This window comes from Sorex araneus, chromosome 6 (assembly GCF_027595985.1).
Source record: "Sorex araneus isolate mSorAra2 chromosome 6, mSorAra2.pri, whole genome shotgun sequence".
Classification (NCBI taxonomy): Eukaryota; Metazoa; Chordata; class Mammalia; order Eulipotyphla; family Soricidae; genus Sorex; species Sorex araneus.
The window spans coordinates 157235196-157294386 of record NC_073307.1 but is presented as its reverse complement, the minus strand read 5'-3'; the positions used below and the strand labels follow the sequence as shown (position 1 = coordinate 157294386).

At 38.6% G+C, this 59191-nt stretch overlaps 4 protein-coding genes across 4 annotated transcripts; 1 reads left to right on the top strand and 3 right to left on the bottom strand.

The window, feature by feature from the left end:
- Positions 1–14331: 14331 nt before the first annotated feature.
- Positions 14332–15282, bottom strand: LOC129405791 (olfactory receptor 10AG1-like). The gene has a single exon (XM_055143238.1). The coding sequence runs from the start codon at positions 15274–15276 to the stop codon at positions 14332–14334; it is 945 nt and encodes a 314-aa protein (XP_054999213.1). The 5' UTR covers positions 15277–15282.
- Positions 15283–30279: 14997 nt separating this feature from the next.
- LOC101558576 (olfactory receptor 5A1-like) lies at positions 30280–31239 on the bottom strand. The gene has a single exon (XM_004622316.2). It carries the CDS (start codon positions 31237–31239, stop codon positions 30280–30282), a length of 960 nt encoding a protein of 319 aa, XP_004622373.2.
- A 13770-nt stretch (positions 31240–45009) lies between these two features.
- On the top strand, positions 45010–45972 carry LOC129406099 (olfactory receptor 5A1-like). Its single transcript, XM_055143949.1, has one exon. It carries the CDS (start codon positions 45010–45012, stop codon positions 45970–45972), a length of 963 nt encoding a protein of 320 aa, XP_054999924.1.
- Positions 45973–56278: 10306 nt separating this feature from the next.
- LOC129406049 (olfactory receptor 1440-like) lies at positions 56279–57241 on the bottom strand. Its single transcript, XM_055143794.1, has one exon. It carries the CDS (start codon positions 57239–57241, stop codon positions 56279–56281), a length of 963 nt encoding a protein of 320 aa, XP_054999769.1.
- Positions 57242–59191: the final 1950 nt, after the last annotated feature.

The window sequence follows — 59191 nt, the reverse complement described above, 5'->3', positions numbered from 1 at the left end:
CATCTACAGAATCCTTGATTTGTGACATTTCCTTCTGTAGGTTTTTTCTTTCTGTTCTCATTTCTTCCCGTAATTTCTCAGCTGTCTGTTGTATCGTTTCTGTGAGGTCCGCCTTTAATGTAACAAATAACTTGTCAAACTTTCGATTGAGTTGATTGAACATCTTGAGGATTTCAGCTCTGAATTCTTTATCGGAGAGGTCCAGTTTGTAGGTAAGGTCTAGTGATGCATCAAAACTCTTTTCTTCGTCCTCCCCTTGTGGCGGGGATTTGCGCTGTTTCTTCATATTGCTGTGGTAGTATGGCAAAAGGGCCTTAAAGTTCACCTCTGCTTGTGGAAAAGGATTCTAAATGGGCTTGGTCAGTGGTGATCAATTTCTTCTGTACTCCCTCTAGAAGATGTCCCTCTCCGATGTTCCTCTATTATTTATCTGAAAAGGGGAGAGGAGCAGTGGGCCGGAGCTGGAGGGTAGTGAGGGTCTAGATGGGCGGTGCTCAGGAAAGGTGGAGCCAGGGTCCGCGGAAGACGGCGCGGGGGGGGGGGGGGCGGTGGTGCAGGCATAGATGGGATGGCGCCCGTTCACTCCACTAACCTGAAAAGGGGAGCGGAGCAGTGGGCCAGCGCTGGAGGGTATTGAGGGTCTAGATGGGCGGTGCTCAGGAAAGGTGGAGCCAGGGTCCGAGGAAGACGGTGCAGGGGGGGTGGTGGGGGTGCAGGCGCAGATGGAATGGCGCCCGTTCACTCCACTAACCTGAAATGGGGTGCCTCATAGAAACTGTTTGGGAGGGTTTATGTTTCTTCAATTTCCTAGAATATCTTGAAAAGAACTGGCAATAGGTCTTCTTTAAATATTTGGAAGAATTTGCTAGTGAATCCATCTGGACCTGGGCTTTTTTTTTCTGAAAATTTTGATTATGGTTTCAATTTCCTTGATATTAATAGGACTATTCAAGTACTCCAGATCTTCTTGGTTCAGGCTTGGGACATTATAAGAATCCAGGAATTTATTCATTTGTTTTAGGTTCTCTTTTTTTGTGGCATACAGATTTTCAAAGTAGTCTCTGATGATCTTTTGAAAATCTATGGTTTCTGTTGTGATGACGACCTTTTAAATTCTGATTGGGCTTATAAGGATTCTCTCTCTCTTTTCTTTGTGAGTCTTGCTAGTGGTTTATCAGTCTTGTTTATTTTCCTGAAGAACCAGCTCTTGGTTTCATTGATGTTTCAGATTGTCTTTTGGGTTTCCATGTCGTTGATTTCTGATCTAAGTTTTACTATCTCTTTCTTTATTCCTGAAATGGGCCTTTTTTTTTGGTCCTTTTCTAAGGTTTTGAGCTGTGAAGTCAAGTTATTTATGAGGGCCCTTTCTTCCTTCCTGAGAAATCCTTGCAGAGCTATAAATTTTCCCTTTATTGCGGCTTCAGCTGTGTCCCACAGTTTCTGGTAGCTCGTGTCTTCATTCTCATTTGATTCCAGGTAACCTTTGATTTCCTCCTTGATTTCCTTCCTGACCAACTCATTGTTCAACATCAAGTTGTCAAATTTCCAGGTGTTTGATTTGGTTTTCTACATCTGTACATGATGAGCGTCTATATTCCATGCATCATGGTCTGAAAAGATAGCTGGTATAATGTCTATTCTGGTGAGGTATGTTGTGTGGCCTGGCACATGGTCTATTCTAGAAAATGTTCCATGTGCACTGGAAAAGAATGTGTATTCCTTTTTGGGGGGATACAAAGCCCTGTATATATCTATTAGCCCTCTCTCTTCTAATTCTTCCTTCAAAGCCAGTATTTACTTGTGAGTTTTAATCTTCTTGTCCAATCCAGATGTGATAGTGCAGTATTGAAGTCTCCAATTGCTAGTGGAGCTGGTCCCTCATGGGGGCGTACACGTTTAGGAGTGTGATTTCTTCCTGCTCTACATACCGCTTGATTAATAAAAAAAAAGGCCTTCACTATCCATTCTTGTTGGTGTACAACATCCCATAATCTCAGGTCTAGCTAGGCTCAGATGTAAAACTCGTTTTTCTGTGAGTTACTTTAACTGAGTATATTTCCTTGTGTGTAAATGACTTTGATACTGTTTCTGTTGACTAAGTTAATTTGCATATTCTGCCTATGTGGCTGAATATCATTGATTGAAACGACAACCTAATTAATAAAAGGCTCTGAATAGGCTGCTCTCCCGCAGGCCACAACACAAACCTCTGGAGATAGTCATGTGATTCTCCCAAAAAATGCATATTTCTTCCAGGAGTGAAATGCCTCGGACTGTCAAGTAAAACTGCAACATTATTGCCACAGCTTCTAATCTTTTTCAACTTGAAGACAATGTTGTCTGATACTAGTAAGGCCACCCCAGCTTTTTAAAGGGAGTTGTTTGCTTGCAGGATTGTTTTCCATCCTTTGACTTTGAGTCTGTGTTTGTTCTGGCTATTCAGATGTGTTTCTTGTAGGCAGCGAAATGTTGGGTTCAGTCTCTGAATCTATTTGGCCACTCTGTGTCTCTTAATTGGTGAATTTAGACCATTGACATTGAGAGAGATTATTGTTATGGGGTTTTGTGCCATCTTTCTGTAAGGTTTGTTGTGCTTTAGGGGGTTTTCTTGTCTTAGTGTAGCCCCTTTAGTCCTTCTTTTAGGTTTGGTTATGAGTCTATGAAGTTCCTGAGCTGTTGTTTATCCACAAATTAGTGTATCGTTCCTTCGAGTTTGAATGAGAATTTAGCCGGAAAAAGCATTCTTGGTGACTCGTTCATTTCATTGAATTTTTTTTTCACTATATCCCACCACTGCCTTCCTCAGTGCTGCAATCACATCCTTGTTTCAAGACTGTATGTCATAGGATTAATTAATGGAGTAACTATAGTATAGAAAAGAGACAAGTGTCTATCAATTCCTGCAGAATGTGTTGATTTTGGTCTTAAGTAGGTGATGGTAGCAGAACCAAAGAATAAGAACACAAACATCAAATGGGAATATCCGATGGAGAAAGCATTGGCCTGTCCTGTAGCTGTTAGCAACCTCAGAATGGTGATGACGTATAGGATTACATGGGGTTTGTCCTTTTAGCCTTGACACAGGAAAATTCGTTTAGCTTAAAGCAATATCCTTATTGTATGGATACAGGAAGACATTCAATATTATGCTTTGTAACGTGGGAGTTGATAGACTCCAATAATATTTACTCCTGGGCATCTGCTTTCTCAACTCAGTTCCCCTTAGTTCCTAGCACCCCAAAAGCAGAGTCCTGACAGGGAATGGAATGGACCCAGGGAAGCTGTGTGCTACCCTGGCAAGGAAATTGGGCAGGCCAAAGGTCCAAAACACTCAACTATAAGTTGAGATCATGGTTATTTAAAAATATTGTCATGATCAAAAATTAACAAGGAGACTAGGACCCTGCTGGGGTTAGAAAGACAAACGTGGTCTGAGGACTGTGGTCTGGAATATATAGTGAGATGTCCTCATAAAGAACCAAATTTTAAGTTTGACATGTCTCTTACTGTGCTCATACAGAATGACATTGCTAGAAATATCTAAAGTAGATTTACTAGGATTATCTAAGTGGATTATTAGCTGAGGAATGAAGAAATCCACACATCCTTGTTTTTATCCAACCCTTGAGCAGATCTTCTAGCAATCTTGAGTATTCTCCTTAGCTGATATTTTGTTAATCTCCTGGAGGACTAGTCTTATCCTGCTTGTTGCTTTGTTAATGTTCAACGCATCTTTGTGTTACCGCCCTATGTGATTGCTATATAAACTCAGACTGTAAGAGAAGTCGAGGACAGAGGCAAGACAGAAGCAAGGGGAAGACCCAGGACAAGACACAGGAGAAGAGTGGGAGCAGAGAAGACACAGAGGAGAGAAGACACAGAAGCAGAGACAGAGAGAGGTCAGAAGAGACCAGAGGAGAGACTATAGAGACAGAGACGAGACAGAGAGAGAGAGAGAGAAGAGAGGACAGCAGCACATACAGAAGCAGACAACACAGGAAGCGCCACCCCTATCCGGTCCATAAACAGAGGCTAGAGAGCACCAAACACGAGTAGATAGATAGATAGATAGATAGATAGATAGATAGATAGATAGAGAGAGACAGAGAGACAGACAGAAAGTCAGAAAAGGAGAGACAGAAAGAGAGACAGAGAGAAACAAGAGAGAGAGAAAAAGACAGAGAGAGAGAGCGCGCGCGCACGCCACCCCGAGAGCCCGGGAACACAACACACACATCATCACCTCCTCCCATGAGCAAGTTTGTATTTTTTACACCAATGATTTTGCTATAAGAGGCAAGTATCAACATCAAAGGTTAAGAACAGAGTTATGAAGAACACAGCTACCAAATAAACAGATATCTCATGTACAACAGTGTTTCCACAGGCTAGATGGAGAATGGGAGGATTGTCACAGAAAAAAAGTAATTGATTTTTGTTGGAGTTGCAGAAACCCAGGAAAAAATGTTAACAGATTTGCCCTATCTGGACTAGGATTCCACCGATCCAGGAGCCAATAGCTAGTGGACACATGTCTTGTGGTTCATGATGAAAGGGTAGTACAGAGGGCTACAAATGGCAATGTTGTGGTCATGGGACTTCAATGCCAGGAGGATACACTCAGTGCCTCCAAGTATTAGAACAAAGCACATTTGTGTAACACGGGCAAATATGGAAATGGTTCTCTTTTGAGTCCAGAGACTGTGAGCATTCTGGAGACAGTAACAGATACATAGCACATATCTAAGAATGAAAAGTAACCAAGGAAAAAAGTCCATGGGAGTCTGCAGAGCTGGACCCACTTTTCTTATGAGAAATATAGTGCCATTACCTAACAGGATGCAGATATGAATGGCTCAGAGTAAACTACACAAAAACCACTGGAGCTGGTGAACATCAGCAAAGTCGAAGAGAATAAACTCCATCCATTTTGTGAAATTTTCTTGGGGCGGTATTTCTTTGGGCTTCATCTGTAAAAGGAAAAGAAAGTGTGGATGCTTTTCCATGACTTCCCTAAGCACTGGCTCTCTCTTTTTCTTTTCTTTTTTTTTTCTTTGTGGGTCACACCCAGGTATCCACAGGGGTTACTCTTGGCTGTTCTCTCAGGAATTTTACCTGGATGTGCTCAGGGGACCATATGGGATATTGTAATCGAACCTGGGTCAGTTCCTTGCAAGGCAAACGCCTATCCAATGTGCTATCACTCCAGCCCAAACACCGCCTATTTATAAGTTTATTTTATTTTAATATATTTGCTTTGGGGTCTACATCTGGAAATGCTCAGGATTATTTCTGGTTTTGAGTAAGAAAGTATTCTGGCAGTGCTCAAAAAACTATGTGGAAGAAAGGGGATCAAGAAAATGTGGATGAAGTGAAAGGAAATTGGCCTACCTGATGTACTTTATCTCTAGCCCCTATTCTTAAAGCTGAGCAGAACTTCTCACGTGAATTTTCGAATAGATCCAATACTTTTCTATTTCAAAAGTTGGTACTACATTTGTATTTTCATGTTATCACTTTAGATCCCCTGGATTATTCCCCTTTTCTCATCCCCCTTTATCTCCTTTAAGATTCTTCATTTACACTTGATGAATACAGTTGAGACAAAACAAGCACTAACATTCTCAGCAATGACATTGGAAGAACAGGAGTCATTACAACAATACATTTTCTAAAAAAGAAACTTAATCTCCCTGATGATCGATGTTATTGTTTGATATTTCATATCATTTCATATTAGCATTTTCTCCATCACAGTTTAATACAACTGAATGATAGTTTGTCCACTGTCATTTTCAACACTTCATTTTGTTATCTCTCAATGTTCTTTGATAGTATATTTTCTTAATATACAATTAATATCGGGAAATTAACCAAATGTAATATTTTACCCATAGATGACTAAAATAAAGTTTTTGTGTGGGGCACTAAAAGTACAGATTCTCAGAAATTTCAAGTGACACAAAAATTCTCTAAAAGCTATTTTGTTATTAAAACCTAAATTTATTTTTCAGATTTTTACTCTTGTTAAGTAAGTAATGTTAGTCTATTCGTTTCTTTGCATTTCATTGTTAATAGAAGTTTGGTGAAATCCCCTATTATATCGGTCATCAGAGGATATAAAGATCCCAAATTTTACACACAAATTCTCCATCTACTAGTGCACTTATTTACATCATAATGTTTATGCTGTGATCCCAGTGAAAAATAGACACATCTCTTTGCAGTACACTGAACATTAGGACTAATTTAATAGAAACCCATTTATAAAGCTGTTTTATTTATTTTTTTATTTTTTTGTGATTTATTAATTTTATTGAATCACCATGTGGATAGTTACAATATTTTCAGGCTTATGTCTCAGTTGTACAATATTGAACACCCGTCCCTTCACCAGTGCCCATATTCCACCACCAAAAACACCAGTATATCTCCCCCTCTCCTCCCCACCCCAGCCTGTGTAGGTGATAAATTTCACTGCATTTTTTTTACCTTGATTACATTCCATATTTCAACACAAAAACTCACTATTGTTGTTGGAGTTTCCCCCCTCAAAAAGAAGCCTTGTTGACAAGGAAGCATTTGATAATTAGTTTTCCATTGCTGAGAATAAAGAGATATGAAATCGCGCAGCGTGATAGTGGCCACGTGATTTAGGATTCTGTATTTTAGTATTTTAGTAATGAAGTCCAGGGAGATTTATGTTAGAAATTGCATCATTTCCCTTCCTGGGGCAGCATGGGGCTATGGCTTAGTTCACAGTCTAGAGACATTGCTGAAAGCAGTTGCTGGTACCAAAAGTAGTCTAGCTGGTCTCCAGATCGTGGTCCTCCAGCATCAGAGCGGCCGCACAAATGTGTGGCCACCTGGGTCACATCTCGGTGGAGCTCACCCCAGTATCGCCCTCGCCCGAGACTGCCCATATGTCCTGCTGTTTCAAGTTCATACCTCTTTTCTTTTTTTTCCCATCCCACCAAGTTCGTACCTCCTTAATGATCCTTGAATATGGCCTATAAACCTGAATTTATTTTCTTATTTGTCTAATGCCAAACTGTGAGAAAAAGAACAATAAACATTTATCTACTTGGAATCAATATCACTTTTATGACTTGTAATACCATTGATCCTCGATGCTCAAGCAGGAGCCAGTAACGTCTCCATTTGTCCCTGTTTCATGCTCTTGTAGCTCAGTGATATCTGCTCGCTCTGGGAACAAGAACCTACTCAAACCAGGGTTTTTGACGAAGAGGTCTGACAATCTCGTTGGTGGTAGGCCACGAAGTCTTTAGACGTCCCGTGGAATTTAGTGAGTAATGGCTATAGTCCTGCACTCCTCTCTGAATCGCATTGTGTGTCCTGCCCATCTGATTTTCGATGCCTTGGCAAACGAGACAGAGTCCCTGATTTTTGACCGACAATGGGGTTTGGAACTCAGATTCCTTCTCTCACTTGAGTGAAATATGATACTCCTATCATAGCTCTTTCCAATCCTCCTTGGAATACCCGAGTAGCATTCTCATCCTGTTTCCATAGGGACCACATCTCTGAGGCATATGTTAGTGCAGGAAAAATGGTGGAGTCGAAAAGATGTGCCCAGAGCCATAGATTCTTCATCCTCTTCACCACTTCTTCAATGCTCTAGAAAGCATTACACACTGCTCTCTTCCTCCTGTGCAATTCTGGAGCCAAGTCATTCCTCATGTTGAGTTCTTGACCCAGGTACACATAGCTGCTGCTTTCGGAGATATTCGTTCCATTGGGAGTAAATGGAACATAAGGGAATAGTTTGTTTTTCATAAGCATCATTGTGCTGAGATTCAGCTGCAGTCCAACCTTTCCTTTCACACTCGCAGAATAAGTCAGCCAGCATTTGTCCCACTTGGCTAATGTTTTGTGTTATGAGAACAAGGCCATCAGTGAAGGGGAGCTGCTTTAGTTCCCAACTATATATCTTCACTCCCATTCCTTCCCATTCAAGTCTTCACATGGCGTTCTTGAGGTTGCATTGAAGAGTTTCAGGGAAATGGTGTCACCCTCCTGAACCCCTCTCTTTATATCAATGATCACTTTCTTCTAGAATGGTGAGATCCTGGTGGTGAATCCATAATACAGCTCACAGAGGATCTTGATGTACTGAGTTTGAACACCCTGTTTGGCTAGGGCTTTGGTGACTGCTTCAGTCTCAACAGAATCAAAGGCCTTCTTTAAATCTATGAACATTAGACAGAGCGGCATCTTGAACTGTTGTGAAACTTTGATGTGTTTGGTTACCACTGGATATGGTTGATTGTGCTGAATCCTTTTCGGAACCTGGCTTGCTCACCTGGTTGTCCTTTGTCTAGTGTTCTGCCTATTCTATTCAGGATACCTCGAGTGAAGAACTTGTAGACGATGGATAACAGGCAGTTTGGGTGGTAGTTGCTGATTCATGGATGTCTCCCTTCTTGTACAATGGAACAGAATAAATATAGAAAATTATAAATATTTCTACATATAATGTAATGCCAACAGCTTTACATTTCTCAAATGAGATTAGGTGAGGAGAAAACAAAGATTTATTTCAATGTTCTAGACAAATCATGTTTTTCTTTAATGTTCAAATTCTTGCTAATCTCAAAAAGAAAAACAATGCAAAATCTAATTTTATTTTAAATTTATTTTTTATTTTATTTTTATTTTTTTTTGCTTTTTGGGTCACACCGGGCGATGCACAGGGGTTACTCCTGGCTTTACACTCAGGAGTCACCCTTGGCGGTGCTCAGGAGACCATATGGGATGCTGGGAATCGAACCCGGGTTGGCCGCGTGCAAGGCAAACGCCCTACCCGCTGTGCTATCACTCCAGCCCCTTATTTTAAATTTAAATATTTTTCCGTAAACAATGAGTGAGATATTTAAATATATTTGCTAAAATCTAGCAAATTAAAGAGAACTTGGTATAGAAAATAATATTGAAATTTTTCACAGTTTTTTACAAACATTTTTTCTCTGAAATAAATGTCCTTTGGGTTTCCATAAGTTTTACATTCATTTTTAGATGTTACTACTTGAAGTCCATTTTTGAAAAGTTTAAAAATATATTACTTATTGTGTTATATACAAATAGTAAAATAACTAAAACTAAAATATACTTTATGTTTACTATACTGAAAAATACATTAGTTAAATAGTGTTTAATATTCCAAAGTGAATTAATATTATGATCTATGAGTGCCCGCACGCCAAAACAATTTTAATATTATGATGAATTTATAAATTTGCTTTACTAAACATATACTTACCATGACCTCTGTATATTATAGCCTTTAAAATTAACTATGCTTCCAGGCAGTAAACCAAGAAATAAATTACGATTTTTATTTGAAATTATTGAATGTCAAATAACTACTGTTTTAATCTAAAAATACAATGAACAATATAAATTCATATTTACCTTTCTTGTAGATATGATGCTATGTATCTCATTATTTGAGTTTAAATACTTTGTTTATTGCAGTCACTTGTATTATTAAAGTCACCTTTATTGCAGCATATTCCTTTTAAACAAGAAGGTATTTTGAAAAATGTTGTCACTTCCTCAGGGATTTCTAATGTAATGTGTCCTTTTGAAATTCTCTGAGTTGTTGTTTCTTGCCTTGGCAAGATAGCTATTGCTCTACCTGCAAGTAGTTCTGTTCATCCTCTCCATGGACTTCAACGCAGGGGATTTAAAAGCATTTGAAAAGGAATGTTGAAGAATAGCATAAAGAATCATCGAATTTGCACACTTTCATTACCTAGTTTCCATTAGATTTTCCACATGAAATCTCTGTTCCTAAAATCTGAATCAGTCAATGTACTTCAATCAGACTCCCTTCTAAGCAGATTTTCCAATTTTGAATCAGAGCCAGCATGGCAGAGCCTGGCAAGCTCCCGTGGTGTATTCAATATGCAAAAAACAGTAATAATGATGTATCTGATCCCCTTAACCCTGAAATAGCCTCCAATGCAGCACCATTGGGAAGGACAAGGAAAGAGAGGCTGCTAAAATCTCAGGGCTAGGATGAATAGAGACATTACTGGTGCCCGCTCAAGCAAATCCATGAACAATGAGGTGACAGTGATACAGTGACAGTGACTGAAAAGGTAGCTAAGAGGTCAGTTCAGCCTTTGGGTAAAGATGGCATTGAAAGTCAGATATCTGGGGCCTGGTAAGAGATTATAGCATGTAAGTATAAACATTACACATGGTCAACTCCGTTTAATCTACAGTATCCCATATGGTACCTCTAGCCACACAGGACAGGTCCCTAAGCATGATCAGGAGTAATTTCTTAGTTATATCAAATATGATCACAATACCAGGAAAAAAAATCATGTATCTGAACTCGAGATTATTCTCTTTATGAGATATCATTGAAGCTTTATGGAATAGGAAAAAAAAGAACTAAGAACCACTGCTCTCTCTCACTCTCTCTCTCTCTCTCTCTCTCTCAAGCAACAGTAACAAACATCAGGATCGCTGTCCTAACAACCAAATTATCATTAGGACAGTATCTAATGGGAAACATTTTTATACAATACTTATAGTAAATAAAACTAAAGATGAAATGAATAGATGCAGAATTACTCCCCTAAATTAAATGCATATTGAAATCATAGGATCCCGAGTCGGGCCCGTGCTCGGCTCCGGCCGGCCGGGTTTTCGGCCCGGGCGCCCATGCCCCTGCAGAGCCGGTGGATGTGGAACAAGCGGGAACCAGAGACAGCTTTAGGAATTGGGGTTCCAGCAAGTGCCTGCACCCATGTATGGAGACTGTGAAGTAAGCCTTTGCCCCACGCCAGCTAACGGAAGAAATATGTAATTTCTGGCAGAATTTTCCCAGGACTTTATACAGAAATCCAAAACCGCGCGGACGCTGCTGCGTCCGCGCGACTTAACATTTATAATTGTCATCAATGTGAAAGGGTTCCATTTGAACAGGTCAGACTTGGGGGGGAAACTCCAAATAATAACAGTAAGTTTTTGTTGAAATATTGAAGGTTCTTAATGTAACAGCCACCTCTGGACTATGAGCTAAGCAAAAGCCTCACGCTGGCCAACGTGGCGTGGAGTACACCATACTATGAGGCGCAGGAAGGGGGATGAGGGGGAAAAATTAAAAAAAAAAATGGAAAAGGAAAAAGAGAAAAAAAAGAGAGAGAGAGAGTTACGTCAACTATAGTGAGTTTTGTGTTGAATTATGGAATGTAATCAAGGTAAAGAAAAAATGAAGTGAAATTCATTAGTTATACAGTAGGGGGTAGGGGGTGGGGGCGGGGGGTAAACTGGGGTTTCTGTGGTGGAATTTGGGCACTGGTGAAGGGATGGGTGTTTGAATATTGTATAACTGACATATAAACCTGAGAACTTTGTAACTTTCCACATGGTGATTTAATAAAAATTTAAAAAATAAATAAATAAATAAATAAATAAATTTAAAAAAAAAAAAAGAAATCATAGGATCCCATCATGCTACTTGATAGTGTGTGTACAAGGTAATAAAGAAAAGTGTAACCATCTTGATAAAACAGGAGAAAAACATCTTCTATGCATTCATAGAAGGAAAACTTTAAAATTCCAAAACTGTCAAAAAATAAAACCAACTACTTCGATACTATGCACATATTTTATTGCCTTAGTGTAAAGGAAATGGGGCCAAGTAATGCACAGAGGTTATTTCTGGCTCTACAGTCAGCAATCACTACTTGATAACACTCAGGGGACCATATATGCTACTGTGTTCAAATTTGGTTTGCCTCAGGCAGAACAACATCCCTACACACTGTACTATTGATCCCCCCAAAACCTTAAATAGATTTATGCAAATTATTGTTTTAAGAAGCTGAAACTGGGGACATGCAGCTGTGTGTGATTTTTGTGGATAGATGACAATCTTTCGATAATACCAATTGAGCAGTTTCATTTCTTCAAAGACCTTCTAAAGGGTTAAAGGCATGGAAAATCATGAACAATACTGTGAGTGCAGAGATGTGAACTCATGTAATCCTGAAGGTAACTTCTAGAATTTTCTTATAATTGCAAAGATATTTTATGTTTAAGAATGCATCCATATTCTTTCCTCTCCAACCTGTCTTTCTGCATGGAAAATGGCGGCGGCAGCAATGTCCACGTGGTGGGAACCATCTTCTAAGACTCCTAACCCAGAGTTATATGATTTTTACACTTTGGGGCTCCTAGGAATCATGGGAAGCGGGTGTAACTGGCACGCCTCTGGGCCCAGATAAGTCCGGAGCTGCTGAGAGTGAAACGGACCCTCTGCGCTTAAAGACTTTGATTCAAGAGACCTTCTAACACATTTAGCCATCCAGAGCAGCTTCTTACAGCAATGCACTGGGACTGTGAGATGGGATATGCCAGCTCTGGCACGTTTCCCTGGACTTTATACAGAAATCCAAAACCATGTGTCTTGACTTAACGTCGCTTATTTGTCAGCAATGTGAAAAGGTTTCTTTTTAGCATGTCTGACTTTGGGGGGAAACTGCAAATAATAACAGTGAGTTTTTTGTTGAAATATTGAAGGTAATCAAATTAGTGGGCAATTCTCTAGACTGTAAACTAAGCCACAGCCCCACGCTAGCCAATAATAGGAAATATCCTTCATCCTTGGTTGATTCCCATTTTTGGGGAGAAACGCGGCATGGCGTCCACCATACTATGAGGCGCGGGAAGGGGGATGTGGAAAAATAAAAGGAAAAGGAAAAAGAAAAGAAAAAAGAGTTATGTACTTGGAGCAGCAATGGAAAACCAATTATCAAGTGCATCCTTGTTAGTAAGGCTGTCTTTCTTCCGGGGAAACTCCAACAACAATAGTAAGTTTTGTGTTGAAATATGGAATGTAATCAAGGTAAAGAGAAAATGAAGTGAAATTCATCAGTTATGCAGTTGAGGGGGTGCTGTGGTGGGGGCGGGAGGTATACTGGGGTTTTTGTTGGTGGAATATGGGACACTGGTAAAATGATGGGTGTTTCAATATTGTATAACTAAGACATAAGCCTGAGAACTTTCTAACTTTCCACATGGTGATTCAATAAAAAATTAATAATAATGATGAAAAAGAATACATCCAAATTGGGATTAGGGTTTGGAGATCTCTTAAGAAAATAACGTAAACAATCAAAGACTATCAATTTGGAGACACAAATCTTAATTACCACATGAATAACTATGCCGATTCAACTGCTGAGAAAAGGCAGAAATTTTGTATTCTATCATTTGCTTTAGCAAAAGTCCGTTAGGAAAAATATTACTATGAAACACAAGATTTACTAATTTTTCTAGTGGATATTACCAATATAGGAGAATAATAGATGAAATGATTATGCTCCCAAAATGCATCTTATTATCCTATATTTTTATTGTCATGGGATCCATACATACATAACTTATGGCATGTGGTGCTCAAAATAGAACCCAGAAATTGGTAAATACATAGCATGTACTCTTTCACTTCAGCCATGACATTGACCCCCACACAAATGAATTGAATCTCTATAATTGCCATAGTTGCATGGCTATGGGATGCAATACAAATTTACCCATCAATAATTGTAATCACCTTCTCAACAGACATTGTTTAATAAGACTGACAGTCTCTGCTATAGAAAACACTAGAATAATCTTTAGTAAATGATTGAATTTGTTATCTACATTAATACCCAGTATGCCATAACAGATTGTCTTATTTTTCAGTTTTTAAGAAATATGAGAACCATGGGCTGGAGCTATAGCACAGCAGTAGGGCGTTCGCCTTGATTGCTACCATCCTGTGTTCGATTCATTTGCCCCTCTCGGAGAGCCCAAAAAGCTACTGAGAGTATCTCGCCTGCACTGCAGAGCCTGGCAAGCTACCCGTGGTGCATTCAAAATGCCTAAAAACAGTAACAAACAAGTTTCACGATGGACACTTTACTGGTGCCCACTCGAGCAAATCAGTGAGAACCCGCTCAAGCAAATCAATATGACAGTGACGAGAACCATATTATTAATATATAGATCAATCAAGATTATTTGGGAGAGATGGAGCATTAAAAACTGGTTCCAAAATGTGGACTATAATGAGCAGAGTCAATAATAGAATTAAAGTATTTGAGTGTAGACCAGAGAGACAGCACAGGGGAGCAGCTATCTCCCAATACAAATCCTGGTATTGCAATTGTTCCCCAAGCAGGGTGTGACCCACAATCCCACCTTGTAAACCACAAGGTAAAATCATTGTCTTTCCTAAGAGGAAGTGTTTGTTGCCTTATTGCATGAGAATCAGAATTAATAGCTACTACTGCCCCCATGATATTACTTTCTCAGAAATAATTTTCTCAGCGCTGCAATCACCTCCTTGTTCCGAAGGCTGTATATCAGAGGATTAAACATTGGCGTCACGGTGGTATAGAGAAGAGACAGCAGTTTATCAGTACCTGGAGACTGCATAGACTTTGGCTGTAGGTAGGTGATAGTAGCGGATCCAAAGAATAAAAGAACAACTATCAAATGGGAAGAACATGTGGAGAAAGCTTTGGCCCTGCCTGTGGCTGTTGGCAGCCTCAGAATGGTGCTAATGATTTTGCTGTAGGAGGCAAGGATCAGCATGAAAGGGGTGACCACAAAGAGCAGAGTTCCTATATAGAGAGTCACCTCCTGGAGAGACGTGTTTCCACAGGCCAGCTTGAGAACAGGGAGGATGTCACAGAAGTAATGCTTAATTTCCTTTGACTTGCAGAAGTGCAGAGAGAAAATCTGACATGTTTGCCACACCTGAAACGGGATTACTACGGTCCAGGAGCCAAGGGCTAACAGGACACATACTTTGTGGTTCATGACAAGAGGGTAGTGCAAAGGGTTACAAATGGCCACGTAGCGGTCATAGGACATCACAGCCAGGAGCAAACACTCCGTGTCTCCCAGTGACGCAAAAAAATATACTTGAATGGCACACTCCACTCTCGAAATGCCTCGACTCTTTGTCAACAGGTCCTTCAGCATCCTGGGGAGAGTGACTGTCACATAGAAGATTTCTAATGAAGAAAAATTGCCCAGGAAAAAATACATGGGTTTCCGTAGTGCAGGGTCAAACTTGGTTATGATTATTATGAGGCCATTTCCAAGTAAGACAATCATGTAATTGATGATGAAAAGGCCAAATAATAATACTTGGAGGTTTGGAAGATCAGAAAATCCCTGGAAGACAAATTCTGTCACCGTGGAAGTGTTGCCCTCTGCCTTCATCTCTTCATAGTTCATATCTAGGAAAGAGTTAATCAGAAAACAAGTCAATTCACTTTCCAGGATTTTAACTACTTAGAATAGCACACAATATTTACTATTCTTTTATACAACACTTAAGATTCATATAAATTTTTAAAGTAGTATGCTTACATTTTCATTAATATTAAAAGCAACAAGAAAATCCTGTCAAGAATTTTACATATTTGTTGTCCTATTTGTTGAATATGAAGTGTTTACACAAAAGTTTGTGATTTATCAAACGTTTAAATATTTTAATATCAAGTTTTGTTCATTTATACATTTTACTTATTTCGGTAAATTCTTAGTTCAAAGTCAAATTTAATTCTTCTACTTATATAGAATTTAAATGTTTACAGTCCTGCAGTCAGTTTTTAAATAAAAACTATCATGAAGTGCTTTTGAAAATTGGTTTCTCTTTGAAGTTCTGCTTATTTTAACCATTTAATTATAAATTAGTGAAAATTAAAGATCATATATGAATTAATTTCAAACTGTCTTTCAATGTAATATCTCTGGATGTCCAATGTTGTATCAGTGGTCATAATGTTGTACTTGATTGGTTGTCGGTGGAAAGTGTCTCTGTAACAACCTTCTCATCAACAGCCCTGGCGAGTAAGAGGCAGGTTCATCCATTTATTTTCTTTCACAAAAGCAATTCTAAACACGGGGGCTCTATTCTAAAACTTATTCATACTCAGCCAATGAGTGAGACACAGTCATGACTGGTTTCTAGTGGTTTCCATGTAAATGCACATACCCACTTATTGCTTTTATACTGTAGACATCTACTTTTATGCACCCAGTGTTTGCTTCCCACAGGTGTTCTGCCCTTGAGCAGAGATATGTGACTGCTTGTGTTTAATTAAATTGAATGTGAGCCATATGAATTGTTTCTCTGTAATAGTAAATAATATTTAGAATCATTTTTACTTCAAATTAATCTTTTTGTAAAATCCTTCCTTTCTCTATTTCTCAATAAAAATTACCACCCCTCTTTCTTTTCCAAATATATATACATGTACACACATACACACACACACACACACACACACACACACACACACATATATATAAAGTACCCCAATTTTTTTTCTCCTATGCTTTTTCTCTTGTCCTATTGCTGCTGTACTTTTAGGAATTTAACGTTTTTGAATTTTCTTTCAGAACGATCATATACCTATTTTCAGTACAGGCTACATAACTTATATATTGATCATTAATGGAAAACCAACAGCACTTGGTGCAAAGACGAAAAACGGTAGCTATAGTCTAAGTATGTTCACTGTGGACAAAATTTGGCTTCCAGCAATAAAATTCTCAACATAAGCAGGACAGGAACAGCAACCCAGCAAAACTTTGGCATACTGAGAATCTTGTGACCAATAAATTAAGTTTATATAGTACTTTATAACTATCTATAGTATTCCAGTGTGCATATTAAACTCTTAAAATCTAAACAGTTAAAATAATTTTTAAAATGCTTCTCTGATTTTACAGTTTTCAAAAAAGTGTTTGATGATTCTGAATGATAAAATGCAAATCAGTATCTAAGATTGTCAGTTAGTGGCAAATACTTGATTTTAAAAGACATCTTAAAGTGTGTCATATCAAATACTGTATTATATAGACAAAAAGTACTGCTGTTTTGCTACACCATCAACATATTTTATGCTGCTGAATAACTCAATATATAAAAGAACATTTGGTCATAGTTAATTTCTATTCTTATATGCATTAGTACACCTGTGTAAACTTCTATGCTTTGTAATCCCACATTTAATCAGCTAACCATTATTCCAGGAAACTGGCTTTTTGGTTTTTTACTGGTCCTCCTTTGTGTGTAAGCTCATTTCTCATTCTCTTATGTCTTTCCTACAACATTTCTTACACTATATGGATATTCATGGGAAAAGCAAACAAATTAAAGAACATAATATAGCCCCCTCCCAAAAATAGCAATGATAGTACAATATATATATGAACATGTATCTAACATTTAATATATATCTGTTGCAATCGTTTCTTTACACCCTGACCATTTTTTTAAATGGAGAGCAAGTATAGGAATATTCAGTTGACTATTCAATAGTAAATGTAAAGGCAATCTCAAATAAGATCTCACTAGCACAAATTTGCGTCCAAACATGCCTTTGCTTTTAATCAGCAATCACAATTAAAAAAAATTGATAAACTTCTTCAACTCGTAAATTAGCTGCTGGTTTCTTTACACGTTGGAAACTTTTGGAAGTTCTCTTTCCTAAAGTATGTTTCAAATATAAGAATAAAACAAAATTCAGTCCTTTACAATTTTTAGCAAATGGCTGTGTTTTCCTGATGGTAAAATATGTTTGTTAAATAAACTTTATCTGGACAGGAAGAATTCATGCTTACCTGATAGGACTGGGGACAAGTATAATTTTCCTTCATTAATTGAGTAAAAACCCAAAAAATGAGAGAATGAAATGTATTTTCTCCTAAAAGAGGATAATTTATTAGAAGCAGAAACTAAAAACCTTTTAAATAAAGTCCTACTGACATTAAACATTTCAAACCTTGTTTTTAAAGTAGAAATTGGACTTTACCTTGGGAATCCTCTCTTTTCCCCAGACAACTCCTTAGTTAACGGTTTACCTGAGCCAGACTGATTATCACTCAGGGATTTGGTATAATTACGAGCATCCCTGATCATAATCTTACTAAAATTGCCAGCTATATTTTTGGTTAATCATTAAAAAATAAAAGCAATTAAAAACAAGAAATACCATATCAGCTATGATGAAAACTTTTAAAAAGACACAAGTATTCAACATTAAAATTAAAGAGACATATTTTCCCATGATTTATAATAGCACCTATATCTGAGAGTGGGCTGGAGTGACAGCAGAGCGGGTAGGCTGTTTGCCTTGCAGAAAGATGACCGGGGTTCCATTCCTCTGCCCCTTTCAGAGAGCCTGGCAAGCTACCAAGAGTATCTCGCCTGCAATGGCAGAGGCTGGCAAGCTACCCATTGTGTATTTGATATGTCAAAAACAGTAACAAGTCTCACAATGGAGACATTACTGGTGCCCGCTTGAGAAAATCGATGAGCAACGGGATGTCATTGATACAGTGATACAGTGATATCTGAGAGCCTTACTTCATCTTCTCATTGAGTTACCAATCTTTATAAATTAACATATTTAATCTAGATGCTCCCTCAATCCAGGAAGTGGGCTGGCAATAGAAATAAAGAGGAAGACTCCCTCAATCTGTTCTATTTTCACAAAGTAAAAACAATGGGAAAATTTCCAAGCATAACTCTTAATAACAAATATAGTCACAAGATGATATGTTTCAAGAAAAAGTGCAAACAACTATTTCCAGAAGTATTACTTTATATCTGCTTGTTTCTCAACTTTTATCAGGAATATCTCCTCAATTGTGAAAGCTTAAAATTCTAAATAGCCATCATCAAGTTACAAGTAAATACTCTACCACCTCATGCTTTTGGTGACTGCTCTGAGATTATTGATTATAATCTAATAGAAAATGCATTCTTCTGTTATTGTCACTGTACCTGTCACTGTCATTCCATTGTTCATTTATTTGCTCAAGTGGGCACCAGTAATGTCCATTGTGAGACTTGTTGTTACTGTTTTTGGCATATCCAATATGCCATGGGTAGCTTGCCAGGCTCTGCCATGTGGGCGAGATACTATTGGTAGCTTGCAGGGCTCTCTGAGAGGGGTTGAGGAATCGAACCTGGGTTGGCTGCATGCAAGGCAAGTGCCCTACCGCTTTTTTATCATTCCAGCCCAACTTCTGTTATTAACAAAAAAAAAACCAACAACATAGATATGGGGTTGGAGAAATAGTGCAGCCTGTACGACTTGTCTTGCATGGCTCTGATCCAGCTTAGATTTCTGGCATCCCCCTAGGTCCCCCAAATACCAATAGGAATGATTTCTGAATGCATATTATGGAGTAACCCATGAACATTACCTTGTGTGGCCTCCAAACATGAAACAAACATCACTGTATCACTGTATCACTGTCATCCCATTGTTCATAGATTTACTCGAGCAGGCACCAATAACACCTCCATATGTCCCAGTTCTGATATATATATATATTTGCAATTCTTAATTTATTAATTAGTTTACTTATTTTATTGAATCACCATGTGGAAAGTTACAAAGTTTTCAGGCTTAAATATCAGTTATACAATGTTCGAACACCCATCCGTTTACCAGTGCACATATTCCACCACCAAAAATCACAGTGTACGTCTCCCTTATTCTAGCCCAGCCTGTGTAGCTGTTAAATTTCATTTTAGTATCTCTTTAATTTGCTTACATTTTATATTTCAACAAAAAACTCACTATTATTTTTTGAAGTTCCCTTCGCACCCCCTAGAGTTAGCTCTGCTGAAAAGGAAGCATTTGATAATTTGTTTTCCATTGCTGAGAATGAAGAGATATGAGGTTGCATGTCCGCAATAGCGGCCGCGCCGTTTTCGATTTCTGTATTTTAGTAACTAAGTCCAGAGAAATTTCTTTTTTTTTATTTTATCACCATGTGGAAAATTACAAAGTTCTCAGGTTTATGTCTCAGTTATAAGTTCTAAGTCCACTTTTTTGCATGTAGCTGTCAAGTTTTGCCAGCACAATTTGTTAAACATGCTTTCCTTGTTCCAATTCACATGTCTTGCTCCCTTATGAAAGATTAGATGATCATATATTTGGGGGTGTGTTTCAGAATATTCAACCCTGTTCCATTGGTCTGCAGCTCTCTCTTTGTTACAGTACCATGGTGTTTTAAATGTTACCGCTTTGTAATAGAGTTTGAGTTTGGGCAAGGTGATGCTTCCCATCTTCTTTTTCCCAAGGATTGCATTACCTATCCGAGGGGCCTTATTTTTTCATATGAATTTCAGAAGTGTTTGCTCCATTTCTATGAATAATGTCAAGGGTATCCTTGTAGGGATCATATTAATTTGTACAATGTTTTGGGGAGTATTGCAATTTTTACAATTTTAATTCTTCCAATCCATGAGTAGGGGATATATTTTCATTTCCTCGTGTCCTGTTTTATTTCCTGAAGTAGCGTTTGGTAGTTTTCTTTATACAAGTCCTTTACGTTCTTAGTTAAGCTGATTCTGAGGTACTTGATTTTTTTGAGGCACAATTGTGAACGGGATTGCTTTTTATCATGTTACTTACTTGTCTTTCATTATTTTGCGTATAGGAAAGCAATAGACTTTTGGGTATCAATTTTATAGCCTGCAACTTTACTATACGAGTCTATTGTTTCTAGGAGTTTCTTGGTAGAGGTTTTAGGGTTCTCTAGGTATAGTATCATATCATCTGCGAATAGTGAGAGCTTGATTTCTTCCTTTCCTACCTGAATGCCCTTAATATCTTTTTCTTGCCTAATCGCTATTGCAAGTACTTCCAGTACTATATTGAACAGAAGTGGAGAGAGTGGGCATCCTTGTCTCGACCCTGTTCTCACAGGGCAGGCTCTTAGTTTTTCCCCATTGAGGACAATGCTTGCCATAGGCTTGTGATAAATGGCTTTGACTATATTGAGGAAGGTCCCTTCTATACCCATTTTGGCAAGTGTTTTCATCATAAACTGATGCTGGATCTTGTCAAATGCTTTCTCTGCATCTATTGATATGATTATATGATTTTTATCTTTTCTTTTTTTGATATGATGGATTATGTTGATTGATTTCCGGATGTTAAACCATCCTTGCATCCCCGGGATGAATCCCACTTGGTCGTGGTGTATGATCTTTTTGATGAGTTGTTGAATTCTATTTGCTAATATTTTGTTGAGAATCTTCGCATCTGTGTTCATCAGGGATATTGGCCTGTAGTTTCTTTTTTTGTGGTGTCTTTGTTTGCTTTTGGTATTAGGGAGATGTGAGCCTCATAGAAACTGTTAGGGAGGGTTTCTGTTTCTTCAATTTCCTGGAAGAGCTTGAGAAGGACTGGCAAAAGGTCCTCTTTAAATGTTTGGAAGAACTCACTAGTGAATCCCTCTGGACCTGGGCTTTTGTTTTTGGGAAGACTTTTGATTACCATTTCAATTTCCTTGATGTTAATTGGACTATTCAGGTACTCCAGGTCTTCTTGGTTCAGCCTTGGGAAATTATAGGAGTCGAGGAATTTATCCATTTCTTCTAGGTTCTCTTGTTTTGTGGCATAGAGATTTTCAAAGTAGTCTCTGATGATCTTTTGAATTTCATTGGTTTCTGTTGTGATGTCCCCCTTTTCATTTCTGATTCGGCTTATAAGGGTTCTCTCTCTCTCTTTCTTTGTGAGTCTTGCTAGTAGTTTATCAATCTTGTTTATTTTCTCGAAGAACCAGCTCTTGGTTTCATTGATCTTCCGGATTGTCTTTTGGGTTTCCATGTCGTTAATTTCTGCTCTAAGTTTTATTATCTGTTTCTTTCTTCCTGGTTTGGGATCCTTTTGCTGGTCCTTTTCTAAGGTCTTGAGCTGTGAAGTCAAGTTATTTATGTGGGCCCTTTCTTCCTTCCTGAGATATGCTTGCAGAGCTATAAATTTTCCCCTTACACGGCTTTAGCTGCGTCCCACAGGTTCTGGGAGCTCGTGTATTCATTCTCATTTGTTTCTAGGTAGGTACCTTTTGATTTCTTCCTTGATTTCCTTCCTGACCCACTCATTGTTCAATACCGAGCTATTTAATTTCCAGGTGTTTGATTTGGTTTTCTGCATCTGTCGACGATTAAGTTTTATCTTCAGTGCATCATGGTCTGAAAAGATAGCTGGTACAATGTCTATCTTGTTGATTCTGTTGAGGTATGCTGTGTGGACCAGCACATAGTCTATTCTGGAAAATGTTCCATGTGCACTGGAAAAGAATGTGTATTCCTTTTTTTGGGGATATAAAGCCCTGTATAGATCTATTAGCCCTCTCTCTTCTACTTCTTCCTTCAAAGCCAGTATTTCCTTGGTGGGTTTTAATATTCTTGATCTGTCCAGAGGAGGCAGTGCGGTGTTGAAGTCTCCAATTACTATGTGTTGCTCATAATGTCCTTCTTAAGGTCTCTTAGCAGCTGTTGTAGGTATTTAGCTAGTCCCTCATTGGGTGCGTAGACATTTAAGAGTGTGATTTCTTCCTGATGTACACATCCCGTGACTAATAAAAAGTGGCCTTCACTATCCCTTCTAATCTTTTTCAACCTGAAGTCTATGTTGTCCGATACTAGTAAAGCCACTCCAGCTTTCTTGAGGGAGTTGTTTGCTTGCAGGATTTTTTCCATCCTTTGACTTTGAGTCTGTGTTTGTTCTGGCTATTCAGATGTGTTTCTTGCAGGCAGCAGAATGTTGGGTTGAGTCTTTGAATCCATTTTGCCAGTCTGTGTCTCTTAATTGGTGAATTCAGACCATTGACATTAAGGGAGATTATTGTTATGGGATTTTGTGCCATCTTTGTGTAAGGGTTTGTTGTGCTTGTAAGGGTTGTTTTTGTCTTACAATAGCCCCTTTAGTGCTTTTTTTATGTTTGGTTTTGAGTCTATGAAGTTCCTGAGCTGTTGTTTATCCCCAAAGTAGTGTATGATTCCTTCTAGTTTGAATGAGAGTTTAGCCGGATAAAGTATTCTTTGTGAAGCATTGATTTCATTGAGTTTTTTCACTATATCCCACCATTGCCTTTGAGCTTGGAGGGTTTCCTCTGATAGATCTGCTGTGAGTCTAAGGGGTGCTCCTTTGTATGCAATTTCCTTCTTGGACCTTGCTGCTTGGAGTATTGTGTCTCTCTGGAAGACGTCCATCATTGTAACTATGATATGTCTTGGGGTTTTTCTGTTAGGATCTCTTTTAGCTGGCACTCTTCGGGCCCCTTGAATCTGGATGCCCGCATTGTCCAGCTGTGGGAAGTTTTCCGCAATGATTTGTTTGACTGTATCTTTTTCTTTGGGGTTGGTTCCCTGTGGTTCTGGTAGTCCAATGATTCTAATATTGTTCCTCTTGAAATCATCTCCTAGGACTCTGATTCTGGCTAGAGCAATTTTGAGGTCTCTAGCCATGGTTTGTTGTTGCCTGTAGGCCTCTTGCAGCTCATCTTCAAGCATACTGATTCTGTCTTTCGCTGCAGTCATTCTATTGTTGAGGGCAGCCAGAGAGTTTTTGATTTCATGTACCGAATCCTTCATTTCATTTTGAAGGTTTTTTTTTATTTCTGCTCTCATTTCTTCCCGTATTTTGTCGGCTGTCTGTTGTATTGTTTCTGCCAGGTCTTCCTTGAAGTTGTCCATCTTTGCATTGAGTTCATTGAACATGTTGAGGATTTCAACTCTGAATTCTTTATTAGAGAGGTCAAGTTTGTGGGAAATGCCCATTGAGGTTTCCGGACTCCTTTGATCGTCCTCTGGTTGCAATGGGGATTTTCGCTGTTTCTTCATGTTGTTGTGGTGGTATGAAAGAGGAACCTTGAAGATGAGTATCCCTGTTTCCTTTTGTTGTGAAAAAGGATTGTGGATAGGCTCAGTTAATAGTGGTTGCCTTTTTACTTGCTGATTGTAGAACCTGATCTACTGAGATGTTTCCTTCAATCCTTATGTGAAGTCTTGTGTTTTATTGTCCTACTGCTTGCAAATAGCTAGGATGTTAGTCTTGGATAGGATGTGGCTGGCCGGTAATGAGGCCACGCCCACTTTCCTTAGGCCACGCCCTGACGATTTGGCCACGCCCCTTTCCCACAACAGGACTGTGGATGGCGTGTTGGCCACTTGGCCGGCAGTCCTGAGGGTAGGGAAGCCAGGGTGCTCAGGGCCGTGGAGCAGGCTGGGTCTGGAAGGGCGGGTCGAGGGAGCATCACACCTTTGCTGGAAGATAGAACGGCGGCGGCGCTTGGGGTCGGCAGTCCGGAGGGGAGGGAAGCCCAGGGTGCTCCTGAAATACTCTTTCACTGATTGATTTCACTTAGCACATCGCTCTGCTTGCCAGTAGCTCAGTATTTTCATTTTATCTGAAAAATATTCATATAAATGTGAACCCCTATATTTAATAATATAATTTTATTACACAGTTACAATATCAGTCCATATTATAGTTTAGCCATCTATTTATACAATGTGATTCTATATACTATATCACTGTCACTTACACTGTCATCCCGTTGTTCATCAATTTACTTGAGCAGGCGCCAGCTCAATTCATGCACAAAGCTTCTCATTATATACATCTTACCATTTCATAGCCCTTGTACTTTTGGTAATAAGAGATTACCAAATCCTAAGAGATGTTTATTGATATCTCACTATAGTTTTGATTTACAATTCCCTGATGATTAGTGAAAGCGACTACCTTTAAATGTTCTGCTGGCCATTGTCTTCTTTGGAAAACTGTGTATTCAGGATGGATGCCAAGTTTTTAATTAGATAGTTTTATTATATTAAGTTGTAGAGTCTTCTGGCTTTTTTGAATATTAATCTTACCCCTTATCAGATACGTGGTTTGTATATATCTTTTTATCTTATATATTATAATATTATTCTAACTTTGGTACATTTACACAATGGAATACTATGCAGCTGTTAGGAGAGATGAAGCCATGAAATTTGATTACAAGTGGATAGACATAGATTTTATCATGCTAAGTGAAGTGAGTCAGAAAGAGAGGGGCAGATATAGAAGGACTGCACTCATTTGTGGAGTATAAAATAACATAATACAAGACTGACACCCAAGGACAGTAGATACAAGGGCCAGGAAGATTGCTCCTGCCTCATGAGTGGGTGGGGTGGGGAGAAGGCAGCTGGAATAGAGAAGAGTTCACTAAGAAAATGATGGTTGGAGGAATCAGTAGGGATTGGGATGTGTGCTAAAAGTAGATAAAGGAGCAAGACTTATAATCACTCCATATCTGAATTTTAAACCATAATGCCCAAAGTAGATAGAGAGTATGTGGCATTTTGTCTGCCATAGAGGCGGGGGGGGGGTGAGAAATGGGGCTATACCCGGGATTTTGGTGGTGGGGAATGTGCACTTGTGGAGGGATGGATATTTGATTATTGTGTGATTGTAACTCAGACGTGAAAGCTTGTCACTATATCTCACAGTGATTCGATAAAATGAAAAAATTTAAAAAGAGAAAAAATATTATTCTAAACATAATAAGAATAATATTAATTATGCAAGAAGTTCCTTGAAATGAATGAAATGAGTTTGTATATATATGTATACATATATATATAATCATTCAAGTAATGTCTGGTACATTCTAAATGCTCACTATGTGGTATAATTTCATTATTACTATTCTACTTTAATGATTTACTACCATTGCTCATAAAAATAAAATGTTTTATTAATTCGATAGAAAAATAATCTTTGCAATGGCTTTTAAGCATTGCAAATTGGGTCAAAGTGTAGACTTCAAAAGGGTTAAGAGCATCTTCATTACTCATCAAACTGGTAATAGTTGTTTTGGGGCAATGGTATACCAGTTAGTTCTCAGGGCTTACTCCTGACTCTGCTCAGGGATCATTCGGGGCAGGGCTCGGGGGAACCATATGTGGTGCAAGGGTATCTAATTGGCCTTGCAAACACCTTAGCTGCTATAGTATTGCTCACAGTATGCCATTTAAAAAATTATCTTTTTAATTGAGTCACAGTGAAATACACAGTTACAAAGCCGTATTGGATCAGGCTTCAGTCATACAGTGATACAACATCCCTCCCTCCACCAGTGTCCATTTACCACTACCAATGACCCCAGTTTCGGTCCTGCCACCTTCCCCCGCACCCCAGCTTCCTCTATGGCTCTATGCCAGGCATTTTCCTTCTCTCTCTCCCCCCACCCTTTCCTTCTGGGCACTATGGTCCACAACACAGATACTGAGAGGTCATCCTGTTTTTCCTTTACCTCCTTGAAGCACACAGTTCCTATCCAGAATGATCATTTGCACTGACATGTTTTGAGGAGCCTCCCAAGCAGTGCTCAAGGGACCCAGGAACTATAGCCTTACTCAAATGGTTGCGTGGGCCTTGTCAGTTCAGTGTTCTGCTCTGGCTATGCAGAACTGCTCAAGACTTGTGCTTCTGGGTTCACCCCCTAGTCGGCCCCCAGGGGAGAACACAGTACCAAGGACGGAACTTGGCACCTGGTGCATGCAAGGCATGAGAACCCCCTTCTCTGCTCTTTGAATAGTCTTCCGTTCACTAAGGCCCTATTATTAAGACTTATTTCTTACAGCCAATCTTAACTATATAATGGGAGCATGCCTCATGCTTTGGTTTTAGTGGGGCTATGGTGACTGCAAGAGTCTGGTTTTACTGCTATTAGAGGGTCTATTGATAGTTGATCAGGTAATGGTTTGAGTAAAAGCTTTGTTGGCAACAAAGAGGTGGCTGGGTGATGCTTGACTTCTGTCCTCCAAGTAACCATCTGCCTTGCTGGGGCACAAGAAGTGTTTTTATACAGAAAAGAACAAGAAGGCACATTTTTAGGAAGGGGGGTTTGTGGGCCAATGATTGCCAGAATGAACAATAAATTCCCCTGTGGGCAGTCTGTCTCGTTCAGCACACTCTTATTTGCAAAGCTAAACATAGTAAAAAAGTCAGTTTTCGGGTGAAGGTAAGAAAGAATAGTTTTCTGTGCCTACACAACTCTTCTAGGTTCTTATACTGAATTTAGTTAATCATTTCTTTATGCCTGTTTCACTATCATCATCGTTAAATACATTTTACGGGCATTAAACATCAGGATGTGTCCAAATAAATAACTTTGTTTGGCCACATATATATTTGACAGTAGTGAAACTTTGTATTTCTTTTTTTTTGAGTGGAGCACACAGAGAACAGCTCAGGAACTACTGCTGACTCAGAACTTGGAGTTCACAGGGGAACAGGAGGGGTCAGGGATTGAAGTGGAGCCTTCCACACACAAAGTATGTGCTCCCATTCTTTAAACTATCTTTCTCCCATCCCACCTTTTCAATTTTAATATTTGGACAAGATAGACAGCAAGTGCTTTTTCCAGTTGCCTAACTACTAAGGAAAGTGACATTCATTACAAATCAGTAATTCTAGTGCATAAGATGTGGTTAACTTGTAGGAAGTAAAGGCAGCATACAGTTTACAGAAGTCCACATATTAAATTTCCTACTTAAGTGGGTTTTTATGAATTTGGTACACCCATACGCTAAAGAGAAATTCTTTTTATATATATATATATACAATTTTTATTTGACACGGGAATGTCATTTTAAGTGGTAGAGACTAGAGTTGCATGCATAACACCCTAAATTATATCTCTGATAAGGCAAGATTCTAGAAAACCACTGGATTTGTGTTTAATAACTCCTGAGCACTGTCTGCCTGGAATAATCCTGGGAAAAACATTTACGTTAACAACAAAATTGGTGAAAGATATAGTAAAACTAATAGTGAGTAGAGTTGAGTTGTAAAGTATACATTTTTTTTTTATTTTTTTACTTATTTTTTTTTTAATAGTGAATCACCGTGAGGTACAGTTACATACTTACAAACTTGCGTGTTTGTGTTTCAGTCATACAATGATCGAGTACCCATCTCTCCAACAGTTCCCATTCTCCACCACCAATGATCCTAGTAACTCTCCCACCATCCTCCCTCCCTCCCTCCCTCCCTCCCTCCCTCCCTCCCTCCCTCCCTCCCTCCCTCCCTCCCTCCCTCCCTCCCTCCCAACTTCTCTCCCTCCCTCCCTTCCTCCCTCCCTCCTTCCCTCCCTCCTTCCCTGTTTTCCTTCCCTCCTTCCCCCTTTCCTTCCTTCCTTCCTTCCTTCCTTCCTTCCTTCCTTCCTTCCTTCCTTCCTTCCTTCCTTCCTTCCTTCCTTCCTTCCTTCCTTTCTTCCTTCCTTCCTTCCTTCCTTCCTACCTCCCTCATTTCCTCCCTCCGTCCCCCTCTTCCTCCCTCCCTCCCTCCCTCCCTCCCCTTCCTTTCTCCTGAAATAGGGATTACAACAGCTTCAATTATTTTGGAGAGGGATCTCAGGAGATAAACTATAGAAAGCAGACCAGACCAGACACAGGGCTGATGAAGTCCTGAGCAAGTGTCTCTGATGAACAGGCTTTTTAGCCTTACCCCAGAGGGAGCTCTAGACTGAACTATCAGCACAGCTCAACCGTTTTATATGTACATTTTTATTTAAAACTGATTTTTTTTAGGATGGGATTAAATAGGGGATGGCAGCTCTCTAGAGGACAGTGGTAGAGTGTAAGGGGACACTCTGTTGGAGGATGTGGTGCAAGAATATTTTATGCATGAAACATATCATTAATAGTATCATAAATCATCATGCCTAAAATAAAAATTGAAGAAAAAACTAACTTGTCTTGACCTTGTACATTTTCTGTTCATATGGTAGTTGGTGTTTCTAAAGTCTGTAAGAGGATTTACCGGTTTGCCTATTGGAGTTGCTGTTCTCCCTCCCAAAATGTGGCCACTCAGAGGAGGTACTTAGGAACCCACACTGTCCTTACCTTTGCAAAGAGAAACAGACAACTGAGTGGAAGACACCTGGAGCATACTTTTAACCCGGTGTTGAAACCCTTTTCCCCCTTTGAATTAGGTATAGCAGAGCCTGCTACTGAAGGTGTGCTCTCTTCCACCTTTTTTTGATTTTCTTAGGAATTCTGCCTCTTGTTTTAGCAAATGCATGTTGAATCCCTATTGTGTACAAGGCATTTCAGCTATCACCGATCAGAGCAGTGCTGAGTGATTTCAAGAACAATACTAGTATGATATGCTGAAAATGAGCATATGGTTCCTGATGCAAATTTTTGAAAAATATTGAAGTTGGCTTTAACATTTATAAATTGCAGTCTTATTGGGGATGGGGTAGAATTGGAACTGGGAGGCCTGCAACCAGTGCCCTAGACACGTGGGAACACTTTCCTGTGATTCTCAGCCAACCAGTGATTAGAGCTCTAGAGCCGTATTTGGGGGGGGACTCAGAGGTCTCTAGGAGTGCTCCCGGTGGTGCTCTCATCACCATGTGGTATCAAGATCACACTAGGGTTGACAGCCTGAAAGACATACCCCTTAATCCCTATAATAACTCTCCAGCCCCTCTGATCTCTATTTTATCCATTCAATCTATTGCTTTTGCTTTCTAGGCAAGCAAAAGTATTGAAAGGATACATTGAAAGTATCTTTCAATGATTCTGATGTATCAGCTGGGACACCTGTGAAAATTGACAGATCAATAAGAAAAAAGCATACGAAAGTATTTTTTTTATCTCTAGCCTTCCAAGAAATGAAGCTCTGAAGAAATAGTTGAACTTGAACATTTTTACATTATTTATAATTTCCTTCTAATTTCTCCAAGACATATTGCTTTAAAAAACGTGTGGTTGTGTAAGGCAACCACAATATTTAACTATACTTTAATTTAAATGTATTAATATGGAGGTAGCAGAGTGGGTAGGGCGTTGGCCTTGAACGAGGCTGCCCTGTGTTTGATTCCTCTGTCCCTAACAGAAAACCAAACAAGCTACCAAGAGTATCCCACCCACACGGAAGAGTCTGGCAAGCTATTTGAGGCGAATTCGATATGCCAAAAACAGTAACAACAAGTCTCACAATGGAGACATGGAGACGTTACTGGTGCCCACTTGAGCAAATCAATGAACAAAGGAGGACAGTTCTACAGTGTTACCTAGCAGTGCTTACAGCTTACTCCTAGTACCGTAATCAGGGATCATTAGTAGTGGGGTTCAGGGGACCATATGTGGTGCCGGGTATCAAACCTGGGTTGCTGCATGTACCCTACACTGTAACACTGTACTATCAATCTGACCTAGAAACAAACTTTTAAAACCAACTTCAACTATGGTGACATTACCTCACAACTAAGAATGATAAAATAAGTAGTAAGAAAGCCGGATTATTCATCATTGTCTCTACCCGACTGTTATTATAACCGACAATAGATCACTTATAAATTCTTACCTACATTTATTATATGTTTTAAAACACCTTTCTAGATATTAGACTATTAAGATAAAAATGTTGCCCTCTTCATCACCCTTTTAAGAGCCTCTTTGATATCCTTGTTCCTCAGACTATAGATAAGAGGATTCAGCATGGGAATAACATTAACATAGAACACTGACAGAACCTTGTCCTGACTCTTGGAGTAGTTAGAAGTAGGACGCATGTATACAGCCAGGACTGTGCCATAGAAGAGGGTCACAACTGTCACATGGGAGGCACAGGTATTGAAGGCCTTGAGACTGCCTTTCGCAGAGGATATTTTCAGGATGGAAGCTGCAATAAAGCCATAAGATAAAAGGATAAAGAACATAGGGCCAACCCCAATCAACAGAGCCACCAGAAAAATAATGATTTGGCAAACAAAGGTATTGGAGCAAGATAAGGAAACAATCTGGGGTAAGTCACAGAAGAAATGTCGAATGATGTTTGGACCACAGAAGTAAAGACTAACGCAAGGCACTGTTTCAACTAAACTACTAAGAAAACCACATCCAAGGGCTGCAGTAACCATTTTGCAACAGAGGTTAGAGTTCATAATGGTCGTGTACTGCAGAGGTTTACCAATAGCAACATATCTGTCATAGGCCATGGTGGCTAAAAGACAGCACTCGGACAGTCCCATCCAAGCAATCACAAAATACTGAGTAGCACATGAAACAAAGGAAATCAACTTTCCATCCTTAAAGAAATCTGAAAGCATCCTTGGGCTAATGGAAGTCGTATAGCAGATATCTATGAACGACAGGCAACTGAGAAAAAAGTACATAGGTGTGTGCAGCTGAGAGTCCATTCTGATTAGGATGATCAGACTCAGGTTTGAAATTAGGGTCACCAGGTAGATCACTAGGAAGACAGGAAAGAGAATGAGCTGTAGATCTTTTTCACTTGTGAGTCCCAAGAGGACAAACATGGTCACGGAGGTGTGGTTTCTATATCCTTCCTTAGAGATGCTTTCAGACATCTGTTGAGGAAAAGATGAAAGAAAATATTCAGACTCAAAACACCAAATGGAGGGCTCGAGAGAGAGTATAGTAAGAAAGTCACTTGCTTTGAACATGACCAATGTTGGATCCATGCCTGAAATCACATGTTTTCCTTAGGGGTGATCCTTTAGCACAGAGTCCGGAGTAACTGCTGATCACTGCCATGTGTGAGCCAAACACTTCACCCCCCATCCAACAAACAGCCAAAAAGGAATGCTCATTATTTTCTTCTAGTCAAATAGCTGACTCTAAGTATAGTCTTATACTTATAGCCTTGTATCTAATATTGAATCAATCTGTACATTCCATGGATAATCTCCAGTCTTTTAGACATTTTGGGAGTGAAAAACTTATCACACATTTACAAAAGAGCAACAACAACAACAAAACTATCAAATCAAATTTGGCATAAAACTTAGACACTTCTCCACACACATGAAAAGAATGTTCTATGTCCCTTATTACAAAGGTGAAAACGAAAAAATTAACTGCAGTATGTCAATTCACACGTGTGAGAATGACAGAAGGTAAATATTGAAATCAGTCTTGGCGAAGAAGTGGAGAAAAGTGAATTCTGGTGCACAATTTAGGCTAATGCAAGCTGTTGATATCAGTTGGTACAACCACCGTGGTATATGTAATGGAGGTAAAAAATTGGAATGAAGATTCCATATGATTCCATAGTACTACTCTCAGGCACTTATTCAATATGTAAAAAACATTTATTAAATCCATATGCTAATAAGAACATTATTTGCAACTGCCAATCTAAATGTCCATCAACAGATGGTCAGATCAAGAAGCTGGTATGTATTTTTTTTTGGAAACGTGAAATATATTTTGAAACAAATGAATGGATCATGAGTTGATTATCCTGAGAATTGAGTCATGAATTGAAAGGACATAATTATACTGAAGTTCAATGCATATCGCTCATATGTAGAATATAAATAATTACAATAACTGAACTGAAAGAAACAGCAAAACAAATAAAAAAACCCTTATGCACAGAACTATGCGGAATCAATGACACTGTTGTTGATCTGAGTAAGTCTAATGACCATGTTTGTTCTCTAAGTCATGCCAGATTCTATGACTTCTCATTAAAAATTTTTGATTTTACTTATCTTTAGTCCAACTTTTCTTTGAGTTCATCATATATTTCGTTCACCTTTCTTTTTCAAAGATGCCTAAATTTTCTTTTGTTTCAGATACAGGTGCTATTTATTCACCCTTCATTTTTCCCTCACATAATTATTGACATAGTATATTCAATATAGTCATTTCCACCGGACCCTGCAGAAGGAGTACGAGGAGGAGGAGGAGGAGGAAGAAGCAGAAGAATAAGAATAAGAAGAAGAAGAAGAAGAAGAAGAAGAAGAAGAAGAAGAAGAAGAAGAAGAAGAAGAAGAAGAAGAAAAAGAAGGAAGAGGAGGGGGAGGAGGAGGACAAAGAGCAGGAGAACAAGGAGCAGGAGAAGGAAGAGGATGATGGGAGGAGGAGGATGAGGATGAGGACAAGAGGAGAAGGAGGAGGAGGAGGAGATGGAGGTGGAGGAAAAGGAGGGGTGAGGAGGAGGAGGCGTGAGTAGAGGGGGAGGGTGGTGGGGAGAGGGGAAGATGAGGAGGAGAAGATGGAAAGGAAACATAAAAGTGGTCCTTGTTTTTTAGAAAAGATCAGTAATCTTTTCTAATATTTAATTGTCTGAATTGGGAAAATGTTGTAGGCCAGGAAGCAAAGTCTGAAGAGCTCTGTTGAACACTTTAGTACAGACAAGATTAATCTCAGAAAAGCAAGTGTTCCATAAATTCTTGACTGATTTTTTTCTTATTCTAGAGCCTAGCACGGTAATAGATGACACACAAAACTACTCAATTCTGATGCCACCCACAGAATCTTCTGAGCCACTAAAGAAGAGAACTGACAAGGTAGTACAGAACTCTAAAATAATTCACAGCTCTGAGTCTTAGTTCTTTTTTCTTAAACAGACGAGTTAGAGGCAGTGTAGATCCACTTTATGCTATGAAACTGTGCTTCAGCTGATTTTACTTTACATATACATGCTAAATGAGGTATGGAAAGGACCCCTATAAAGTTTAAAATTTAAAGAATATGATACTGAGATATTTATACACATTTTGATTTCTTTCTAGATCACAATTCCTTGATATTCTTCAGAGCAGTGTCTAATAACTCACCTAAGAATTCTTCAAAGTTCTAATTTCCTGAGATTTAGCTTCTTTTACTTGTAGTGTACCCAGGATTCAGAAAAGTCCAATAGATGTTTGTCTTCCTGCTTTGAAGGGATCCTTGTCAGTGTTCTAAGAGACTTAGGGAGTTAACTTGAGGGGAGTCAACAATCTTTTGTTAATGATGTTTGACTCACTGAAACTCCAGAAATGATCTGAATGTGGAAAAAAGAAGCCTTATATGTTCCCGAACCTGCTCCATCACATCTAAGAAAGAAAATGGGAGGACAACTACAATGAAGCAGAGCAATTAACATCGCAATCTGTCAATTACCTCTCCTGGGTACAGAGGCAGATGAAGTCTAATAATTGGTCTCAACAAGATATTCCTTCATGGCCTTATTCTTTTGAGACTTCATTATATCAAAAGTCCTTTCACCCTGGAAGAATTATGGGTCTGTTATAAACAACACTTCCGAAATTTTTGTTTTTTGGGGGGCCACTTCTGGCAGTGCTCAGAGCTTATGCCAGGCTCTGTATTCAGAGATCTCTCCTGGGTGGTGTTTAGGGGATTATCTGCGGTGACAGGAATTAAATGCAGATCAGCCACATGCAAGGCCAGTGCTTGATCAGACCTATCTCTCCAGCTTCTCTGCAGACCTTTTAAATGGTGAAATAAATTTATATCAAGAAAACATAGTAATAATCATCAAAGAACCTCTGGGAAAAATCTGCTGTGAACCCTCAACGGTGGAGTGTATTTCTTCAGTAGAGGATCGTAGCTTTCCACATTCTTATTTGAACCAGTTCTTTGGCTTTAAGATTTTACTATATAGATTCATCATATGTATTTATTATTTTAAAAGTAAATAACTAAATGGGCAGAGCGATAGCACAGCTTGTAGGGCGTTTGCCTTGCACATCGGGTTTGATTCCCGGCATCCCATATGGTCCCCCAAGCACTGCCAGGAGTAATTCCTGAGTGCAAAGCCAGGAGTAACCCCTGAGCATCGCTGGGTGTGACCCCAAAAGCAAAAAAAAAAAGCAAATAACTAAATTTAGATGATTTTAAAATAAAAAATTTACATTTTTTAAAATTATGAATAAAATCATGACGTTTTATTTAAGAATGAAATTATCAAAATTATTTTATTTAGTACTTAGATTTATAAAATTGTTACTTAAGTTTTTCCTAGACACAGCATACCAGGAGAGCCCACTGCCCCAGCCCCCTAGAGTTCTAAGTATCCCTCCTGCCATGAAAGCTCAGTTCTCTAGACAAATTCATCAGTTTTGACGACTTTGACCACTTAATTTTCCCTTGCTATCTTTACTTTTCTCTCTTGTGTTAGGATATGATCACTCTCTCTGATTTAGGCGGCACACCCAGGGGTTATCAAGGTTTGTTCCTGACTCAGTGCTCAGGGATCACTCTTAGAGGGGCTTGGGGGACCTTATGTAGCACTGGGAGGGCAGCCAGTTCGGCCACATGCAAGGCTAACACCCTATGGGTTATACAATAGCTCCGTGCCCCACTCTGTTTCTTTAATTGGGTTGTGGTGACACCTACACAGATGTAGATGTATAACGCTAAACTGGTATTCCACAAATAGTAAATCAATGATAGCACTGTTAGCACTGATGTCCTGTTATTCATGGATTTTCTCGAGCAAGCACCAGTAATGTCTCCATTGTGAGACTTGTTGTTACTGTTTTTGGCATATCAAATACCCACAGTTAGCTTGAAAGGCTCTGCCATGTGGTCAGGATATTATCGGTAGCTGCCGGGCTCTTTGAGAAGGATGGAGGAATCAAATCCTGGTCGTCTGCATGGAAGGCAAAGCCCTACCCGCTGTGCTACTTGAGATTTATCATATTTAGACATACTTATAGGGATTTGCAGTAGTGAGAAAGAAACAAAAGTTACTCTTGAGTCCTGTGATTCCAACTATTTCTTTACAGCTATGAAAGAGTACGAGGAAGGAATGAGAAAAGATGGAAGAAGGGCAGAGACAAAAGGGAAAAGATAGAAAAGTGAGAAGATGGGGCAAAAAAAAAAGCATTTAACTGAAGTTGTCAGTTTTCCCCAAGTACAAATGGGAGAACTTTTACACCTCATTCCAGATCCAGTTTTATTTATTTATTTATTTTTTAAATGTTGGCAGAGATGAAGATGCTGAACAATTTATTTATTTATTTATTTTTTGGGTCACACCCGGCGATGCACAGGGGTTACTCCTGGCTCTGCACTCAGGAATTACCCCTGGTGGTGCTCAGGGGACCATATGGGATGCTGGGAATCTAACCCGGGTCGGCCGCGTGCAAGGCAAACTCCCTCCCTGCTGTGCTATCGCTCCAACCCCTTTTTTTTTTTTTTGCTTTTTGGGTCACACCCAGCGATGCTCAGGGGTTACTCCTGGCTTTTGCACTCAGAAATTACTCCTGGCAGTGCTTGGGGGACCATATGGGATGCCAGGGATCGAACCCGGGTCGGCCACGTACAAGGCAAACGCCCTACCTGCTGTGCTATTGCTCCGGCCCCCAGATCCAGTTTTAAATCTCCAAATGAAAAGGAGAAATAATTCTTGTTTTGCAGCATCAGACTTTAAGAAAAAGGTATAAGGTATGATCTTACTTCTCAAGATCTTGTTTTTATTTCTCTAGACACATCGTAAAGGCACATATTAGAGGGATGAGAAAGTCCAGACAACTGAGGGCAAGAATGTAGTTTCAAATTTAGGAGATAGTGAATTTATTTTGACTTTTCATACTACCCATAATATATGGATTCCAATGTAATGACATACATTTGTTACTCTCAAATACATGTTTGATAGTTTACCAATGTTTTGACATTTCTTCATTATTCATATCTTTATCATATCATGTTAACTTTTTTATAAATTTTTAAAGCATACATGATGTTTTAATTCACTTTATTTTACTTTTTATTTTTCAAACATCGGTTTAAAGACTGTTAGGGAAATAAACTATTATGAAGGAATATTTCAAAACTTATTTTTGGGGAATGATGCAAGCTGATACCAAAAATCAAACCAAGGCACCATAAAACTGTAAAATTGTATGACAAAGAGCATGTAAATACAATGAAGAAAATATTAATAAATCGAATTCAATATACAATAAAAGGACCAAGCATCAGGAACTACTGAAATATCTTTTTTAGTTTGTCTTTATTTTTCAGTTATACCAGGTGATACTCAGGGTTTACTCCTGGGTCTGTTCTTAAGGGAATCCATCCTGGTAGAGCTTTAGGGGACCAAATGTAGTGAACCAGGGCTGGCTGCATGCAAGCAAGCACCCCATTTGCTGTACTATCTCTCTATCCTGAGGATTTATTCTTGGAAACAAAGATGCTTCAACTCACGCAAATCAACTAATTTTAAGTATCACATTTAAAAAAAGAGGGAAAAAGTTGCTTGTTCAACAGATACAGAAATTATTTGACAAAATTCAACATTCTCAAAACTCAATCATTTGACTCATGATTGTGAAAACTCAAGAAACAAGGCAGATCAGGAAAACACCTCAATGTAACAAAATTACTACAATAAAAGTCCACACTCAATGACAAAAGCTGAAAACTTTAAAAAAGAAAACAAGCAAAGGAGACTTACCCCGCCACCCCCGCCAATCCTTTTATCAACACTAAGCTTGTATTGATGGTCAGAGTAATTAAATAAGAATAAGAGAAAATGTTATTGTGAGTAGAAAAAGTCTTAAAATTCTCTCCCTCTGTAGCTGATACATGTATAATTGCATGATATCTATGCACATACAATGTGTGGTGTACATTGTGTACATATGTGTACGGGGCTGGAGCTATAGCACAGCAGGTAAGGTGTTTGCCTTGTGCGCGGCTGACCCAGGTTCAATTCTTCCGACCCTCTCAGAGAATCAGGCAAGCTACCAAGAGTATCCCGCTCACATGGCAGAGCCTGGCAAGCTACCCGTGTCATATTCAGTATGCCAAAAACAATGACAAGTCTCACAATAGAGACGTTACTGGTGCCCACTTGAGCAAATCGCTGAACAACAGGAGGACAGTACTACAGTGCTACATGTATGTACATATGTACAAGCACACTTTTTAATTGAGAGTTCAATGAAAGAAAGGTATTGAAAGTGATTATTGAAAAATATGACGTATTTTGGGGAGACTGGCTTATTATACGTTTAAAGTTTATGAGCACTTTGTCCAGTCCTCTCTCTTTCCCCCTGATCTTCATCCTCCGTTCACAGTCATTTATCTCTTCTATCTCATTCTCACTCTCCTACTTTTCAAAGCCTACAGATTTACTCATGAGAAAAAACAAAGGGCTTCATTTGATTGACTCTATTCCAACTTTCTCTAACGTTTCTGAACTTGGTTCATCTAAGGCATTCCAGCTGAAAGTAAAACAATTGGTTCAAAGAAAGAAGGCTGAGGGCGGAGACTTCCTCTGTTGAAGGAAGTCTCATTTAGTGCTGACAATGTTATGCTATTTCCTGGTGCTTTTGCCAGGAAGATGGGTTCGATGAGTTATTACTTCTATGCTTTGCTATTATGTTCATGACAAATTTGGAAGTTACCTCTGATTTTAGCCACACGATCCTTCAAGGTTAAAGGAAGGTTTTTCTTGATATAATAATGTCTCAAGAGATTACACTCTTGTCACAGGAATCTCCTGTAGCCTCAACAGGGACCAATTATAGAGTTGATCTTCCTCTATGCCCAAGGGAAAATGTTTCAGCCTATAAAATTTTAATTATTTTTTCCTTTAGTTCTCACATTATTTCTTGGACGTGATAGAGCAGACCCCACAACTTTTAAGGACCTTATCTTCCCCAGTTGGATAGCTTCTGAAAAAAAGTTATGTGAAGCAAACTTAGCTTATCAAAAGACTATGGACTTGAGTACTCAGAGTACTGACAGGGTGGGTTAATCTCAGAAGCCCGCAGTGAACAATGTTTCACTTATATTTGAATATCTGGTTATACCATAAAGTCTGAGGAGTTGGAACTCACAAGATTAAAGTTTACCAGAACTCTTAGGTGAGTCATTAAGGTCTTGTTGTAAGGAATGTTGAGTGCATTAAGTTCATTAATAATATCAAAGATGTAAAAATAACTCACTGCCTTTTTCTTGAAGATTAGTGATAATAAATGATTATTAGGCTGTGGTGACTTGTTGATGATAATGAAAGTAAATCTGTTGAAGGTGAAATGAATCGATAGACTATGTCAATACATATTAGCTTGTAGTGTGAGGAGGGCTAAAATTTAGTGATTAAAATGAGAGGTCAGACTGTGAAAGAGTCAGAGTTATTTAAATGGCCTCATGCTCATGCATTCTATATAAAGTCACATTTCAACAGGTTCACTCATGCAGGTATTATTTCTGACCTGAGAGGGTTCAATGCAACTTTGATTAGCTTTTCAGGTTCTAGAGGAAGTGATTAAGTTCCAATAAAGTGTTACCAAATGAAATTTGTTATTCTGAAATTAACCTTATTCATACTGTTCCTGACAAGCAAGTTTCAAATTTTGTTTCATTACCTGTGAAGACACTGAACTTTCTAATGTTTATTAAGTGAACATGACGACGGACTATTGATGAAATACCTTACATGAAGAAACAAGTCAAAGGGACCACTATTTAATATTCTCTTCTCCTCTATCTTATTTTCATTTCTCAAGAAGGATCGAGTAAAATTAAGTATGGGGAAGAAATGATTCTTATACTAAGAATAATTTGAGAAAAATGCAAAGGAAGCCAAAATAAATTTTTAAGCAAGAAGAAATTGCCGATTTCATAATAAATAAGAGACATGCAGATTTAAGATTTAATTAAAAGTTATAGAGTCTGGGTTGACTGTGAAATAATAATATTATAACTAAGCATTTTCCAAAATTACAACATTATCACTGGTTTAAAATAACTTTCTGGTTCCAGTAGGGGTTATTGTGATAGTTCATTCTCTAGTTTACCTGTGGTAGATGCTTTGCAATGATTACCATCCTTTAAAAACAATGCTGTGAGTAGGTGTTTCCTCTTTTCTTCCTCTGAAAAGAGGTACATTCTTCTACAACTCATCTCATTTACTAGGCAAGTAGCAAGTAGTGAAGTTTCTCAGTTTATTTCCTGAAATAATATCTACATTAAAGTGTGTAGTGGTGGCGAGAGCAATAGTACAGTGGATAGGGACTTGCCTTGTTTGTGGCTGACCTGGGATTCATCCCTGATACCCCGCATAGTCCCCTGAGCCCATCAGGAATGATTGCTGAGTATGGAGCCAGGAATAAGCCCTGAGCACTGTCAGGTCTGGCCCAAGAACAAAAAGCAAAAAAAAAAAAAAAAAAAAGGAGCGAATGTGTGATTGTCACAATGTAATGATTGTTCATTACAGTGCCATCAACTTGCATAAGAATGTCTTTGAGATAGTCTTTGCCAGTGTACAGATCTTTCGTGACAAATTCAGGAAAGAGTACTCAGGAAAGTCCCCTGAGATTCCTATCTTCTCTACATTCAACTTTGTGATGTCTTACAAGGTCTGTCTCTGCCTATCTCTGTCTCTCTGTTTCTCTCTGTCTTGTCTCTCTCTCTCTCACACACAGATACACACACTCTCTCTCTCTCTCTCGTATGCTAACATTAGTTGTATTATGATTCTATGCACTAAGACCTTAAGTAAGAAGGATTAGAAGCAACACCATATTTCCCTGTATGTGGTGATATCCTAGAGGTGATACCCTCAGAAGGAAAACTGTCACTGTCACTGTCATCCCGTTGCTCATCGATTTGTTCAAGCAGGCACCAGTAACATCTCTCATGGTGAGACTTATTGTTACTGTTTTTGGCATATCCAATACGCCACGGGTAGCTTGCGAGGCTCTGCTGTGCGGATGCGATACTCTCCGTAGCTTGCCTGGCTCTCTGAGAGGGGCGGAGGAATCGAACACAGGTCGACTGCATGAAAGGTGAACGCCCTACCAGAGGGAAAATTGAAAAAGAAAAAACACTCCCCATGAAATAAGGCAAGAATGTGCACATCCGACATGCTGGAAGGTGAATAGAAGTATCTTATATGATCATTTTTTCCTAACTTATTTCACTACTGTTGAGATAAAATTGACAAATAGTATTAAGGAAATTCAAATTTATGTGTTGATTTTTATATATTACATATTCCAACATGTTTACCCTCTAGTGTTATCTTTTACCTGTATTAGGGCATATTCTTATTTATTTATTCTGATGGGTACAATTGAGATCTGGTCTCTTAGGAACCTTGAAGTTTACAATTTAAAAAAAAAATCTATGATGATTATGCTTAGAATTTTATCTCTAAATTCTAAAATTTCAGAGAATTTTATCTCTAAAACTTACTTTTGTAGTATCAAATATGTAATTTTAAAGAATATACCTTTAAAATATATTTAGATACCTCATACTCTAGATTATGGCTAGTGCCATCTATTTATTGTTCTTTTTTATTAGATTTATGAGTTGGGCTCTGTGTAGAATCTACATACATTTTTATTTGTATAACCTCCCTGTTTATGACATTCTTATAAATATAAAGTGTTTCCCTCCATTGCATAACAACTTTTTAACAATTTTTAAATTTTTTTTAAAGGAAACACTGTGAGATGCAGTTACAGATTTAAACAAACTTTTGTGGTTATGTTTCAATCATACAATGATCAAGTAGAAATCCCTCCACCAGTGCCCATTCCACCACCAATGTTCCCAGTATCATTCCTGCCACTCCCCTAATACCCCGTCCCCTTCACTGTGGCAGGCACAGTCCCTTTCACTCTCTCTCTACTTTTGGATGTTATGGTTGCAATACAGGTACTAAGTGGCCATCATGCTGGTTCATACTCTACTTTCAGCACACATCTCCCATACTGAGCGAGTCCTCCAACCATCACAATTTTTAAATTTTTAGCATTGTGGTTTGCAAAACTGTCATTGGTTGGGTTTTATATATAGAGTTTTTCTAGCACCACACCTTCTACTTGAGTGCATACTTTTCTCCATCATCATCCCAGTGGCCCTCCTTCCGCCCCCCAATCCTTCCTTGTGGTAAGTTTCTGCTTCTTTCATGCACCTGTCATTCCCATAGTATGTTTCTTTATATCCCACAATCAGAGACTTCATTTTGTGTCTGTGCCTCTTCCTCTGGCTAACTTCATCTAGCTTGATTCTATTCAGATCCATCCATGTTGTGGTGAATTGCATGATTTCATCTTTTCTTATAGGCTAGTAGTGTTCAATCATGTGTATGTACCATAGTTTCTTTATCCAGTCATCTGTTTCACCTGTTCTTGAACATTTCAGCTGCTTCCAGATTTTGGCTGCTATAAATAGTGTTGCAATGAACATAGGAGTACCGTTGTCTTATCTGAGCAGTGTTTTTGGGTCCTTAGGGTAGATGTCAAGAAGTGGAGGATAGAGCATGATGATTAACATCTTTGGTGTGTTTTAAGAACATAAACATAGAATAAAGTTTTAGATTAAAGTTAAGATTTAGTGAATAGCCTAGCAGAAATACCTTACTGTATTGAATGAATGAGCATTAGAGAATTTGCATAAGTATCACTGTGTCACTGTCATCCCATTGATCATCAATTTTCTTGAGCAGGCACCAGTAACGTCTCCATTCATCCTAACCCTGAGATTTTTGCAGCATCGCTTTACTTGTTCTTCCCAGCGGTTCCTCATTGGAGGCTTTTTCAGGGTAAGGTGAATAAGACCCATCATTGTTACTGTATTTGACATACTGAGTACTCCACGGAGAGTTGCCAGGCTCAGCTGTGTGGGCAGGATGCTCTCCGTACCTTGCCAGGTTCTCTCAGAGGGAGAACTAGGCTATAAGAGGTTGCACAGCCGCGGATGTGGCTGCACACTTCTGGGAGCATTGTTTTATAGTCTCTGGATCTTGGCCTTTGATGGGGGGGGGAAGTTTGTGGATGTGACTGCCAAGCTACTGGAAAATGGGGGTTCTGGGTGGAGGAGGTCCATTCCTGATCCAAGCAGGCTTGTAGACCTCAGACCCGGGTCCCGCACACCTGGGTGCCTCTGCCGGTTCCTTCACCCATGAGGCTTGTTCGAACGTGTGGAGAGGGGACTTGAACATGGTTGTGGCTGGGTTCCGGAGGTCTCCGGCTGCCTGGGCTCTGCTCAGGGCTGAGAGGGAAACTCAACTCGCCCTGCTCCTAGGGGCCCTGGTGAAGACAGCTAGATGTGGGGGCAAGAGACTCTGCATCCTCTCTTCAAAGAGCACTGTTTTATAGTGTCTGGATCTTGTCTGTTGATGGGATTACACGGGCCAGAGGCAGTTTGTGAGTGTGGCTGCTAAACTACTGGAAAATGGGGGTCTGGGTGGAGGAATTATGACTTGCAATATAGGTACTGAAAGGTATCATGTATGTCCCTATACCTTCTTTCATTGCACAGTTCTTTCTGGAGCGATCATTTCCAGCTATCATTGTCATAGTGGTCTTTTCTCTGTCCTAACGGCCCTCCCTACTACCTCTTGCAGTGGCAAGCTTCCAACCATGAACCAGTTCTCCTCACTCTTATTTCTACTCTTCTTGAGTATTATTCTCATACTATTTTTTTAATTCCACAAATGAGTGCAATCATTCTATGTCTGTCCCTCTCCTTCAGACTCATTTCACTTAGCATGGTGTTCTCCATGTCCATCCATTTATAATCACAAATTCTCACAGCAGTGTACAAGAAATGACTCATTATTTGAGGGGAAATTACCCCTTTGACAACATTATTCTGAGGCAGGGGGTATATTTTCTTTATAATTCTTTTTTTGGGCTAAGAGAGAAAATGACTGTAGAGAAGGAAGAAATTATGGCTGGCTAATGTCGACAGATATTTATGGTTCATGGGCTTTGTTTATTCCAGTAATGTCTGTGTCTTTTTCCAGAGAAATATTTAAAACTTCTACATTCTTCTGTCTAACCAATCCCTAAGGTTTCTTGATAGCTACTTTCTATCTATAAGTTTTCTATAGTTTTACTTCCAGTTTAAGTTTATCTGATCAAAATTTTGTTTGTGTTGGAATTTTTTCAATGTTATGGAGAAAGTAATACCCATAGCATATTGAGGAAAGCATACCTTGTCCCTTGCAAAAATATTCTTCTGATTATTTATCATCAGTTCTGAAGAAGTTCCTTAGACAAACCCCAAAAATAAAAAGAGGAAAGAGCTTCCAGAAATGTTACTATATTTTCCCAATTGCTGTGTTCATTGCTCAAGCATCATAACCCTCATATAAGTTCAAATTACTATTCTTTGTAGGAACTTGATGTTATAATTCTGTATTTTGAGTAGTGTTAAAGATAGAAGGTTGATATAGATCAACTCAATAAATTTTATAAAATGAATGATTTCAATAAAACCATACAGATGTATAGTTTTATGTAAATGGTCCTAGATATCTTGACACATTTTCAAAAATTATCATTAACAAAAGAATAAGGATATTTATTTTAGAGAAGTTCTACAAGTACGTTTGAATTACATAAGTAAATTTTGCAGCTATAAGAAAGGAAAGATAGCATGACTTTAAACTTTTGTCTTAACAAAAACTCTAGTTTTTCAAACTTCAACTATGTTGATAACATAATGTTCATTTTCATTGTGTGAGAGACATTACCCTAATTCCATGATGTCATTCTTACATATCTCTAAGCATTTGAAAGAAGAGAGGCAAGCTAAAGAATTGTCTCCCTTCTCTGACAGAGATTAAGTGAATGTTCACACTCAAGGAGATTTTATGAACATCTGTTCCAGTATCCCATTTTACATAAGATATCCAGCATTGTTAGGCACTCTAAGCATTTAATAGTTTATCAAATATAAGCTGTGTAAAATCATCATGTAATAGAATACATAGAACAGAGCACTTTACTTATACATTTCCCTCAGTTTTTATTCCTTCAGTTTTTATACCTTATAAGTATGGAACAGAAAATATAAATAAGGAATTTTAGTGTACAATATTCTAAAGATAACAAATTGTTACCTTTACTCCCAAAGAGAAAGTGAGAAATTTGGTTAAGAGAATTGATCAGTTAAGGTGTATTATAGGAGAGAGTGGAGAGGAGGAGTCAGAGATAGAGAGAGAAAAAAGAGAAAGAAGGAGAGTGAGAGAGAAAAAAGAGAGAGAAGAAAAGTGCTTCCTAGAGAGGCAGGAAAATGCTTCCTATAGAGGCAGGCTGGGGGGCTGGGAACAGGGGAGGAAAACTGTGGACACTGGTTGTGAGAAATGTACACTGGTGACAGGACTGATGTTGGAACATTGTATGACTCAAACCCAGTCACAAACAACTTAGTGACTGTATATCTCATAGTGAGTCAATTAAAAAATTAGTAAAAATAAAATAGATAACTATACATGGAAGACTTGAACTAACTCACTGATGAGGATTCAATACTATGTATCTGGTCTAACACAAGACTGAAAAATGAGAAACAGCTGTGTTGTATTTTGTGAATGAAGTCATTTTTTATCATCTCTCTTTCTGCAGATGGATCCAAGCCACTCAATGGAAGAGAATAGAAATTACACCCCAGTGGTTGTATTTGTTTTCCTAGGACTCACCGATGAAAAGGAGCTGCAACTGATTCTCTTTCCAGTCTTCCTAGGGATCTATCTTGTGACCTTATTGTGGAACCTTGGTATTATCCTCCTAATCAGGATGGACTCCCACCTGCAAACACCTATGTACTTTTTTCTCAGCGTTCTGTCTTTTATTGACATCTGTTACTCTTCTTCCATCAGCCCAAGTATGCTTTCAGATTTCTTCAAAGATGAAAAAACGATTTCCTTCATTGGCTGTGCCACCCAGTATTTTTGTGTGTGCTGGATGGCTCTGTCTGAGTGTTGCCTCTTGGCGGCCATGGCCTATGACAGATACGTGGCCATTGGTAACCCTCTGCAGTACTCGACCATCATGGCACCTGAATTCTGTCAGAAGATGGTTGCTGGGGCCCTTGGAACTGGTTTCCTTTGTAGCTTACTTGAAATAATCTCTTGCTTTAATCTCGACTACTGTGGGCCAAATGTCATTCAACATTTCTTTTGTAATTTACCCCAGATTGTTACCTTGTCTTGCTCTGATCCTTCCATCACTCAAATGATTATTTTTCTTGTCGCTCTGTTTGTTGGATTCGGTTCTTTGCTCAGTATCCTGTTATCCTACAGTTTCATTGCTGCTTCCATCCGAAAAATATCCTCAGTGAAAGGTAGCGCCAAGGCCTTCAATACCTGTGCCTCCCACCTGGCAGTTGTGACCCTCTATTATGGCACAGCCTTGGCTGTGTACATGCGTCCTACCTCTAGTCACCCCGATAAGCAGGACACGGTTTTGTCAGTTTTCTATACTATCATTATTCCCATGTTAAATCCTCTAATCTATAGTCTGAGGAATAAGGAGATAAAAGAGGCTCTGAGGAGGGTGATGAAGAAGTTGAGACATTTGCCCCAATAAGAATAATGTCTGAACAGGTATTCTGAGCGCCGTAAAATAGACAGTTTTAGAATGTGTGACATTTCAGTAGGTATAATAATATCCTAGTAAGGAAAAACCTGATTTCCTTGGTTCCTGTTTCCATTGGTTCATTCTCACGAAAATTAATGTGCCTCAACTACTACCGTTGATAAGGATGCCTATTTGAGCTTCTGTCTCCGTGACTAGATTTAGGTAGATAAAGCCCCATAGAAATGACAAGTCAGGGAAATGACAAGATATTTAATTGAATGCCACACTGCTCTTTTCTTTGTTTATTTTCTATATGTCTTTATATTTGATTGTTCAGCACATATAGTTTAATGAAAATCAATATTTCACATAGCTAAATGTGTGAAAGCTGAAATAATGAAAAAAAAACTTTAATCCCAAAGGAACAGAGAGAGTGTGGAAGAGAAAAGAGGGCGGGTGGGGGAGAATTAAGGAAAGAGGAATGAAAATTGCCTGTATGTTTTTTTTTCTCAAGTGACTTCTTTCCTTCCACCTTTCTCACTGAACTGTCCTTTTTTTTTTGCTTTTTGGGTCACACCCAATGATGCACATGGGTTACTCCTGGTTTATGTACTCAGGAATTACTCCTGGCGGTGCTTGGGGGATCATAGGGGATGTTGGATATCGAAACCGAGTTGGCCACATGCAAGGCAAACACCCTACCTGCTGTGGTATTGTTGTGCTATTTTTAAAAAGATGAGGGAAAGTCATGGAAAGGAAAAGGGATTCTCTTATATTCAAGATCAGGAAAATTCCCTGCAGTCAGAAAGAGGCATTGATATCATTTTAGCCACATAGATGTGCCTGGTATGTGCTTCATGGTTGATTCCCAAAGACTGTACAAGATTTTATGTTTGTGCTGGACAATATCTAGCAAGGTAGAATCTGGGTCCCATCCAGATATTTGACTTTTTCAGGAGTTTTACTGCAAAGTTTTCGCAGGAATCAGAAGAGCAAGTAGAACATAAAATTTGGGTGTTTTCACCAGGACAGTGAATTTTTTTTGCCTTTGCCAATACTCAATGTGTGTGTGTGTGTGTATGTGTGTGTGTGTGTGTGTGTGTGTGGTGGGGGTGATGGTACAGTGAGAACTCTAAGTTTCTGTTACCTGAGTCAATAACATATTATTTTGTCTCACTTCTGATTTTACAAGCAATAAACTTATGATTGGAACAATAAACTTTATAGACATTACCCAAATTTATCCTCATTGTATTTTTACGTTTCCTCACAGAATTGTCATGCTTTTCATTGATTTCATGTTGATTCCGTTTTTTAAAATCCAAGGTAAGAGGTTTGTTGTTGTTTGCTATGTCTAGTTCTTTCTTTTTATGGAGTTTGTTTCTTTATACATCCCAGATAAGTGGGAGAAAATGGTATTTACTCTTTTCCTTCTGACTTATTTCAATTAATACAATGCCTTTACATTTCATTCAGATTGCATATGAATTCAATATTTCATTTTTATTATAAAAGCACAATATTTATTTTGTTTCTATATCATACTAGCTCTATCTATTCATCTGTCATTGGACATTTTGGTTGTTTTTATATCTGCCTATTGTATTAGCATAGCAATAAACGTAAGTGTGCATAGTATATATCTTTTAAAATAAATTAACATAGTGGTGGGCTGAAGCCATAGCACAGCGGTAGGGCGTTGCCTTGCATACGGAGGACCCGAGTTTGATTCCTCTGCTCCCCTCAGCGAGCCCGGCAAGATACCGAGAGTATCTCGATCACACAGCAGTGCCTGGCACGCTAGCCATGATGTATTCGATATGCCAAAAAGAGTAACAACAAGTCTCACAATGTAGACGTTACTGCTGCCCACTTGAGCAAATTGATGAGCAATGGGATGACAATGACAGTGACAGAACATGGGGGTATATATTTTCAAAATTATTTCAAAACATTTTAAAATTAAGTTATTTTTTATGGGAGGGGTATCATGAAGAGAAATAACTGGGTCACCTGGAAGTTCTTTCCTTTTTGAGAAGTCACCACACTGTTTTCTCTAGCTACTGAACTGGAAATCATTCCCACCAATAGTGAATGCAGGTTCCTTCCTCATTCTGCCCCCATTACTAAAGGATGTTTCCAGTCTTTTGGATGTATTCTGAATTAGCTGCTGTGAAATAATAGTTCATTGTCATTTTCATCTGCATTTTTCTCACAAAAATGCTAACACTTTTCCATATGACTTCACTCTTTGGGAAGGTGTCTGTCATTTCCTTTCTCACATTTTGATAATTTGGCTTTTTGTTGTTGTGAGTTTTATATATGTCTTGGAAGTTAGCAGACTATGTGATGTCTTATGTACAAATATTGATTCCCATTGAGTAGGATCTTTTTGAGTTTAGCTCACATTTTATCTATGCAAAACCTTTTTAGTTTGATACATAGTCCCATTTGTTTATTTATGCAATTATTTTCTTTGCCAGCAGAATCAAATTGTTGCAGATATTCTGGAACGTCCCACCTATGTCTCAATGTATGTTATGAATTCTGGTTCAATATCAAGGTTTTTTTTTTTTTTTTTGCTTTCTGGGTCACACCTGATGATGCATTGGGGTTACTCCTGGCTTTGTACTCAGGAATTACTCCTGGCAGTATTCGGGGGACCATATGAGATGCTGGGAATTGAACTTGGGTTTGCCAATACCCTACAGAATGTACTATCGCTCCAGCCCCTGTCAAAGAAATTTTCAACTTAGAATTAACCTTTGTAAGATATATATCCAGTTTCAGTTTTTTGCATGTGACATTCCAGTTTTCTCAGCACTGGTAATATGTATTTTTGGAGAAATGTATGAAACTATTGCCCAATCTAATACACATAAAATCTTGTAACTGATATACATAAAATCAAGAATGGGATCTTATTAAAACCAAACTATATCCCTAGTAACAGTCAGTGTAGATGAGTTCGGTGCAAACAAAAAGAATAAATATTTGTGGGAATTATCTGAAGTTGACATTTGTAATGAAGAATTAATATTGTCATATAATGTTGCAAAAACTATTTTAGGTCACATGAATGTACCTACCATTAATGTCAGATATTCAGTGTATTAAACACTCGTGGGCATTTTATAGACATTAATTTGATTCACTCATTGATAACCTACTGTATATAATAACTACTACTGTATATAACAACTACTACTACTGTTTTTATAGGAAATAAATGTGAGCTTGCACATGTTAAGTTTCTCTAGTCACATTACTAGATATAAGGAAACTAGAATTCACCCCTGATTGGGTGATTCTGTTAACCCTGATTATGACCATTGTAATTGTCTTATCTTGACTTTGTTTTTTCATGTCCCTACTTTACCTGTCTTTTCTCACTAATAAAACGGATTAATCTAAAATCCGCCTCCCAGGATTGGTTGGTTATCAATAGGACACTGAGCAAATGTCTGAATGTATATTTAAAGAGCAAAAGTAAAGATGGATGTTCCATTATTTAACTTTTCATTATGAAGCTGTTTACCAGCAATACTATCTTAAACTAATCAGCTGGTTCCTCTGGTTCAGGTTCATCATAAGAAAATCAATTAGATAGTGAAGAGAGTGCTTTTTCTGAAGCACTTTCCAATTTTTACAGCTCCAACTTTGTTTACAGAAAATGTATATCTATCGATGAATAGCAGGAAGGCAAAAGTCACAAAGAGACAACAGTTAAGTCATCAATAAGAACGTTTCATATTTGAGGGTAATAGGCATTCAGAACCAAGAGGCCCAAGGGATCCCAGTGAAAATAGACCAAATTAGAAAAACTTAAATGCACATTCTACTCAAAATGATCAAATTCAAAGATAAGATCAGACTATTGAAAGAGGCAACGTCAAAAAAGGAACTTAAATCCAAAGGAAAGCCTAGAAGACATATAACACATCTATCAAATGAGACTTTACAAGCCGAAGGGATATGGAAAGATATAGTACAAAAAATCAATGAAAGAATATGTCACCAGGAATGCTCTATCCAGCTAGATTATCATTCATGTTTGAAGGAACTGCACAGAGCGTTATGAACAGGCAACAGCTTAGGAAATTCACAGCTTAAATGAAAGTCTTTGAAAGAGCTCCATTAAGGCACAGGAGAAACTTCCATCATGTGGCACTTGGTATGACACTCACAAATAGTATATATGGTTGTCTTCTTCCAAATCAAGAAGGGCTAAAACCACAGAGCAGGCCCTTCTAGCATCCCTGATTTGCTCCATAGGTGAGTGATCTCCTGGCCTGCGACCCAACCCCACACCCGTGCCTCAGTCTAGCACCCGGACCTGAACACCGCTGAGCATCCTGGGACTGGCAGGAGGTGTGGCCTCTGCAGTAGTAGGTGTGGCCTCTACAGCAGGGGCGTGGCTTCCACTGCAGGGGCGGGGCCTCCATCCTCATTCATTTCCCCCTTTCCCAGCAGTCTGGACTCACATCTCAATTCCCATTTCCTAATTCTGTAGAGAACTTCCTGGCTATTTCAAATACAATAAACCAATTGTCCACTAGCCTATTCCAAATTCACAAAATAATGGTAAGCACAAGAAGCTGTGCAACACACACAGGGGGAAAAGACTGCTCAGATAGAGAAGGGAGTAGCAAGTAAAGTGTGATTTGAGGACCCGCTGGGGATGGGAGATGCACGCTGAAAGTGGAATATGGATCAAACACGATGGCCACTCAATACCTCTATTGCGAACCACTACACCCAAAAAGAGGGAGAGAGCAAAAGGGCATCCCTGGTGAGGCCAGGGGGGTATTGGATAGGAGGATGGGAGGATACTGGGACCATCGGTGTGGAGAATGGGCACTGGTGGAGGGATGGGTACTCAAGCATTGTATGATTGAAACACAAGCACAAAAAGTTGTAAGTCTGTAACTGTACCACACGGTGATTCAATAATTTTTTAAAAATTGAAAATGTAAAGAGGCTGTGCAAGCCTAATATATAAAAACACAACCTATGTAGCTTCTCTAGAGGCCTCACACAAATCAAAGATGACTGCGTAAGAAGAAGCTAATCTTCTAGATGGAGGAAAAGGAGGCCACCATCAACCGAGCTCATACAGTATCCTTTCTTGCAGCAAGTGGGGAATACTGTAGTGAACTGAATACTGTAGTGAACTGGAAGGTCCCATCTTTATACTACAACAACAACATGAAGAAACAATGCAAATCCCACCACAGGGAGAGAATAAAGTAGAGTGGAGAAGCCTCAAGAGGGATTACCCAGAAATACACAGCTAAAGCTGTGTTAAGAGAAAAATTTATAGCACTGCAAGCATTTCTCAGGAAGGAAGAACCCATAAAAATAACTTGACTTCACAGTTCATGATCTTAGAAAAGGACCAACAAAGGAGCCTAAACCAGGCAAAAGGAAAGGAATAATAAAACTTAGAGCAGATATTAATTACACAGAAATAAAAAAAGCAATCTGAAAGATCAATGAAACCAAGAGCTGTTTCTTTGAGAAAAAAATAAAACAAGACTAACAAATAAACAGAGATCCCAAATAAACTGAATCAGAAATGGAAAGGGGGACATCACAACAGAAACTAAAGAAATTCAAAAGATCATCAGAGACTGCTTTGAAAGTCTATATGTTATGAAACCAGAGAACCCAGAAGAAATGGGTAAATACCTGGATTCCTATAATTTCCCAAGATTGAACAAAGAAGATTTGGAATACCTGAATAGACCTATTACTATCAAGGAAATTGAAACTGCAATCAAAAGTCTTCCCCAAAACAAAAGTTCAGGTCCAGATGGATTCACTAGTAATTCTTCCAAACATTTAAAGACGAGCTATTGCCAGTTCATCACAAGCTTTTCCAGGAAATTGAAGAAAAAAATCTCCCAAACACTTTCTAACAGGCACATATCTCCTTAATACCAAAAGCAAACAGAGACACCACACAAAAAGAAAACTACAGGCCGATATCCCTGACGAACATGGATGCAAAGATCCTCAACACAATATTAGCAAATTGAATCCAACAACTCATCAAAAAGATCATACACCCTGACCAAGTTTGATTCATCGCGGGGATGCAAGGATGGTTTAACATTTGGAAAGCAATCAACATGATTCATCATATCAACAAAAGAAAAGATAAAAACCAAAAGATCATATCAATAGATGAGATAAAGCATTTGACAAGATCCAGCAACACTTATGATGAAAACTCTTGCCAAAATGGGCATTGAAAAAACTTTCCTCAATATAGTCAAAGCCCTCTACCACAAACTTATGGCAAGCATCATCTTCAATGGGGAAAAATTAAGAGCCTTTTCTCTAAGATTATGGACAAGGCAAGGATGCCCACGTTTACCACTTCTGTTCAATATAAGTATTGGAAGTACCTGCAATAGCAGCTAGGCAAGAAAAATATATTAAAGGCATACAGATAGGAAAGGAAGAGATCAAGCTCTCACTATTTGCAGCTGATATAATACTATATTTAGAGAACCCTAAGTCCTCCACTAAGAAACAATAGACTTGTGTAGTAAAGTTGAAATCTATAAAATCAATACCTACATGTCCATGGATTTCTTATATGCAAATAATGAGAGAGAAGAAAGTGACATGTGATAAAAGCAATTCTGATCACAATCATCCTCAGAAAATCAAGTACCTCGGAGTCAGCTTAACTAAGGAGGTAAGGGGCCTGTAAAAAGAAATCTAAAAAATTCTATTTCAGAAAAAATAAAAGAGGACACAAGGAAATGGAAACATATTCCCTGCTCATGGATTGGGAGAATTAACTTTGTCAAAAAGGCAATACTTCCCAAAGCATTATACAGATTCAATGCGATTCCTATATGGATATCCATGACATTCTTCAAAAAAATGGATCAAACACTCCTGAAATTCATACAGACAATAATCCCCCACAAAAAGCTAAAGCAATACTAGGCAAAATAAGATGGGATGCATCACCTTCCCCAAACTCAAACTCTACTAGGAAGCAGTAGTAATTAAAAGAGCATGGTACTGGAGAAAGGCAGAGCCACAGATCAATGAAACAGTGTTGAATATCCTTACACACAACCTCAAATATATGATCATCTAATCTTTGATGAGGGTTAAAGAAATGTGAAGTGGAGTAAGGAAAGCCTCTTTAACAAATGGTGCTGGCAAAACTGGAATGAGCTCATACCTCTACCTAACACCATGCACAAAAATCAGATCAAAATGGATTAAAGACCTAAACATTAGAGCAGAATCCATAAGGTAAATTGAAGAAAAGGTCGGTAAAACCCTCCAGGACATTGAACCTAAAGGTATTGTCTTTGGATGACATGCCACTGGCCAAGCAAGTGGAAACAGTGATAAACAAATGGGACTATCAAAAACTAAGAAGCTTCTGTACCTCAAATGAAACAGTGAATAGATTACAAAGACAATCTACAGAATGGGAAAGGATATTCACCCAATACCCATCTGATAAGGGATTGATTTCAAGGATATACGAGGCACTGGTTTAACTTTACTAGAAGAAAACATCTAATCCCATCAGAAAATGGGGTGATGAAACGAACAAAAATTCTCTCAAAGAAGTAATCTGATTGGCTAAAAGGCACATGGAGAAATGCTCTTTATCACTAATCATCAGGATGATCCAGATCAAAACAACAATGAGATACCATCTCACACCACAGAGACTGGCCCACATCCAAAGAACAAAAGCAACTGGCGTTGGCATGGATGTGGGGAGAAAGGGACTCTCCTTTATTGCCGGTGGGAATGCCGACTGGTTCAGCCCTCCTTGGAAAACAGCATGGAAACTTTTCTCAAAAACTTAGAAATTGAGCTACAATTTGACCCAGAAATACCACTTCTGGGAATATATCCCAGAGATGCAAAAAAGTAAAGTAAGAGTGACATCTGCACCTATATATTCATTGCAGAACTGTTCACAATAGCCAGAATCTGGAAAAAAACTGAGTGCCTGAGAACAGATGACTGGTTAAAGAAACTTTGGCACATCTACACACTGGAATGCTATGTCGCTGTTAGAAAAAATGAAGTCATGAAAAGATGAATTTGCATATAGGTGGATCAACATGGAAAGTGTCATGTTAAGTGAAATGAGTCTGAAAGAGAGGGACAGACATAGAAAGATTGCACTCATTTGTGGAATATAAAGTAACAGAACGAAAGACTATCACCCAAGAATAATAGAGATAAGTACCAGGCACCATGGCTTGAAAGCCAGCCTTATGTGCTGCTGGAAAAGATAGCTCAGATAGAGAAGGGGCTACCAGTAAAGGGTGTTTAGAGGGCTCGCTCGGGATGGGAGATGCGTGCCGATAGTAGACTATGGACCAATCATGATGACCACTGAATACTTGCATTCTAGAGCACAAAACCCTAAAGGAGAGAGTGTGAAAGGAAATGTGCCTGTCACAGAGGTGGAGGGGGGGTGAGGGAGTGGGGATATGAGGAATGGGAGGGATGCTGAAAACATTGGTGGTGGAGAATGGGCACTGGTGGAGGGATGGGCACTAGATCCATTGTATGACTGAAAACTAAGCACAAAAATTTGTAAGTCTGTAACTGTACCCCAGGGTGATACATTAAAAAATGAATACATAAATAAATAAATTTTAAAAAGAAGTTGGGCAAACTTTGTTGAGATCTTTTCTCATTGATGCGCTAAAAAAATTGCATATTAAGTTTTCCAACCTAATTATACCAAATAAACTAAAAACAAATCCCAAGTCAACTGGATATACTTGTGATGAATAATGCATACTCCTTTTAAAATAATTTGGGGGGGTTGGAGGGATGATGGGGTCATCAGTGGAGAACGGGCACTGGTGGAGGGATGGGTACTCAAGCTGTGTATGACAGAAACACAAGCACGAGAATATGTAAATCTGTATCTGTACCCTCATGGTGATTCATTAATAGAAATAACTGGAATATTGGTAGGGATTTAATATTTGGCAACTTGAATGTTTTAAATTATAGGTTATAATTTCTGTCATAAACAATATGTGATATCAGTCGTGCTGTCAAAAAAAAGGATTAGAACATTGCATATATATATGCATTTGTATAATCTTGGGAAGGGAATGACAATTTTTTGACATAGATAAAACCAGAAAAGTGATACAGAAATTAGAAATTTGTTACATTAGAGAGCCCAATTATATAAGAATACTTAAAAATGTATATTTATTTTTATGTCTACTTTTGTTGATGTTTTATGATTTACAATAATTTTATTAAAGGTTCATGCTTTCCACTGCACATGTGTCAACACAACACTTAGCCCCGTGCACCTATCTCTCTTCCGCAAAACCCCAAGATTGCTGCTTTCAACTCCCCAAGCCTTCATCTCCATTGTGTTTCTCGGTACTTCCATTGTGTTCCCTTTGTTCTTTTAGTTGCACCTCACTGATGTATCTTTAAGTCCCACATACATAAGAGTACTTATTAAAGCTACACTTAGTGATTGTGAAGTAAAGCTATAAAAATATTTAAAAATCATAGTAATGTCTTTCAATATAAAAGCATGTTAATAAAGGAAGGAAACATGTAACTGCGAAATGTAGTGTATTTCTACAAAATTGCCCTGATACAATTTTTCACACTCTCTCTCTTTCATCTTTATCAGTTACAAACATACATTCACTCTCTCCATTGCAGTATAAATGTATTAAGCATTCATTTAATGTCTAAAAATAATTTCACATGCTTTATTTTTGTTCTATTTTTATAGATGTATAAATCCTTAATGAATATATATAAGTAAATAAAGAGAAACAGTGATTCAAACAACAATCTATGTGGCATCTTGAGCTTCTAATCTTTACATATATCTACAAGGAGTTCTATTCTCATTACTTAGGACTCGATCTTGGATTAGATTGTGCAAACAAGCTTTTATTTCTGTTTTAAATAAACAGAATAAACTTAAATAATTTTTCACCACACACAGTTGCTTACAGCTTACTCCTAGTTTTGTGCTCAGGGATCATTCTTAGTGGTGCTGGGTATCAAACCTGGGTTGCTGCATGCCAGGATGTGCCCTACACACTGTACTATCAATCTGGGCTCCTAGAAACAAACTTATAAAACCAACTTCAACTATGGTGACATTACCTCACAACTAAGAATGATGACATAAGGAGTAAGAAAGCAGAATTATTTATTGTTTTCTCTACCTGACTGTTATTATAACTGACAATAGATTACTTATAAATTCTTACACTACCTTTATTATATGTTTTAAACCCCCCTACTAGGTATTACTCTATTGAGATAAAAATCTTGCCCTCTTCATCACCCTTTTAAGAGCCTCTTTGATTTCCTTGTTCCTCAGACTATAAATAAGAGGATTCAGCATGGGAATAACGTTAACATAGACCACTGACAGAACCTTGTCCTTACTCTTGGAACGATTAGAAGTAGGACGCAGGTATACAGGCAGGACTGTGCCATAGAAGAGGGTGACAACAGCGAGGTGGGAGGCACAGGTATTGAAGGCCTTGAGACTGCCTTTAGCAGAGGATAGTTTCAGGATGGAAGCAACAATAAAGGCATAGGATAAAAGGATAAAGACCATAGGACCAAACGCAAACAACAGAGCCACCAGAAAAATCATGACTTGGCAAACAAAGGTATTGGAGCAAGACAAGGAAACAATCTGGGGTAAGTCACAAAAGAAATGTCGAATGATGTTTGGACCACAGTAATAAAGACAAACGCAAGTCACTGTTTCAGCTAAACTACTAAGAAAACCACTTCCAAGGGCTGCAGTAACCATTTTGCAACAGAGGTTAGGGTTCATAATGGCTGAGTACTGCAGAGGTTTACCAATGGCCACATATCTGTCATAGGCCATGGTGGCTAAGAGGCAGCACTCAGACAGACCCATCCAAGCAAACATAAAATACTGAGTAGCACATGAAACAAATGAAATCGTTCTTGTATCCTTAAATAAATCTGAAAGCATCCTTGGATTAACGGAAGTCGTATAGCAGATATCAATGAACGACAGGCAACTGAGAAAAAAGTACATAGGTGTGTGCAGGTGAGAGTCCATTCTGATTAGGATGATCAGACCCAGGTTTGAAATTAGGGTCACCAGGTAGATCACTAGGAAGACAGGAAAGAGAATGAGCTGTAGATTTTTTTCACTTGTGAGTCCCAAGAGGACAAACATGGTCACGGAGGTGTGGTTTCTATATCCTTCCTTAGAGATGCTTTCAGACATCTGTTGAGGAAAAGATGAAAGAAAATATTCAGACTCAAAACACCAAATGGAGGGCTAGAGAGAGAGTGTAGCAGGAAAGAGACTTCCTTTGCACATGACCAATATCGGACAAATCCTTGAAATCACATGTTTTCCTTAGGGGTGATCCTTGAGCACAGAGCCAGGAGTAACTTCTGATCACTGCTATCTGTGAGCAAACACTTCACTCCATCATCCAACAAAGAAAACCCAAAACAGAATTCTTATTATTTTCTCTAGCCAGCTAGCTGACTCTAAGTATAGTCTTATACTTATAGCATTGTATCTAACATTGCATCAATCTGTAACTTCCATGGATTATCTCCAATATTTTAGACGTTTTGGCAATGTATAAATTTATCACACATTTACAAAAGAGCAACAACAACAACAAAATAAAATTTGGCATAAATCTTAGACACTTCTCCACAGACACATGAAAAGAATGTTCTATATCCCTTATTAGGAGCATGAAAACCAAGAAATTAACTGCAACATGTCAATACACAACTGTGAGAATCACATAATGAAAATATTGAAATCAGTCTTGGATAAGAAGTGGAGAGAAGTGAATTCTGGTGCACAATTGAGGTTAACCTAAGCTGTTGAGCATGATATCAGTTGGTAAAACCACTGTGGTAAATGTCGCGGAGTTAAACATATTGAAATAGAGATTCTATATGTTTCTATAGTACTACTCTCAGCACTTACTCAACATGTAAGAAAACATTTATCAAATCCATATGCTAATAAGAGCATTACTTGCAACTGCAAACCAAAATGTCCATCAACAGATGGTCGGATCTAGAAACTGGTAAATACTATTTTTGGAATGTTTTATCATTAAAAAAGATAAAAAAAGATAAAATACATTTTGAAACAAATGGATGGATCTTGGGTTGATTATCCTGAGAAATGAGTCATGAATTGAAAGGACATAATTATACTGAAGGACAATGCATATTGCTTATATGTAGAATATAAATAATTACAGCAATTGAACTGAATGAAACAGCAAAACCGATCAAAGAACCATATGCAAAGAACTATGTGGAACCAATGACACTGTTCCTAATCTGAGTAAGTATAATGATCATGTTTGTTCTATAAATCATGACAGATTCATGACTTCTCATTAAGAAATTTTGATTTCACATATTTTTAGCTCAACTTTACTTTGAGTTCATCATATATTTCATTCACCTTTCTTTTTCTAAGATGCCTAAATTTTCTTTTGTTTCAGATACAGGTGCTGTTGATTCACCCTTCATTTTTCCCTCACATAATTATTGACATAGCATATTCATCTCTCCATGCTCATTTCCACCGGACCCTGAAGAAAGAGGAGGAGGAGGAAGAGGTGGACTGGAGGAGGATAAGAAGAGAGGAGATAAAGAAGTCGGAGAAGAAGAAGAAGAAGAAGAAGAAGAAGAAGAAGAAGAAGAAGAAGAAGAAGAAGAAGAAGAAGAAGAAGAAGAAGAAGAAGAAGAAGAAGAAGAAGAAGAAGAAGAAGAAGAAGAAGAAGAAGAAGAAGAAGAAGAAGAGGAAGAAGAAGAAGAAGAAGAAGAAGAAGAAGGAGGAGGAGGAGGAGGAGGAGGAGGAGGAGGAAGAGGAGGAGGAGGAGGAGGAGGAGAAGAAGAAGGAGAAGAAGAAGAAGGAGGAGGAGGAGGAGGAAGAGGAGGAGGAGGAGAAGGAGAAGGAGAAGGAGAAGGAGAAAAGAAGCAGCAGATGGAGAAGGAGAAAAAGAAGAAGGAAGAGGTGCAGGAGAAGGAGAAGAAAAGGAGGAGGACAAAGAGGAGGAGAAGAACAGAAGGAGAAGGAGGAGAAGGAGGTTTATGCGGAGGGGTGAGGAGGAGGAGGGGTGAGGATAGGGGGAATTTGGTGGGGAGAGCGGAAGGGTGAGAAGAAGGAGAAGATGGAAAGGAAACATGA

What these genes read in the sequence shown, in the direction of transcription:
- LOC129406099 (XM_055143949.1), top strand. Translation starts at nt 45,010, where the DNA reads ATGGATCCAAGCCACTCAATGGAAGAGAATAGAAATTACACCCCAGTG.
- LOC129405791 (XM_055143238.1), bottom strand. Translation starts at nt 15,276, where the DNA reads ATGAACTATGAAGAGATGAAGGCAGAGGGCAACACTTCCACGGTGACA.
- LOC129406049 (XM_055143794.1), bottom strand. Translation starts at nt 57,241, where the DNA reads ATGTCTGAAAGCATCTCTAAGGAAGGATATAGAAACCACACCTCCGTG.
- LOC101558576 (XM_004622316.2), bottom strand. Translation starts at nt 31,239, where the DNA reads ATGTCTGAAAGCATCTCTAAGGAAGGATATAGAAACCACACCTCCGTG.